At 47.5% G+C, this 72,089-nt stretch overlaps 2 pseudogenes; one reads left to right on the top strand and one right to left on the bottom strand.

Annotated features, from left to right (window-relative positions):
* LOC144134026 (uncharacterized) overlaps positions 1 to 13,486 on the top strand; it is a 22,409-nt pseudogene extending 8,923 nt beyond the window's left edge.
* A 25,577-nt stretch (positions 13,487 to 39,063) lies between these two features.
* Positions 39,064 to 61,426, bottom strand: LOC144134025 (uncharacterized; annotated as a pseudogene).
* Between the last annotated feature and the right edge of the window lie 10,663 nt (positions 61,427 to 72,089).

Below are 72,089 nucleotides of genomic sequence, written 5' to 3'. Positions count from 1 at the left end.
TTGTCTCTGGTGTCAGGATCTCAATTTCTGATGTGCTTGTGTTTGAACAAAATGGCCTTCCAATGTTTGGTGAAGTAGAAACAATTCTTCCTTAGGAAGGAAAGATTTTCATCACTCTTCTGATCTTGGCAAAAGTGAGTGATTCACAGCGAGTGAATGCATTTTTACTTAAGAAGGCACCACATATTGTTGTCATCAAACCTGAACTCCTTTTGTGTCCCTGTCTATTGTATACTTATGCAAGAGATTACTGTTTGTATGCTATTACAAAATGTCATTATGAGTCACCTTTGTTATAACGCCGGTGCTTTTGGAATGTGTTACTCCTGATGTTGCTTACTGAAAGCAAAAAAAAAAAAAACACTTAAGTGTGTTATTGCAGGTTTTCACTGAATAAAGCTTAGTTTGTTTCCTTTTAGGAATTCGGAGAGTGGCTCCTTGGAATCATGCAAGAATTCTCTGAATGTGTTCAACCAATCGTGCGAGGGAAAGCTCTTTCGGACAGGTCACAAAAAAAGTTGTCATGGTAGCTTCGGGTGGAACTGGGATTGTTCCTGAAGTTTTTCTTGTTTGTTCTTCGTTGAATGTAGTGCACCTTGCTGATGAACCCAGTATTTAAGCGAACACTTTCAATATGTCTTTGAAAAAGATTTGGAATTCAAAAAGGATTGTAAGATAAGGCAATGGTCAAATCGACACGCTGAAGGCAATCATAATAATGGAATAATTTTTTACTTCAGTGCCTAGGTTTCTAAGAAACCTGTCAAGCTTTGTACTGCAGTTGGATGACTGTGTTGGGGTCAATAATAAGAACTAATTTTTCTTTAATAATAAAGCTAAATTCCGGTACGAACTCTTACTCTTGGCGAGCATAATTTATTCTCAAACGTTCCTCTGGTCACATAGGCAATAACTGAGCCTCACTAATTAGCCTTTATTGGAGGAGCCAGTGCTGGTGTCACATCAGTTTTCGAAGCAACGAATCATTTATTTAATGAGCAATAAGCTCGGTGGGAACGTGACACCCGTTATTGCGTGTTAAAATAACAATGACATCCATCTGAACAATATTTGCAATTTTCAATGTCATATGTTTTCCTTTGCTTCGCTACTTAGTGCAAAGAATACGACACTCATAGCTAACGATGTAGCTGTTATTTTGTGCGAACCAGCAAAAGAAGATGCAAGATATAATCCAACTAAGTAGATGAAATGTAGTGCTGTAGTCATTTGAGTTGAGTTGAGGTCTTGAATGCTACAGGCGGGGTTAGCCTTGCTTTATCTGCCAGCAATTGCTCCACCGCAGCGTCCCTTCTATATTAACAATGCCGCATCTACCCCGCTATGCGCACAGTCTCTTATAATAGCACACATTCTCTCCCGCAGTCACCATCTATGCACAGAATCAATCCACGCAGTCCACATCACAGTCCAATCCAGAAGTCACCATCTATGCACATATTCAGTCACAGTAGAACATAGGCCATAGGGGTGCCACAATCCATACACACATTCACTCACAGTATAAAGTAGTCCACTCCGGAAGACACCATCTACGCACACATTCAATCACAGTAGGCCATAGTCCGTGCCTGCTGTCACCATTTAGAAACAAGATCCGTGTTCTGCAGAAATGTTAAAAGAAGGCGTGCAGCATCCCTTCTGCATGCCTGGTTTCCACTCGGGTAGACAATGTCATGCACTGTGCTGTGACGGGTTCCTGTCTTCTTGGAGGAAGCGAACATCACATGCCTTTCCGCGTTGTACTCTGGGCAGTACATAATATATTGTTCGATATCCCCGCACACACCACATAAAGAGCAGAGCGGATACGATGCTATGTCGGCCTTATGCATCCATGCAGGAGTGCGAGCAGAGGCCGTGCGAATTCCATGTAGAATGGTCGCCTGAGATCTTCGCAGTCCCTTGGTCACACATGACTTGTGGGACGCACTCCACGGGGTACTGAAGTGATCGAGCACCGTTTTCCTGCAGAGACTTTTTCCACCTTGAGGTACTTTTTTTGATGGAATCCTAGAGAGAGCTTTATGGGCAAGACTGTCTGCCACCTCTTTACCGTTGACTTCTATGTGAGAGGGCACCCATTGGAAATCTAGAGTAAAGCCTCTGTTGTGCAGATTCTGCACCAAGCGCAGAGATCTTATAGACAAGGCTCCAGTAGGGAATCCGCGCTCTAACCTCTGAAGGGTAGATTTTGAATCAGTTAGGATGACAACAGGTTGAGCCGGAAAAGACCCTAACTTCCGTAAAGCCGCCTCAATAGAAACACTTTAAGCCGTTGTGGAGGATACGACAGCAGTACAGCGTACGGACCACTTACAGTCCAAAGAAGGAATGTAAAAAGCCGCTGCGCTAGCTTGCTTTAATCTGTCCACAGAACCAACCATGAAAATCTGAAGATGCCCGGCATACTCTGTTTCCAAGTGTTCCATCACAATGGTACGCATTGCTGCCAAAGGAGAGTTGCGCTTTACGCTCACATGGGGAATATTGACCTTACAGTTGAGGGTCGGAAAAGACCAGGAGGTTTTCAACCGTTTCCTTTGCCTTCGGACATTAATGCCTAAAGAACTAAGAGTATTGAGTGCCAAAGAAGCCTTCGACTTAAATCTCTTGCAGAGCCGCTGGAGAAGAGATCGCCCAGCTACCATCTCACCTAAGCGGTCAAGATGCATTAGTAGTCTCTGAGAAGCGATAAGGCTATGAGGTTTCGATAGGAACTCATGAAGTACTGCCCTATTCGCAGCCGCCTGGGGAACTCGAATTGCTCTTCTTAGGCCCTTTCTGTGGACAACTTCGAGACGTTCAAGTTGTGATGCCGGGGGGGGGGGGGAAGTAAAGGTAATTGATACATTATGCGGCTGACCACCAGCGCTTTGCTTCATAAAGTTTGACCATTGAAGAAGGATGGTTTCCCCATTGCTCACGCGCAATTATACGGATCACATTGAGACGAGAAGATATAGATGAAACAATCGCTACTACAGCTTTTCGCCACTGTAGACGGGAGTCAATAATGACACCCAGGAAACGCATGTGGTTGAATTGACGGATGCACGAGTGACCGAGGTCTATCTTTAACCGCGCTGGACGTCTTCATACCCCTGGAAACAGAATAAAGCCGGATTTGTCCACTGACAGAGACAACCCCACACCTTGAAGGTAAGCTTGTGCCGAAAGTAGAGCCTGTCGAGCTATCAGGGCTAATCGCTTGTGTTGGTAGCCAGTAATCTAAATACAGATGTCGCCAGCATAATTTCACATACGCACTTGCCTGCAACATTTTTCAACGAATAGGGAAGGCTAGCCATTGCGGTGTTAAAGAGCGTGCGAGAAATAACACTTCCCTGAGGCGCACCTCGTGATAGAACCCTTTTGGTGCTTAACGTACTCCCTCACCGTACACGAACCGCGCAATCACTTATAAACTTGTAAATGACTCTTAACATATGGTCCTTTAGGCCCATGCATTGCAAACTGTTTAGAATTGAGCTCTGAAGCACGCTGTCGTAAGCTCTCGCAACATCAAAAAAATGGCTGAGGTGGTAAGGCCGAAAGCTCTCTGGTGTTCATTGTGACTGATCGTCTAAGACGCTATTTTGGGCACTAAGACCTCGGCGGAATCCTGTCATACATGTTGGCAGTGCCTTGCTGTCCTCAGGTCACCATGATAAGCGTTCATTCACCAGCTTCTCCATCAAATTAGCTACACAGGAGGTCGATGATATAGGGCGATACGAGGCAAGGCCTGCCATGTCTTTGCCAGGCTTCAGTACTGGAACTACATGTGCCACCTTCCATGACGGAGGAACATCGGCAGTCTCTCAAACTCAATTGATGAACTTGAGGAGCTCCTTCCTGAGTTGCAAGGGCAGATTATTCAGCATTTGATTGGTGATGCCGTCGGGACCTGGTGCACACCGGCGCCGTAGGCCACTGAGCACAGTTTGAAGCTCATGAAGCGTGAACGGGACGTCCATGATTGACCTGTAGGAAGCAGGTGGTGTATATATATCTATTCCAGAATCAGCGCGTACGAGTACGTCTGAAAATTCCTCTGCCAAGCACGCAATAGGTTTTTCGTTGCGTATTGCAAGAGCTTCAAATGGCTTCGAAGGGCGAGATTCTCCATAAAGGCTGCCAATAACTCTCCATATTTTCGTTATCGGTGATAACACAAACTAGCACAGAATGAGGTTCATTGCAACCTGTACAGCTTGTTCGTGTGCCGTCTAATAGCAGAATTCAGCCTATTGAAGGTCGTCTTCAGTTGGCTGCCGTCCTTGGCGCTCCGCCCTTCTTCTCGCTGCTCAAGGGTTCCTGAGTTTTAAATCCGGGGCCGGAAAATGATCAGGTAACTTGACCGCCGTAGTTGCTGCTAGCTTACTAGAAATGATTTGGTCAACAACATCACAAGAAACAAGGTTTAGGTGCTCTCTGTACTTGTCCCAGTTGACCATGTTGCTAATTTTAGGACCATGCATACGAAACTTGGCACCAAACACAAACATCGGATAGTGATCACTTCCCATGTGGTCAGGCGCTGTTGACCAACTCACGCGGACGTCAGGTGAATGCAGTGTCAGGTCTATAGCTGTCGCTGAGGCTGGAGGCCGGAACAAAGTTGGGCTTCCGTCATTGGCAACACACAGGTCCAAGCTGTCCATAACCTCTACGAGTTTGCGTCCACGGGAATCCGTGTTCCTGTCACCCCAAACGGCATGATGGGCATTTAAATCACCGCAGATGATTCTAGGAGCTGGGCAGCGGTCGCAGAGCTGCTGTAGAAAGAAATCCAATGCTACATTCTTCCGCGGAGACACGTACACGGATGCAATAGAAAGGGTTCGAGAGCCGAGCTGTATTCTCACTGCCGCTACCTCAATGTCATCCGTGCAAAGTTCGGCAACGCTTAGAGAAACAAGTGAAATTTCTCTTCTACTGTAAAGCGCAGCACTTTCTGCAGGAAATGACTTTATGCTGCAGTTTATATGGGCGACATATCCAGTCGAACATCTCCCGCTTGGCACGCCAGCTTCTGACAGGGCCAACTCTGAAACACAAGTCTCTGTCAAGAATAGTTTTAGTTCAGCTAACCGACTTAATATCCCAGCGCAGTTCCACTGCAATATAAACGGCACTTTAAGGTGCATATGATATCCACGAGGTTTAGCCCCATCCATTTTAGTTCTCATGAAAGTTTGCTGCGAAGGTGGAAATTAGGGACTCAAAAGAAATTACCAGCTGTAGGAAGTTCTTCAGGTTACCAGGCGCCATCGCTGGAACATGTGAACGCAGGGCCCCAAACAAAACATGAAGGTCAGACATACCTTGTTTTTTGAGCTCCTTATTTTGTGCAACACACTCACTTAACACTCTAGAAAAAACAGCGCACACAGGACAGGGACCAAGGGAAGAACCGACGACACGAGCGCTCGTGTCGTCGGTTCTTCCCTTGGTCCCTGTCCTGTTTGCGCTGTTTTTTCTAGAATGACTACCTACCAACTCGCCCAGTCTTCCACATTCACTTAACACATCGACAAAAGATGCCGACGGGGACACAGTCTTGGCCGCAGTAGCTGGTCTTTTTGTCACTTGTGCATATGAGGGTCCCCCTTGCCGTGGAGCCTGGCTTTGATCCGGCCGCTCAGGAACATGGACACTTTTTGCTGGAGGTCGAACAGCCGACTTACTGCAACCTGCTGTAGTCACTGCAACCAGGCGTCAGCAGAAACTGCATTTCCACCTATTTTTCCGTACATTTGTCGCGTTATGTTTAGGTTTTTGTGCTGAAAGAAGCTCTGAGTAAATTTACTATAGCGTATTAAAAATGTTTTTTCACCTTGGCAACTAGTACAAACTCCTCATTGGCGCCAACCAACATATATGGTTGCTTCATTAGTTAACTATGAATTTTTAAGTATCTGAAAATAAATATAGTTTGAAGGAAGGTTACAGTATGTTGCACTCTCCGCGGGTCAGAATATGTTCCTAAAATAGTTTCCTATTTTGACTAATATTTCTAGCAATTTTCATAAGTAGTCAATGAAACATTTTCCTGAATTATTAGGGGACCGCAAAACTTAATGCAGGGCTTAAAATGCACTACTGCTCTGCAAGAAGTCACAAATTAGGATACATGGTAGTAATTCGCAGAGCAAGTGAATGATCTTGATCTCACAACTAGTTTAAATTTCTGGGATAGCAAGTTACAATGCACTGGGAAAGCAATCATGCAATATTTCTTTTTCTCTTCTTAGCTTTTCCTCTATTCGATGCTAAAAAAGCTCACCCATGTTGTCAGCAGGTACACCTTACCATGAGCCTAAATCTTAATCTAAATTTGTTTATATCAGTGGCGCATGCAGATATTGCATAACTGCAACATTTGCTGTTTCCTATGGCAAAGGCTAGAAAGGAGCATCTCCATGTTTAAAACGGCCGCATTATTTTCATTCTAGTGAACATAATTTCATTACTAGTGGGAGCAAAGGTGAAAGGCGCTCAATGTACAAAGCCCATGGTGATGCACTTGCCTGAAAATATCCACTTCTTTTGTGGAATGAACAAAAGCCTAGCTGACAGCCAGTTTTTGGATACAAAGACTCGTGCTTATGTAAGTACACTTTGGTGTAGCTGATTTGTAAAGCAAGGTGATGCTGCTTCTGAATGAGATCCACTGTTTATACTGTCATTTCATGTACTAATATGCCTTCACAATTTAAGCCTGCCTCATAGGCTCTTGATGTCAAAGGAAGTGCTTTCCAGTTGGCAGATGTGAGAATCCTTGCTATGCTCTGTATTTACTTACGCATATTAATCCTCCTGTATGCAACACAAAGTTAATTATATTAGTCCCAATAATTATACATTGTCAACCGGTTAGTACCACATAAAAGTTTCCTTTCATTAGCCAATCAACATCTATGGCCTATATACTGATATGTATTGGCTACTTACAAGTTTATTCAGGTGTTTAAAATGCATAACTGTCAAGGTTGTCGAAACCACTGCAGTAAGGAAAAATGTGTCTTTATAATTTTAGAGCCTAGTCATAACGAGGCTGTCAGTAGCCCGGAAAGTGCAGAAGCACAGGATGATGAAAAATGCAGCACTTGCGACGGATTTTATGCCTGTTCCAGCGGCCACAAAAGTGAATGCTGTTGCCGAGCTATAGTTTAGCTCTAATACACAATTCTAATGCCATATAATTAGGCACATGTACCTCATATTTGCTTCTTATCGTGACATATTTTAGGCCTTGAGATTTTTTCACCTGGCTACAGTGGCTCTTGACACGGTAAGAATACGAGGCCTGCTTGAAATAACGTACGAAGACCGTAGTAAATGCCATGATGATCCCCTGTCTCAGTAATTCTTGCTACAAAATACTGTAAGTGAACATTGCAAGATTATAAGAACTGAGCATTGCCATATACCCTACTGCAGTAAATAGAAGGCAGCTGATTAAAAAATTACGATTTGTGAAGGAACCAGGACTTCTGATGTATTAAAACATTAGTGAATTTATTGAAAACCCTACTAAATTGCAGTCAGATTTATTTGCATGATGAAAAAGAAATTTTATTTCTGTTGCAATGGGACCGACTGGCAGGAGTTTAAGCTGCGCAGAGAAGAGGTAGACGAAGTGCAGCTGTGATTCTCGAGTGACGCATGTGTGTGTGTGTCCGTCGTGCCGCCCTCCGACGAACGCCTACGAACCTGCGGTTCGAATAAACACCTTTAGACTTGTTGGAGGTGCCTCGGCTCCCGTCCCGGTTCTCATCCTAGAACTTCGAAGCGGAACGCTTCTCGTTCCCGCAACCATGCCAAAGTGTCCCCGCCAAGCATCGCAGCCCATCCGTACCACCGTCCTCTGTTCCGGGGTGCAGCGCTAGCGTGACCCTCCTCCATTTAGCGGCACCGACGACCAGGACGTCGGCGATTGGCTGGCCTCCTACGAGCGAGTCAGCATTTAGAATACGTGGGACGATTCCGTTTAACTTAGCAACGTCCTCTTCTACCTAACGGACGTTGCCAACCCCTAGTTTCGCAACCATGAGGCCCATCTTCCCACCTGGTCCTCCTTTAAAACAAGCTTCGCCGACGGTTTTGGCCGCCCCGCCGTCCAGAAACCACGCGCCGAGCAACCCCTTCGAGCGTTGCTTGAATGCTCGTTGATCGAAGAAATGTTACTTCGGTGCTGCGCAGCCGACAATATTAGGCCATGTCATCTCCAAGGGCGGCGTTCTTCCGGACGCTGCCAAACTTCGCGCCGTCGCTGACTTCCCCAAAACCGACCACCTCAAAAGAACTTAGCAGTTTTATAGGCCTATGCTGCTATTTTCGCCGCTTCATCCGGGATTTAGCCTGTGTCATTGCCCCTTTAACGCAGCTTCTTGCTGGCAGCCCGAACCTCTCGTCTTTGTCACCAGCCTTCGATACAGCGTTCAGCACTTTACGTCGCCTGCTGGTCTGTCCCCCCATCCTTCGCCCTTTTGATCCCGCCTGTCCGACAGAAATTCACACTGATGCGAGCGGTGTGGGCTTGGGCGCAGTTCTTACCCAGCGAAAGCCTGGGTATCCGGAATATGTTTTCGCTTACACCAGCCATGCCCTCACCAAGGTGGAATCGAACTATTCTCTCACCGAAAAAGAATGTCTTGCCATCATTTAGTCGATTGCCAAGTTCCGACCTTACATTTACGGCCGACCCTTCTATGTCGTCACACACCATCATGCCCTGTGCTGGCTGTCCTCCCTCAAAGATCCTTCTGGCCGACTTTCCCGCTGGGCTTTACGTCTCCTAGAGTTTCATTTTCGCGTCATTTATCACTATCGAACCAAGCACTCGGCCGCCGACGCCCTTTCTCGTTCATCGCTCCCGTGCGATTCAGCCTCTGCCCTCGTCTGTGCTTACGATTTCTCGCCGTTCGACCTCAATAATGTGCTCTCCGAACAACTGAAAGATCTTTGGATCACCTCGCTGCTCACCTTCCTGAACAATTCCTCGCTGCATTCTTTGTCGCAGACCCTTCGCCGCCAAGCCCACCACTTCGCCGTTCGTGATGACCTCTTATACCGCCGTAACTACCTCCCCGACGGGCGCAAGTGGCTGTTGGTGATCCCTCGACACCTCCTTGCTGCCATATGCGCCTCTTTCCACGCCCCTCCACAATGCGGCCACGTTGGTGTACTGAAAACATATGCTCGCCTTCGTCTGCGATATTAGTGGCGAGGTATGTACCGCTACATACGTCAGTACAATCGGTCGTGCACCGCCTGCCAATGTCGCAAGAAACCTCCTCACCCCACCGCCACTCCTTTGCAGCCGTTACCTTGCCCTGGCTGTCCGTTTGACCGCGTCGGCATTGATCGTTATGGCCCGCTTCTAACTACACCGGCTAACAATCACTGGGCATCGTGGCCGTTGACCATCTAACACGTTACGTCGAAACGTCGGCTCTCATATCTGATACCGCAAACGTTGTCGCTCACTTCATTCTACACAGTCTTGTTCTATGTCAAGGCGCCCCTAAAGAACTGATAAGTGACCGCGGCCGTGTTTTTCTCTCGGACGCCATCGAGGCCCTACTTAAGCAATGCCAAATCGTTCATCGCTGCAGCAGCGCCTATCACCCCCCGACCAACGGCATGCCTGAGCGGTTCGATCGCACACTCAGTGACATGCTCGCCATGTACGTTGATACCGCCCACTACAACTGGGACCAAGTGATCCCTTTCGTCACGTACGCGTATAATACGGCTACGAAGACAACGACGGGGTTCTCTCCTTTCTTTCTCTTATATGGCCGGGAGCCTACATCTACCATGGACACCGTCCTTCCTTATCGCCCAGGGCCTTCCGAGAACACACCACTTTCCGAAGCTCAGCTGTATGCCGAAGAATGCCGGCAACTTGCCCGCTCTTTCACTACACAGCTCCAATGGCATCAGAAGCACCGTCGGGATTCTTCGGACCCTCCCGCGTCATACTCATCTGGCGACCTTGTTTGGCTCTAGGTGCCTTCCTCCACTCCCGGCCTCGCCACAAAACTGCTTTCTCGCTATCACTGACCTTACCGCGTGGTGCAACAAACTTCTCCCGCGAATTACATCTTTGACGCGCTCCCCGCCTCTGCGGACCACTGTCGCCGGGGGCGCGAAACTGTGCACGTCGAGCGCCTCAAGCCTTATTATGAACCGTCCATGCTTTTCTCCCCGTAAGTCTCCAGGATGGCTCCTTTTTTGGCGAGGAAGTAACTGTAATGGGACCGACTGGCAGAAGTTCAAGCAGCGCAGATAAGAGGTAGACGAAGTGCAGCTGTGATTCTCGAGTGACGCCTGTGTGTGTCCGTCGTGCTGCCCTCTGGCCAACGCCTACCAACCTGCGGTTCGAATAAACACGTTTACAATGTTGATAATGCGGACAACTGCTTTCAATTGTATCAACTTTTCTTCAAGAGTGCTTGCTTTCATTTACTGATTTACACTTCTTTCGAACGACTTTTTTCCAGCTGTGCATTGAAGTGGAACTCCAATTTAAGCGGAGCTTTGGAGATATAGAAGGAAAGCTCAAAGCAGTAGCTCAAACATTTTCTTCCAAAGAAGGACACGGATGCGCATTTCTTGTCATTGGAAAGCATTTACAAGGTCATTCCAAGCACACATTCATCAACGAGGTTTGTGAAATAATTCTTAGTCTTTCATCTAGCAGTTTTTTTGGCATCCTGGCTTTTCATGTTGAAAAACGTTTTTTTAATATGATCAAATTCTCGTGAAAAATCTCGTGTTCTTTGCGTGCCATGTTTCACTCTGGTGAGAATATCAGCCATGATTTAAGAATGAATGGTTGCTCACTGGCTCTAATTTAATATTCCACAGTTCCCACTGCCTGACGTTGCAAGTGACTGCACTTCATGTATACGCCTGGGCTCAACACACTGGCGTTTACGCTCGAAGTATTAAAGAAGTGATCTCGATCAGCAGCGGCAACCTAGAGCTTGCCCTCATCTTCTGCCTGGTGATGTATTACATAAAATCCTCGACTATCTGCCGGAATTTTCCGCCATACTCATCCTGCTGCAGAAGATTGCCCTGCCAGACACTGTAGTGTCACTTGGACTACTGAAGAACCTACTTAAAAGTCTGTCGATGCTCTTGAATAGAATAATTTGTTCTAATTTTCTGCAAAGAAATGTTTTCCAATTGTTCACTTTTTAATATGTTGAAGTATGTTTTCTAGAGCAAAATTCAGCGAGTCTTTTTTTAAACTGCAGTACACAAGTTCATATACTTATGCGAGTGTTGTCAGACTTAGAGCACTCAAAAATGTTACGAGCTATTGGTCATGTCATTTTGTTTCTTTGTTAATAAAGTGACTGGAGGGGTCATGAAGGGATTTTGTTTTCATGAAGGAATTCGCCGATGTTACGCACCTCTGAAAGCTCTTAGATACATGTACACCTGTAAGCTGTTTAGTTATGATGTTTAAATCGATTTATTGTTGTTTAGGTTTGTATGTGGCCGCAAGCTTTAAAAGAACTCATATTATCTGCACTGCTTTTATCTGCTTTTTTTATTTCTTATTGTAGTCATTTTATTCTTTCTTTTAAGAAGTGTGATAAACTATGCGATCACAATATTGCGTTCTCTGATATTTTTTGCATTTATATTTTGTGTGTTGTATCCTTTAAACAATGTCAAGTTGACGTGTCACTAGGTCTTTAATATTTGGGCCTTTATTTTGTTCGTTTTTATACTACAAATACAGTGTCTATTTTTTATTTAAAATGCAATAAGAGTATTATATGCTGTTTACAAGCTCTTTTCGAAGCGAGACTTGATCTGATCTCGCTTTAAGGATTTGCTTCTTCAACGTGGTTCTGTTTGGCACGGGAACCGTAATATTGTAATATGGGCCCAGATTTCAGTGCCTTGCATGCTAATTTAATGCTATATATTTTGCGAAAAGTTTGCAAAAATGGTACCTTGAACACACCTGTATCTGATACATTCATTAGTTTTTCTATGTAGACAATATTTGGGAAGTTTTTATTGTTTTGTATAACCTCCAGTCTAGAAGATGTTGGAGTCAATGAACAATTTGACTGTCATATACCGATCTTTATCATTTTTCTCCTTTCTAAACTATTCTCTTTGGCCAATGTTTCTCCATTAATATAGAAATTCAGCAGAGCTCTGTATTTCATCACCTTCAGCAGGCTGAAAGGATATTCTCGCCATTTTTAGGCCAGCCATTGTGGCGCACAAAATTTAAAAATTTTGTAGCATGTAACCTGTGCTTAACTCAATGATGTATACATTTGTAAAGGTTACAGCGCTAAAAAAAATGCGTAATACATGAATAAAAGGAAGTAACCTTTACCATTTGTAACTTTTACAAATGTTAAAGTGGAAAGGTTACATCGTGTAACCTTTAAATAATAGGCATACTTCAATGTGAAAATGTGCACTTTTAGAAAAATTACCTTGATTAGAATGTAGATGCCACAGTCCCCAGGACCTGATGTCGGAGGCCCTCAGCCACCGCTAAGGGCACATCGGCATTACGCCTACCATTTGGTTGAGTGAGGCTTTCGGCGTGGTTGAACGCACAAGACGCGATAAAATCCTACAAGCTTCACTTATTCTTGGTAATAGCATTCACAGGATCCTTACCACGTCCGCGACGCACTCACACACACACACACACACACACACACACACACACACACACACACACACACACACACACACACACACACACACACACACACACACACACACACACACACACACACACACACACACACACACACACACACACACACACGCACACGCACGCACACGCACACACACACGCACACACACACACACACACACGCACACGCACACACACACGCACGCGCACACACACACACACACACACACACACACACACACACACACACACACACACACACACCTTAGCAGTTCATTATCCTTTTCCAACCTAAAAGATGGTCATTCTATGGAGCCGACATGCCACACGTCGCGCCCGTGGTGGTCCTTTTGACGACGCGCCCGTGGTGGTCCCTTTGAAAGTTCCTTGAGTAGTAAAGGGATCTAGAGTAGCGGGTACGAGACGAGGCCTCGTCATGCGGTGTCCCGGAGTAGGGACGCCGACCATGTAGCGGAGACAATCGCAACAGACCCTCTTCAGACGCCTCCAGACCCGCTCTCCGTCACCCCTTCAGCTATTATCCCACTATTGTGGCACGTCCCCTGCGTGCTCCCTAAGCGGTGACCCTCATGCCACACACTCTCCAGCATCCTTTTCGGCTGCCCTGCTGACCGTCCCCCGCAGGGACAGTACGCCACCTCGAGCTGGAAGGACTGGGAGTTTCTGCAAACGTCGGCAGCCCGAGCCATCGCACCCCACGTGGACAAAAAGTACGGTGGGGCAGCCATAAAAAGAATGTAAACCACCCCACATGGACAGCAAGCCATCTCGAGCTGGGAGGACTTCGAGGTCCTTCTCACGTCTGCAGACCCGACATCGCAGCTTGCTGCGGTGACTCGGGCTGCCGACGTCATGTCTCGGCACTACCTACATGACGGAGCGCGGGACTGCGCAGTGGGCTAGGGTCCCAGGAGGGTCTAAAATAATAATTGGTTTTTGGTGAAGGAAAATAGCGCAGTATCTGTCTCATATATCGTTCAACACCCGAACCGCGCCATAAGGGAAGAGATAAAGGAGGAATTTAAAGAATTAACGAAGAAAGAGGGGCCGTAGTGGAGGGCTCCGGAGTAATTTCGACCTCCAAGGCATCTTTAATGTGGACTTACATCGCAAAGCACACGGGTGTCTTAGCGTTTTGCCACCATACAAAATGCAGCCGCCGCGGTAGGGTTCGAACCCGGGAACTCCAAATCAGTAGCCGAGCGCTCTAACCACTGAGCCACCGTGGCCGGTCGGTCTAGAACTCACTTGCAGAAATAAAGCCAGTCTGTAAGTCTGTCTCTCTGTGTGTCTGTGTGTCTGTCTGTATGTCTGTCTATTTGTCTGTCTGTGGCTTCCAATATCTATTCCACCAAATAAAACTTTTCACCACCACCACAGACCCGCCGCGATGGCTCAGTGGTTAGGCTGCTCGGCTATTAATCCGGAGTTCCCGACCCGCCGCGGTGGCTCAGTGGTTAGAGCGCTCGGGTACTGATCCGGAGTTTCCGGGATCGAACCCGACCACGGCGTCTGCGTCTTTATAGAGAAAAAACGCTGAGGCGCCGGTGTGCTGTGCGACGTCAGTGCACATAAAGATCCCTATTTGGTCGAAAATATTCCAGAGCCTCTTTCTTCTTTCACTCTCTCATTTATCTCTTCCCTTACGGCGCAAATCAGGTGTCCAAAGTGATATGAGAGAGATACTGCACCATTTCCTTTCCCAAAAACGAATTATTATTATTTGTATTATTACCACCACAACATCCCTTTCTCACTACCGCCATGTACCTCAAAGCACGACTGAGGTGTCCACTGAGCTAGGAATCCAGTTATGCGTTCATTCTTTCCTCAAAAATCATGAGTCTAGAACATTGTCAACGCCAAAGCCTATAGAAAAACTGAATTCCCAGTTTTCGGTTTGTATATCCCGAATTAGCTGAGCTAATCCACAGCCTCAGGATGACTACGCAATTCCTGTTTAAGTAGTTAACAAACAGCTGCCGCTCTTGCAGTGATTTGTCTTGCATGAAGATGGGCTCAGTATCGATAATATTTTGCAACTAGCTTAGCACGCCTTTCTAATTGAATCACAGCAGATTTGCGCGCTGGCTACGAATACATGGTGTAGCAAAGTTCAGAGACTGCGGCGCCATTCGCAGTTCACATGTCACACCGGGCAATGTTGCCATTCAGTATTCGGCTCCTCTACCTTCTTTAATAGTTTCCGCATGTGCTGTTTTCACCTGGTCGTGATAACAGCAGCGAACGAACACAGTGGCGCATCATTTGTCATCAACTTTTATGCATGCAACTGAGAAGTTCACGGCACGAACTCACTGCATTTAGACGGCATACGCTGTCCCGTTGAAATCGTTGCATCGAGTTCGCATTGGTTCCGAGCACGGGGCTTCAGTCTCCATCGAATGCATCGTTGTCCGCGTTTTTCAGGGGCGTCTAAACGGTAGGTTTAAAGCGAAAATCTCCTCTTCTCGCAAGAAAAGCTTAAGGTAAAACCACGCTTCACTTTGACCTCTAACTGGAGGCTCGCCGAGGGTGTGACTCTGACGTTGAGGGTGTGACTGACTGTGACCACGCGACTTACCGCTCGCTCCTAGGCCAGAGCTCGCCGCCTAGACACCTCAGACATTGATCCAGAACCAGTCAACGGGACGAGTTCTTCCACTCAGCATTGGAGGCGCCGGGCTGCTTCTAGTGAGCCCTACGACAGAAAGTGTCGCGAAGTCGCGTTCTATCTCTAGGGAACGCGACTTATCTCTAGGGAACGCGACTTCGCGACACTTTACTAGGGAACGCGACTTATCTCTAGGGAACGCGACTTCGCGACACTTTCTGTCGTAGGGCTCACTAGAAGCAGCCCGGCGCCTCCAATGCTGAGTGGAAGAACTCGTCCCGTTGACTGGTTCTGGATCAATGTCTGAGGTGTCTAGGCGGCGAGCTCTGGCCTAGGAGCGAGCGGTAAGTCGCGTGGTCACAGTCAGTCACACCCTCAACGTCAGAGTCACACCCTCGGCGAGCCTCCAGTTAGAGGTCAAAGTGAAGCGTGGTTTTACCTTAAGCTTTTCTTGCGAGAAGAGGAGATTTTCGCTTTAAACCTACCGTTTAGACGCCCCTGAAAAACGCGGACAACGATGCATTCGATGGAGACTGAAGCCCCGTGCTCGGAACCAATGCGAGCTCGATGCAACGATTTCAACGGGACAGCGTATGCCGTCTAAATGCAGTGAGTTCGTGCCGTGAACTTCTCAGTTGCATGCATAAAAGTTGATGACAAATGATGCGCCACTGTGTTCGTTCGCTGCTGTTATCACGACCAGGTGAAAACAGCACATGCGGAAACTATTAAAGGTAGAGGAGCCGAATACTGAATGGCAACATTGCCCGGTGTGACATGTGAACTGCGAATGGTGCCGCAGTCTCTGAACTTTGCTACACCATGTATTCGTAGCCAGCGCGCAAATCTGCTGTGATTCAATTAGAAAGGCGTGCTAAGCTAGTTGCAAAATATTATCGATACTGAGCCCATCTTCATGCAAGACAAATCACTGCAAGAGCGGCAGCTGTTTGTTAACTACTTAAACAGGAATTGCGTAGTCATCCTGAGGCTGTGGATTAGCTCAGCTAATTCAGGATATACAAACCGAAAACTGGGAATTCAGTTTTTCCATATGCTTTGGCGTTGACAATGTTCTAGACTCTGATGATTTTTGAGGAAAGAATGAACGCATAACTGGATTCCTAGCTCAGTGGACACCTCAGTCGTGCTTTGAGGTACATGGCGGTAGTGAGAAAGGGATGTTGTGGTGGTAATAATACTAATAATAATAATTCATTTTTGGGAAAGGAAATGGTGCAGTATCTCTCTCATATCACTTTGGACACCTGATTTGCGCCGTAAGGGAAGAGATAAATGAGAGAGTGAAAGAAGAAAGAGGCTCTGGAATATTTTCGACCAAATAGGGATCTTTATGTGCACTGACGTCGCACAGCACACCGGCGCCTCAGCGTTTTTTCTCTATAAAGACGCAGACGCCGTGGTCGGGTTCGATCCCGGAAACTCCGGATCAGTACCCGAGCGCTCTAACCACTGAGCCACCGCGGCGGGTCGGGAACTCCGGATTAATAGCCGAGCAGCCTAACCACTGAGCCATCGCGGCGGGTCTGTGGTGGTGGTGAAAAGTTTTATTTGGTGGAATAGATATTGGAAGCTACAGACAGACAAATATGCAGACATACAGACAGACACACAGAGAGACAGACTTACAGACTGGCTTTATTTCTGCAAGTGAGTTCTAGACCGACCGGCCACGGTGGCTCAGTGGTTAGAGCGCTCGGCTACTGATTTGGAGTTCCCGGGTTCGAACCCTACCGCGGCGGCTGCATTTTGTATGGTGGCAAAACGCTAAGATACCCGTGTGCTTTGCGATGTAAGTCCACATTAAAGATGCCTTGGAGGTCTAAATTACTCCGGAGCCCTCCACTACGGCCCCTCTTTCTTCGTTATTCTTTAAATTCCTCCTTTATCTCTTCCCTTATGGCGCGGTTCGGGTGTTGAACGATATATGAGACAGATACTGCGCTATTTCCCTTCACCAAAAACCAATTATTATTTAAGACCCTCCTGGGACCCTAGCCCACTGCGCAGTTCCGCGCTCCGTCATGTAGGTAGTGCCGAGACATGACGTCGGCAGCCCGAGTCACCGCAGCAAGCTGCGATGTCGGGTCTGCAGACGTGAGGAGGACCTCGAAGTCCTCCCAGCTCGAGATGGCTTGCTGTCCATGTGGGGTGGTTTACATTCTTTTTATGGCTGCCCCACCGTACTTTTTGTCCACGTGGGGTGCGATGGCTCGGGCTGCCGACGTTTGCAGAAACTCCCAGTCCTGCCAGCTCGAGGTGGCGTACTGTCCCTGCGGGGGACGGTCAGCAGGGCAGCCGAAAAGGATGCGGGAGAGTGTGTGGCATGAGGGTCACCACTTAGGGAGCACGCAGGAGACGTGCCACAATAGTGGGATAATAGCTGAAGGGGTGACGGAGAGCGGGTCTGGAGGCGTCTGAAGAGGGTCTGATGCTGCAAAAAATATCAGAGAACGCAATATTGTGATCGCATAGTTTATCACACTTCTTAAAAGAAAGAATAAAATGACTACAATAAGAAATAAAAAAAGCAGATACAAGCCGTGCAGATAATTTGAGTTCTTTTAAAGCTTGCGGCCACATACAAACCTAAACAACAATAAATCGATTTAAACATCATAACTAAACAGCTTACAGGTGTACATGTACCTAAGAGCTTTCAGAGGTGCGTAACATCGGCGAATTCCTTCATGAAAACAAAATCCCTTCATGACCCCTCCAGTCACTTTATTAACAAAGAAACAAAATGACATGACCAATAGCTCGTAACATTTTTGAGTGCTCTAAGTCTGACAACACTCGCATAAGTATATGAACTTGTGGACTGCAGTTTAAAAAAAGACTCGCTGAATTTTGCTCTAGAAAACATACTTCAACATATTAAAAAGTGAACAATTGGAATACATTTCATTGCAGAAAACTAGAACAAATTATTCTATTCAAGAGCATCGACAGACTTTTAAGTAGGTTCTTCAGTAGTCCAAGTGACACTACAGTGTCTGGCAGGGCAATCTTCTGCAGCAGGATGAGTATGGCGGAAAATTCCGGCAGATAGTGGAAGATTTTATGTAATACATCACCAGGCAGAAGATGAGGGCAAGCTCTAGGTTGCCGCTGCTGATCGAGATCACTTCTTTAATACTTCGAGCGTAAACGCCAGTGTGTTGAGCCCAGGCGTATACATGAAGTGCAGTCACTTGCAACTTCAGGCAGTGGGAACTGTGGAATAATAAATTAGAGCCAGTGAGCAACCATTCATTCTTAAATCATGGCTGATATTCTCACCAGAGTGAAACATGGCACGCAAAGAACACGAGATTTTTCACGAGAATTTGATCATATTAAAAAAAAAGTTTTCCAACATGAAAAGCCAGGATGCCAAAAAAACTGCTAGATGAAAGACTAAGAATTATTTCACAATCCTCGTTGATGAATGTGTGCTTGGAATGACCTTGTAAATGCTTTCGAATGACAAGAAATGCGCATCCGCGTCCTTCTTTGGAAGAAAATGTTTGAGCTACTGCTTTGAGCTTTCCTTCTATATCTCCAAAGCTCCGCTTAAATTGGAGTTCCTCTTCAATGCACAGCTGGAAAAAAGTCGTTCGAAAGAAGTGTAAATCAGTAAATGAAAGCAAGCACTCTTGAAGAAAAGTTGATACAATTGAAAGCAGTTGTCCGCATTATCAACATTGTAAATGTGTTTATTCGAACCGCAGGTTGGTAGGCGTTGGTCGGAGGGCAGCACGACGGAAACACACAGGCGTCACTCGAGAATCACAGCTGCACTTCGTCTACCTCTTATCTGCGCTGCTTGAACTTCTCCCAGTCGGTCCCATTACAGTTACTTCCTCGCCAAAAAAGGAGCCATCCTGGTGACTTACGGGGAGAAAAGCATGGACGGTTCATAATAAGGCTTGAGGCGCTCGACGTGCACAGTTTCGCGCCCCCGGCGACAGTGGTCCGCAGAAACGGCGAGCGCGTCAAAGATTTAATTCGCGGGAGAAGTTTGTTGCACCACGCGGTAAGGTCAGTGATAGCGAGAAAGCAGTTTTGTGGCGAGGCCGGGAGTGGAGGAAGGCACCTAGAGCCAAAGAAGGTCGCCAGATGAGTATGACGCAGGAGGGTCTGAAGAATCCCGACGGTGCTTCTGATGCCATTGGAGCTGTGTAGTGAAAGAGCGGGCAAGTTGCCGGCATTCTTCGGCATACAGCTGAGCTTCGGAAAGTGGTGTGTTCTCGGAAGGCCCTGGGCGATAAGGAAGGACGGTGTCCGTGGTAGATGTAGGCTCCCGGCCATATAAGAGAAAGAAAGGAGAGAACCCCGTCGTTGTCTTCGTAGCCGTATTATACGGGTACGTGACGAAAGGGATCACTTGGTCCCAGTTGGAGTGGGCGGTATCAACGTACATGGCGAGCATGTCACTGAGTGTGCGATTGAACCGCTCAGGCATGCCGTTGGTCGGGGGGTGAATGGCGCTGCTGCAGCGATGAACGATTTGGCATTGCTTAAGTAGGGCCTCGATGGCGTCCGAGAGAAAAACACGGCCGCGGTCACTTATCAGTTCTTTAGGGGCGCCCTGACGAAGAACAAGACTGTGTAGAATGAAGTGAGCGACAACGTTTGCGGTATCAGATATGAGAGCCGACGTTTCGACGTAACGTGTTAGATGGTCAACGGCCACGATGCCCAGTGATTGTTAGCCGGTGTAGTTAGTAGCGGGCCATAACGATCAATGCCGACGCGGGCAAACGGACAGCCAGGGCAAGGTAACGGCTGCAAAGGAGTGGCGGTGGGGTGAGGAGGTTTCTTGCGACATTGGCAGGCGGTGCACGACCGAATGTACTGTCGTATGTAGCGGTACATACCTCGCCACTAATATCGCAGACGAAGGCGAGCATATGTTTTCAGTACACCAACGTGGCCGCATTGTGGAGGGGCGTGGAAAGAGGCGCATATGGCAGCAAGGAGGTGTCGAGGGATCACCAACAGCCACTTGCGCCCGTCGGAGAGGTAGTTACGGCGGTATAAGAGGTCATCACGAACGGCGAAGTGGTGGGCTTGGCGGCGAAGGGTCTGCGACAAAGAATGCAGCGAGGAATTGTTCAGGATGGTGAGCAGCGAGGTGATCCAAAGATCTTTCAGTTGTTCGGAGAGCACATCATTGAGGTCGAACGGCGAGAAATCGTAAGCACAGACGAGGGCAGAGGCTGAATCGCACGGGAGCGATGAACGAGAAAGGGCGTCGGCGGCCGAGTGCTTGGTTCGATAGTGATAAATGACGCGAAAATGAAACTCTAGGAGACGTAAAGCCCAGCGGGAAAATCGGCCAGAAGGATCTTTGAGGGAGGACAGCCAGCACAGGGCATGATGGTGTGTGACGACATAGAAGGGTCGGCCGTAAATGTAAGGTCGGAACTTGGCAATCAACTAAATGATGGCAAGACATTCTTTTTCGGTGAGAGAATAGTTCGATTCCACCTTGGTGAGGGCATGGCTGGTGTAAGCGAAAACATATTCCGGATACCCAGGCTTTCGCTGGGTAAGAACTGCGCCCAAGCCCACACCGCTCGCATCAGTGTGAATTTCTGTCGGACAGGCGGGATCAAAAGGGCGAAGGATGGGGGGACAGACCAGCAGGCGACGTAAAGTGCTGAACGCTGTATCGAAGGCTGGTGACAAAGACGAGAGGTTCGGGCTGCCAGCAAGAAGCTGCGTTAAAGGGGCAATGATACAGGCTAAATCCCGGATGAAGCGGCGAAAATAGCAGCATAGGCCTATAAAACTGCTAAGTTCTTTTGAGGTGGTCGGTTTTGGGGAAGTCAGCGACGGCGCGAAGTTTGGCAGCGTCCGGAAGAACGCCGCCCTTGGAGATGACATGGCCTAATATTGTCGGCTGCGCAGCACCGAAGTAACATTTCTTCGATCAACGAGCATTCAAGCAACGCTCGAAGGCGTTGCTCGGTGCGTGGTTTCTGGACGGCGGGGCGGCCAAAACCGTCGGCGAAGCTTGTTTTAAAGGAGGACCAGGTGGGAAGATGGGCCTCATGGTTGCGAAAATAGGGGTTGGCAACGTCCGTTAGGTAGAAGAGGACGTTGCTAAGTTTAACGGAATCGTCCCACCGATTCTAAATGCTGACTCGCTCGTAGGAGGCCAGCCAATCGCCGACGTCCTGGTCGTCGGTGCCGCTAAATGGAGGAGGGTCACGCTAGCGCTGCACCCCGGAACAGAGGACGGTGGTACGGATGGGCTGCGATGCTTGGCGGGGACCTTTTGGCATGGTTGCGGGAACGAGAAGCGTTCCGCTTCGAAGTTCTAGGATGAGAACCGGGACGGGAGCCGAGGCACCTCCAACAAGTCTAAAGGTGTTTATTCGAACCGCAGGTTCGTAGGCGTTCGTCGGAGGGCGGCACGACGGAAACACACACACATGCGTCACTCGAGAATCACAGCTGCACTTCGTCTACCTCTTCTCTGCGCTGCTTAAACTCCTGCCAGTCGGTCCCATTGCAACAGAAATAAAATTTCTTTTTCATCATGCAAATAAATCTGACTGCAATTTAGTAGGGTTTTCAATAAATTCACTAATGTTTTAATACATCAGAAGTCCTGGTTCCTTCACAAATCGTAATTTTTTAATCAGCTGCCTTCTATTTACTGCAGTAGGGTATATGGCAATGCTCAGTTCTTATAATCTTGCAATGTTCACTTACAGTAATTTGTAGCAAGAATTACTGAGGCAGCGGATCATCATGGCATTTACTACGGTCTTCGTACGTTATTTCAAGCAGGCCTCGTATTCTTACCGTGTCAAGAGCCACTGTAGCCAGGTGAAAAAATCTCAAGGCCTAATTATAAGAACTGTAACATAATCCCTGCGAAATCATTTTGTTTCATTCCAGGTTTAGGTGAGGCTGGAATAAATGTCTCAGTGAATTAAAACTTCATATCAGCGTTTATACTGCAGTTTTTCTATTGGATCACGTGACCACGACATCAACTTGACGTTACAGTCGTCGGTCGACGAAACCAAAACAGCATGAGGGATGAAATTTGGCTATAAATTATTCTGCGGTTGTAGGCAAATACCACCTCGTAATTCATGCATTCTAAACTCTAAGGCATCGTTTGACAGAATAAAACGCGCAATAAAATTAGGTGTTTAAGTCCTTTAATGCGCCGATTTACATCCCCAAATACACATTAAAATTCACGAAGAAGTTAAATATATGAATACAAATGAACGTATATATCTGTGTTATCATATTTACGTGTCTATAAATAACGAGTTTTTTTTGCCATTTTATTCCAGCAAGTGACGCCAGAGGTGGTAGCACCTCCCCTCAATGGATGACACAACAACATTGAATGAAGCTCTTTTTCTGTACGAAATTCATTTTTCCATGCAAAGATTGCTTGCGCAGTTTTGCGAATTATACTGAATTTCGAGGACTGCGGGCACATTTCTTTTGAAAAAAAAGTAAGCAGTTTACGTCACTTCAAGTGCGTGCAACATGGGAGACTGAACTCTTACTTGAAAACCGCACAGCACTCCTCTGAGAATCCATGGCTCTTTAATTCAGAGCCAACTTGGGAAAAATCAACTGGAACCAGGAATTCAGTATTTTCAGGAACACCTCCAAGTGGGCAAGCGAAAGAGAAACGGTATAGAACTGTTGCACATATTCTGACTGGCCTGTCGCAGTGAAGAAGAAGCATACGTCTGATTCCGATCTTGCACAAACGATAGACGAGCAACGTCTTCATGAACACAGCATGTGTCGGGCCACATATGACACCCCACCCCGCTGATTAAAAGGGTGGTCAACGTTGGGTGAATTCATTCCACAAATAATTTAAAATAGCTCTCTTCATTGCGGTTGCATTTTTTTTGCACACGCCTTCATTCTAGACATTTCGCAGAGTTGCCACACAGCTAGAAGTCGTCTTAGGGCTTTGTGGCATTGTATTTTCCTGCAGAAAAAGTATATTCGGCGCGTAATCAAAGCAGAAATTACACTCAGAAACATTCATTTTCGAGCACATTTAAAGATGAAAGGATAGTGATACTAACAAACATAATCTTGCAGGCCAGGCCACTGAATTGCGCCAGAAATCGAATAACTCGTGAGGTGTGGATTTTTCCTTGCGCACAGTGCGAACGGCATCACCTCGAGTTCGCTGTACTTGCTTGTTCGGCGCACTGGTTGTGTGCCTATTCGTCGGCATACCAGCCACAGGCCAAACACCTCTAGTCGCAGCTGCGGCATTGTAGTGGATCGCTCTCCGCCATAGCGAGTGCCGGAGAGACGAGGAGACAGCAAGAGAAATGCGCATTCTTTTATTTTGAAGACCTTTGTTGTATCAAGAGAAATGACAGCATCGGGAGTCGAAAAAGAGCATACACCTCCATACTTCTGGTGCTGGCTCCACCCCCCGCCCCCTCGTGCTCATGGAAATAATTTCAAGCATGAACAAAAGAGATTTGGGGGCGCTGAACGGACCACTTAAACGGGAAGAGAAGTGCGCGAAACTTGAAAGAGCTCCAAGCCATGAAAAAAGTCCCCTGGAGGCCCGCGGTCCTTCGATTGTTGTACACCGGACCCTGCTTCCAAGTCGCGTGCGAGCGTCCGTGCGCAGGCTCGGATATCGGCATGCACAGATGTAGAGAAGTGCTCGGTCGGGACAAAAGGAGACTACGAGACTGGAAGGAACTGGGAGGAGAGGAAACAAGCGACAGGATTCTGGAATGCTTGGGGAATGCGTCATAGGCAGTTGAAAAGACAACAATATGAAAAGAAAGACAGTGTGAATGTGTCTACTACTGCCTGAGTGTGAGTGCAACAGAAAGAGGAATAATGAAGAACGAGCCTCATGTTCCGCACCGGAAATTGGAACTTGATCATCAATTTCGCCAGCAAAGGCTCACAATACTAGCGCAATGTTTGCGCTCGTGTGCTGTAGCTTCTTTGGCACAATATTTTGATGAAAGTTCTTTATAAAAATACAAAAAATGTGCAATACTAACTGATAATAGCATGCACAATATGTGTGCCAGTCTTTCATATGTGACAAATGAGGCAATCAAAGTAGGATAACACACGTCCAAGCAATACAATCTTTCAATACAATGATTCGCTAGCAGACAGAACAATCCTATGCATATTATGCACAACGAGGTAGACAGGTAGGTCTCAACAATGGCCATGCGGCCTGCCCGCACGTGTTTTAAGTTGCAAAGAAAAAGCAGTGAAACGACTGCGATTTCTAGTGGTAACAACTTCTGATGCTTTTATTAAATAAAGGCGATGTTTATAAGCAAAAACGTATGCGAGAGTCACAAGTAAAAAATACTCGAACGAAGTGTAAAATGAGAAAAAGAATTCGCAACCATAAGAAAGCTAGCCAGGTTAGCTTCACAGCTTGAGAATGAAGATGCGCTTTCTGTTTTTGTTTTTAAATCTAAGTTATGCCTATTTTATTTCTCGACACCGGCCTCTTAACGGAGTTTATGTACAGCAAGTGATCATGTCCACTGTTCATTTTCGATAAAACCTCAGTCTCGCTTTATTCAGACAATCTATTTTATCAGAATGGGTGTTTCACATTACATTAAAACAGGGTTCGAAAATTGTAGAATGTAGTAGGCAGGCGAAACCAACGACGTATTGTTTTGCGTCGTGTGGCACTCTTCAGAGAACGTTTTAAGTTGCCTTTCATTAAATAGCCAAGATTAATTTTTAAAAACTTAATGCTCGCTTTAGAGACACGTGCCTTTCCTTAAGTTGTAATGGCGGTTATGGTCCAAAGAACCAATCCGATTTTTTGTAGCAAGGTATCTTCGACGTGGTCCTTTTTCCAGAATTTAAAGCTCACGAAATATGAAAAAAACACGTGATTGAGCAATTTTGCTACCCTATTGTAGCACTGCCAAACGTGTTCTAAATGGAAAATGCGCGCGCGCTCACCGTTTCGAAGTGGTCGCGCCACTCTCAACGTAGTCTTAAAAGAGCGTTAGCACATTGTTATTCAGCATGGAAAGCTCGTGGTGTGATCTGCTATATATGTGATAGGCAGGTCGCAGACAGCCATTTCAGACGGGGCTTTTACTGAGACATCACACGGACAAAAGAAAAAATGTAAAGAAAGGAGTGAACTCGCATATTTCAAAGTAGCCTCTATTTTGATATTTGTCATTTTGCAGCCCGGCGAATTGTGTAGCGGCTGCTCACTTGGGCATCGTTAAAGCGCCCGTAGAGTTTGTTTACATTGCGTCCTTTCGTTCAAAATGGTAGCGCATAAGCCTAGTCGCGTGATTGTTTTATATTTTGCGGACTTTAAGCGGCTGAAAAAAAAATAGCACGTAGGGGGCGTGCCTACAAAAAAAATTGATTGGGTCTTTCTTCACCATCATGTACAACATGATGGAAAGCACGTCACACTGAAGAGAATATTTAAGATTTCGCATAGTAACCTTAGCTAACTAACTTATTAAGTGGAACTTAAAAAGTGCTGTGAGAAGACCCACATGACGGCAAGGAGTAGGTCGTTGTTTTCATGTAGCTCCAGTACACCATTTATTTTCAAAACCTTGGTTGAAGTTACGTCACACGCCCTATATGTCGGAAGATTAGAGGCAAGCAATGACCCATTTTGCCCAGCCTGTTAAAATGGCCATGCCAATCAAGAGGAAACATTGCAAAACGACGGCCATTGTTTATTGTGTAACGGAGCAGCAGTGCTAATATGGGTGGCATAAAGGATAATTAGGGCCATTATGGAAAATATAATTGAGTGGCACTGCCAACATGCTTTAAATAGTGGTCAGCAGGGGCCATTTCTGACAGTGTGATGCAGAGGCAAAGCCAGAATAGGGAGAACAGAGGTGAAGTAGGGTCGTTATTCGTACCGTCAGATAGAGGCCTTGCCGACACATTGGGGACATATTGTGCAGGTAGGGCCATCATTGAACTTATAAGACAGTGGCATTGCGTATATTTGGAGCACAGTGGCGACTTTGGTCCTTTCTAGGACCGACCTTTGCCAACAGATTCCCAATATCAGGCCGATGCCCTGCGCTGCTTGTGAGTGACTTCGTCATGCGGGCTTCTCATAGCGACAGCCGAGAAGGGCTTCGAAAAACCTTTCGTTTGGTGAGCATCACAACTGGGTACAAAAGAGTTCACTATACTCGAATATTGTCACGTGACCGCAATCACTTATGATTTGAACATGCGAGCTCAACATGCTGACAGCCGAACAGAGCTTTAAGACCTGAGCCGTTTGATATGCATCATGCCTGGTTGTAAAAACAATGCACCGTGCTCGATTGTGGTCACGTGAGTATAGTCACTAGTAACCTACTCATGTGGTCTTCTCATAGGGGCAGGCGACTAATGCTTCGAAAAACACTTTATTCGATATGCATCATGCCTGCGTACAAAAAGAGTTCACTAAGCTTAGACATTGTCACGTGACCGAAATCACTAGTGATTTGATCATGCGAGCTCAAAATGCCGATAGGCGAAAATAGCTTTAAGACCTAATCGTTTGATATGCAACACGCCTGGATGTGAAACTAATGCCCTGTGCTCGAATGTGGACACGTGACTATAGTGACTAATGACTCGTTTCTATGGCCGTCTTATAGTGACAGCCAAGAAGGGCTTCGAAAAGCCGTTCGTTTAATATGCATCACGCCTGGGTACAAAAATAGTTCACTATGCTCGAACATTGTCACGTGACCGAAATCACTAGTGATTTGGTAATGCGAGCTTCACAGGCTGATAGCCGAACAGGGCTTTAACACCTGAATCGTTTTATTTGCAACATGCGACGTTAGAAAAATAAGAATCAGTGCTCGAATGTGGTCACTTCGCTTGACTATAGTCACTAGCCACTTGCCTATGCGGTCTTCTCACAGTGAGTGACAGCCGAGCAGGGCTTCGTAAAACCTTTTGTTTTGATATGCATCACGCCTGGTTACAAAAAGAGTTCACTACGCGCGAATATCGTCACGTGATCGAAATCACTAGTGAATTGGTCATACGAGCACGTCATGCTGATAGCCAAAGAGAGCTGTAAGATCTGAGTGGTTTGCCATGCAACATGCCTTGATGCCAGGAGGCAATATATGAAAACCATTTTGTTCGGTATGCGTCTCTACCAAGTAGAAAAATAATTTGCTATGCATGAGCATGGTCACCTGACGAGAATCATTAGTGACTACTTCATGCAAGCTTATGACAGCCATAGTGTCAGAGGGCTATAAAATCATTTTTTATATTCATCATGCCTAGATTGGAAAACGTTTCACTACAGTAAAACGTGTTCAGGGAATTTACTTGCATGAAATTGAATTGTTTCAAATATTTCGTCTTTAATTGTTACTTGCGCCAATAACAAGGAATATATAATGAACTTATCTATGGTAGTTTGGAAGCATAGAACACCAGAGTCAAATAGAATTAATTTCAATTATAGCAAGCTGTTTCCTTAGAGAGAGTTTGGTAGTTTCATGGAATGGCAGTTATTCCCAGAATTCCGAGCGATTTTTGGACGAAAGCACACCAGGGAGCCAGTGCCGGTGGATGACGGCGCGTTGCAACTCATATTGAGCGCGAAATACCTTATTCTTCATGGATTTCACTAGCTTTAAATTCTGGAAAAAAGACCACGTCGAAGATACCTTGGTACAAAAAATCGGATTGGTTCTTTGGACCGTAACCGCCTTTACAACTTAAGGAAAGGCACGTGTCTCTAAAGCGAGCATTAAGTTTTTAAAAATTAATCTTGGCTATTTAATGAAAGGCAACTTAAAACGTTCTCTGAAGAGTGCCACACGACGCAAAACAATACGTCGTTGGTTTCGCCTGCCTACTACATTCTACAATTTTCGAACCCTGTTTTAATGTAATGTGAAACACCCATTCTGATAAAATAGATTGTCTGAATAAAGCGAGACTGAGGTTTTATCGAAAATGAACAGTGGACATGATCACTTGCTGTACATAAACTCCGTTAAGAGGCCGGTGTCGAGAAATAAAATAGGCATAACTTAGATTTAAAAACAAAAACAGAAAGCGCATCTTCATTCTCAAGCTGTGAAGCTAACCTGGCTAGCTTTCTTATGGTTGCGAATTCTTTTTCTCATTTTACACTTCGTTCGAGTATTTTTTACTTGTGACTCTCGCATACGTTTTTGCTTATAAACATCGCCTTTATTTAATAAAAGCATCAGAAGTTGTTACCACTAGAAATCGCAGTCGTTTCACTGCTTTTTCTTTGCAACTTAAAACACGTGCGGGCAGGCCGCATGGCCATTGTTGAGACCTACCTGTCTACCTCGTTGTGCATAATATGCATAGGATTGTTCTGTCTGCTAGCGAATCATTGTATTGAAAGATTGTATTGCTTGGACGTGTGTTATCCTACTTTGATTGCCTCATTTGTCACATATGAAAGACTGGCACACATATTGTGCATGCTATTATCAGTTAGTATTGCACATTTTTTGTATTTTTATAAAGAACTTTCATCAAAATATTGTGCCAAAGAAGCTACAGCACACGAGCGCAAACATTGCGCTAGTATTGTGAGCCTTTGCTGGCGAAATTGATGATCAAGTTCCAATTTCCGGTGCGGAACATGAGGCTCGTTCTTCATTATTCCTCTTTCTGTTGCACTCACACTCAGGCAGTAGTAGACACATTCACACTGTCTTTCTTTTCATATTGTTGTCTTTTCAACTGCCTATGACGCATTCCCCAAGCATTCCAGAATCCTGTCGCTTGTTTCCTCTCCTCCCAGTTCCTTCCAGTCTCGTAGTCTCCTTTTGTCCCGACCGAGCACTTCTCTACATCTGTGCATGCCGATATCCGAGCCTGCGCACGGACGCTCGCACGCGACTTGGAAGCAGGGTCCGGTGTACAACAATCGAAGGACCGCGGGCCTCCAGGGGACTTTTTTCATGGCTTGGAGCTCTTTCAAGTTTCGCGCACTTCTCTTCCCGTTTAAGTGGTCCGTTCAGCGCCCCCAAATCTCTTTTGTTCATGCTTGAAATTATTTCCATGAGCACGAGGGGGCGGGGGGTGGAGCCAGCACCAGAAGTATGGAGGTGTATGCTCTTTTTCGACTCCCGATGCTGTCATTTCTCTTGATACAACAAAGGTCTTCAAAATAAAAGAATGCGCATTTCTCTTGCTGTCTCCTCGTCTCTCCGGCACTCGCTATGGCGGAGAGCGATCCACTACAATGCCGCAGCTGCGACTAGAGGTGTTTGGCCTGTGGCTGGTATGCCGACGAATAGCCACACAACCAGTGCGCCGAACAAACAAGTACAGCGAACTCGAGGTGATGCCGTTCGCACTGTGCGCAAGGAAAAATCCACACCTCACGAGTTATTCGATTTCTGGCGCAATTCAGTGGCCTGGCCTGCAAGATTATGTTTGTTAGTATCACTATCCTTTCATCTTTAAATGTGCTCGAAAATGAATGTTTCTGAGTGTAATTTCTGCTTTGATTACGCGCCGAATATACTTTTTCTGCAGGAAAATACAATGCCACAAAGCCCTAAGACGACTTCTAGCTGTGTGGCAACTCTGCGAAATGTCTAGAATGAAGGCGTGTGCAAAAAAAATGCAACCGCAATGAAGAGAGCTATTTTAAATTATTTGTGGAATGAATTCACCCAACGTTGACCACCCTTTTAATCAGCGGGGTGGGGTGTCATATGTGGCCCGACACATGCTGTGTTCATGAAGACGTTGCTCGTCTATCGTTTGTGCAAGATCGGAATCAGACGTATGCTTCTTCTTCACTGCGACAGGCCAGTCAGAATATGTGCAACAGTTCTATACCGTTTCTCTTTCGCTTGCCCACTTGGAGGTGTTCCTGAAAATACTGAATTCCTGGTTCCAGTTGATTTTTCCCAAGTTGGCTCTGAATTAAAGAGCCATGGATTCTCAGAGGAGTGCTGTGCGGTTTTCAAGTAAGAGTTCAGTCTCCCATGTTGCACGCACTTGAAGTGACGTAAACTGCTTACTTTTTTTTCAAAAGAAATGTGCCCGCAGTCCTCGAAATTCAGTATAATTCGCAAAACTGCGCAAGCAATCTTTGCATGGAAAAATGAATTTCGTACAGAAAAAGAGCTTCATTCAATGTTGTTGTGTCATCCATTGAGGGGAGGTGCTACCACCTCTGGCGTCACTTGCTGGAATAAAATGGCAAAAAAAACTCGTTATTTATAGACACGTAAATATGATAACACAGATATATACGTTCATTTGTATTCATATATTTAACTTCTTCGTGAATTTTAATGTGTATTTGGGGATGTAAATCGGCGCATTAAAGGACTTAAACACCTAATTTTATTGCGCGTTTTATTCTGTCAAACGATGCCTTAGAGTTTAGAATGCATGAATTACGAGGTGGTATTTGCCTACAACCGCAGAATAATTTATAGCCAAATTTCATCCCTCATGCTGTTTTGGTTTCGTCGACCGACGACTGTAACGTCAAGTTGATGTCGTGGTCACGTGCAGCATAGAAAAACTGCAGTATAAACGCTGATATGAAGTTTTAATTCACTGAGACATTTATTCCAGCCTCACCTAAACCTGGAATGAAACAAAATGATTTCGCAGGGATTATGTTACAGTTCTTATAATTAGGCCTTGAGATTTTTTCACCTGGCTACAGTGGCTCTTGACACGGTAAGAATACGAGGCCTGCTTGAAATAACGTACGAAGTCCGTAGTAAATGCCATGATGATCCGCTGCCTCAGTAATTCTTGCTACAAATTACTGTAAGTGAACATTGCAAGATTATAAGAACTGAGCATTGCCATATACCCTACTGCAGTAAATAGAAGGCAGCTGATTAAAAAATTACGATTTGTGAAGGAACCAGGACTTCTGATGTATTAAAACATTAGTGAATTTATTGAAAACCCTACTAAATTGCAGTCAGATTTATTTGCATGATGAAAAAGAAATTTTATTTCTGTTGCAATGGGACCGACTGGCAGGAGTTTAAGCAGCGCAGAGAAGAGGTAGACGAAGTGCAGCTGTGATTCTCGAGTGACGCATGTGTGTGTGTGTCCGTCGTGCCGCCCTCCGACGAACGCCTACGAACCTGCGGTTCGAATAAACACCTTTAGACTTGTTGGAGGTGCCTCGGCTCCCGTCCCGGTTCTCATCCTAGAACTTCGAAGCGGAACGCTTCTCGTTCCCGCAACCATGCCAAAAGGTCCCCGCCAAGCATCGCAGCCCATCCGTACCACCGTCCTCTGTTCCGGGGTGCAGCGCTAGCGTGACCCTCCTCCATTTAGCGGCACCGACGACCAGGACGTCGGCGATTGGCTGGCCTCCTACGAGCGAGTCAGCATTTAGAATCGGTGGGACGATTCCGTTAAACTTAGCAACGTCCTCTTCTACCTAACGGACGTTGCCAACCCCTATTTTCGCAACCATGAGGCCCATCTTCCCACCTGGTCCTCCTTTAAAACAAGCTTCGCCGACGGTTTTGGCCGCCCCGCCGTCCAGAAACCACGCGCCGAGCAACGCCTTCGAGCGTTGCTTGAATGCTCGTTGATCGAAGAAATGTTACTTCGGTGCTGCGCAGCCGACAATATTAGGCCATGTCATCTCCAAGGGCGGCGTTCTTCCGGACGCTGCCAAACTTCGCGCCGTCGCTGACTTCCCCAAAACCGACCACCTCAAAAGAACTTAGCAGTTTTATAGGCCTATGCTGCTATTTTCGCCGCTTCATCCGGGATTTAGCCTGTATCATTGCCCCTTTAACGCAGCTTCTTGCTGGCAGCCCGAACCTCTCGTCTTTGTCACCAGCCTTCGATACAGCGTTCAGCACTTTACGTCGCCTGCTGGTCTGTCCCCCCATCCTTCGCCCTTTTGATCCCGCCTGTCCGACAGAAATTCACACTGATGCGAGCGGTGTGGGCTTGGGCGCAGTTCTTACCCAGCGAAAGCCTGGGTATCCGGAATATGTTTTCGCTTACACCAGCCATGCCCTCACCAAGGTGGAATCGAACTATTCTCTCACCGAAAAAGAATGTCTTGCCATCATTTAGTTGATTGCCAAGTTCCGACCTTACATTTACGGCCGACCCTTCTATGTCGTCACACACCATCATGCCCTGTGCTGGCTGTCCTCCCTCAAAGATCCTTCTGGCCGATTTTCCCGCTGGGCTTTACGTCTCCTAGAGTTTCATTTTCGCGTCATTTATCACTATCGAACCAAGCACTCGGCCGCCGACGCCCTTTCTCGTTCATCGCTCCCGTGCGATTCAGCCTCTGCCCTCGTCTGTGCTTACGATTTCTCGCCGTTCGACCTCAATGATGTGCTCTCCGAACAACTGAAAGATCTTTGGATCACCTCGCTGCTCACCATCCTGAACAATTCCTCGCTGCATTCTTTGTCGCAGACCCTTCGCCGCCAAGCCCACCACTTCGCCGTTCGTGATGACCTCTTATACCGCCGTAACTACCTCTCCGACGGGCGCAAGTGGCTGTTGGTGATCCCTCGACACCTCCTTGCTGCCATATGCGCCTCTTTCCACGCCCCTCCACAATGCGGCCACGTTGGTGTACTGAAAACATATGCTCGCCTTCGTCTGCGATATTAGTGGCGAGGTATGTACCGCTACATACGACAGTACATTCGGTCGTGCACCGCCTGCCAATGTCGCAAGAAACCTCCTCACCCCACCGCCACTCCTTTGCAGCCGTTACCTTGCCCTGGCTGTCCGTTTGCCCGCGTCGGCATTGATCGTTATGGCCCGCTACTAACTACACCGGCTAACAATCACTGGGCATCGTGGCCGTTGACCATCTAACACGTTACGTCGAAACGTCGGCTCTCATATCTGATACCGCAAACGTTGTCGCTCACTTCATTCTACACAGTCTTGTTCTTCGTCAGGGCGCCCCTAAAGAACTGATAAGTGACCGCGGCCGTGTTTTTCTCTCGGACGCCATCGAGGCCCTACTTAAGCAATGCCAAATCGTTCATCGCTGCAGCAGCGCCATTCACCCCCCGACCAACGGCATGCCTGAGCGGTTCAATCGCACACTCAGTGACATGCTCGCCATGTACGTTGATACCGCCCACTCCAACTGGGACCAAGTGATCCCTTTCGTCACGTACCCGTATAATACGGCTACGAAGACAACGACGGGGTTCTCTCCTTTCTTTCTCTTATATGGCCGGGAGCCTACATCTACCACGGACACCGTCCTTCCTTATCGCCCAGGGCCTTCCGAGAACACACCACTTTCCGAAGCTCAGCTGTATGCCGAAGAATGCCGGCAACTTGCCCGCTCTTTCACTACACAGCTCCAATGGCATCAGAAGCACCGTCGGGATTCTTCAGACCCTCCTGCGTCATACTCATCTGGCGACCTTCTTTGGCTCTAGGTGCCTTCCTCCACTCCCGGCCTCGCCACAAAACTGCTTTCTCGCTATCACTGACCTTACCGCGTGGTGCAACAAACTTCTCCCGCGAATTAAATCTTTGACGCGCTCGCCGTTTCTGCGGACCACTGTCGCCGGGGGCGCGAAACTGTGCACGTCGAGCGCCTCAAGCCTTATTATGAACCGTCCATGCTTTTCTCCCCGTAAGTCACCAGGATGGCTCCTTTTTTGGCGAGGAAGTAACTGTAATGGGACCGACTGGGAGAAGTTCAAGCAGCGCAGATAAGAGGTAGACGAAGTGCAGCTGTGATTCTCGAGTGACGCCTGTGTGTTTCCGTCGTGCTGCCCTCCGACCAACGCCTACCAACCTGCGGTTCGAATAAACACATTTACAATGTTGATAATGCGGACAACTGCTTTCAATTGTATCAACTTTTCTTCAAGAGTGCTTGCTTTCATTTACTGATTTACACTTCTTTCGAACGACTTTTTTCCAGCTGTGCATTGAAGAGGAACTCCAATTTAAGCGGAGCTTTGGAGATATAGAAGGAAAGCTCAAAGCAGTAGCTCAAACATTTTCTTCCAAAGAAGGACGCGGATGCGCATTTCTTGTCATTCGAAAGCATTTACAAGGTCATTCCAAGCACACATTCATCAACGAGGATTGTGAAATAATTCTTAGTCTTTCATCTAGCAGTTTTTTTGGCATCCTGGCTTTTCATGTTGGAAAACTTTTTTTTTAATATGATCAAATTCTCGTGAAAAATCTCGTGTTCTTTGCGTGCCATGTTTCACTCTGGTGAGAATATCAGCCATGATTTAAGAATGAATGGTTGCTCACTGGCTCTAATTTATTATTCCACAGTTCCCACTGCCTGAAGTTGCAAGTGACTGCACTTCATGTATACGCCTGGGCTCAACACACTGGCGTTTACGCTCGAAGTATTAAAGAAGTGATCTCGATCAGCAGCGGCAACCTAGAGCTTGCCCTCATCTTCTGCCTGGTGATGTATTACATAAAATCTTCCACTATCTGCCGGAATTTTCCGCCATACTCATCCTGCTGCAGAAGATTGCCCTGCCAGACACTGTAGTGTCACTTGGACTACTGAAGAACCTACTTAAAAGTCTGTCGATGCTCTTGAATAGAATAATTTGTTCTAGTTTTCTGCAATGAAATGTATTCCAATTGTTCACTTTTTAATATGTTGAAGTATGTTTTCTAGAGCAAAATTCAGCGAGTCTTTTTTTAAACTGCAGTCCACAAGTTCATATACTTATGCGAGTGTTGTCAGACTTAGAGCACTCAAAAATGTTACGAGCTATTGGTCATGTCATTTTGTTTCTTTGTTAATAAAGTGACTGGAGGGGTCATGAAGGGATTTTGTTTTCATGAAGGAATTCGCCGATGTTACGCACCTCTGAAAGCTCTTAGGTACATGTACACCTGTAAGCTGTTTAGTTATGATGTTTAAATCGATTTATTGTTGTTTAGGTTTGTATGTGGCCGCAAGCTTTAAAAGAACTCAAATTATCTGCACGGCTTGTATCTGCTTTTTTTATTTCTTATTGTAGTCATTTTATTCTTTCTTTTAAGAAGTGTGATAAACTATGCGATCACAATATTGCGTTCTCTGATATTTTTTGCAGCATCAGACCCTCTTCAGACGCCTCCAGATCCGCTCTCCGTCACCCCTTCAGCTATTATCCCACTATTGTGGCACGTCTCCTGCGTGCTCCCTAAGTGGTGACCCTCATGCCACACACTCTCCCGCATCCTTTTCGGCTGCCCTGCTGACCGTCCCCCGCAGGGACAGTACGCCACCTCGAGCTGGCAGGACTGGGAGTTTCTGCAAACGTCGGCAGCCCGAGCCATCGCACCCCACGTGGACAAAAAGTACGGTGGGGCAGCCATAAAAAGAATGTAAACCACCCCACATGGACAGCAAGCCATCTCGAGCTGGGAGGACTTCGAGGTCCTCCTCACGTCTGCAGACCCGACATCGCAGCTTGCTGCGGTGACTCGGGCTGCCGACGTCATGTCTCGGCACTACCTACATGACGGAGCGCGGGACTGCGCAGTGGGCTAGGGTCCCAGGAGGGTCTTAAATAATAATTGGTTTTTGGTGAAGGGAAATAGCGCAGTATCTGTCTCATATATCGTTCAACACCCGAACCGCGCCATAAGGGAAGAGATAAAGGAGGAATTTAAAGAATAACGAAGAAAGAGGGGCCGTAGTGGAGGGCTCCGGAGTAATTTAGACCTCCAAGGCATCTTTAATGTGGACTTACATCGCAAAGCACACGGGTATCTTAGCGTTTTGCCACCATACAAAATGCAGCCGCCGCGGTAGGGTTCGAACCCGGGAACTCCAAATCAGTAGCCGAGCGCTCTAACCACTGAGCCACCGTGGCCGGTCGGTCTAGAACTCACTTGCAGAAATAAAGCCAGTCTGTAAGTCTGTCTCTCTGTGTGTCTGTCTGTATGTCTGCATATTTGTCTGTCTGTAGCTTCCAATATCTATTCCACCAAATAAAACTTTTCACCACCACCACAGACCCGCCGCGATGGCTCAGTGGTTAGGCTGCTCGGCTATTAATCCGGAGTTCCCGACCCGCCGCGGTGGCTCAGTGGTTAGAGCGCTCGGGTACTGATCCGGAGTTTCCGGGATCGAACCCGACCACGGCGTCTGCGTCTTTATAGAGAAAAAACGCTGAGGCGCGGTGTGCTGTGCGACGTCAGTGCACATAAAGATCCCTATTTGGTCGAAAATATTCCAGAGCCTCTTTCTTCTTTCACTCTCTCATTTATCTCTTCCCTTACGGCGCAAATCAGGTGTCCAAAGTGATATGAGAGAGATACTGCACCATTTCCTTTCCCAAAAATGAATTATTATTATTAGTATTATTACCACCACAACATCCCTTTCTCACTACCGCCATGTACCTCAAAGCACGACTGAGGTGTCCACTGAGCTAGGAATCCAGTTATGCGTTCATTCTTTCCTCAAAAATCATCAGAGTCTAGAACATTGTCAACGCCAAAGCCTATGGAAAAACTGAATTCCCAGTTTTCGGTTTGTATATCCTGAATTAGCTGAGCTAATCCACAGCCTCAGGATGACTACGCAATTCCTGTTTAAGTAGTTAACAAACAGCTGCCGCTCTTGCAGTGATTTGTCTTGCATGAAGATGGGCTCAGTATCGATAATATTTTGCAACTAGCTTAGCACGCCTTTCTAATTGAATCACAGCAGATTTGCGCGCTGGCTACGAATACATGGTGTAGCAAAGTTCAGAGACTGCGGCACCATTCGCAGTTCACATGTCACACCGGGCAATGTTGCCATTCAGTATTCGGCTCCTCTACCTTTAATAGTTTCCGCATGTGCTGTTTTCACCTGGTCGTGATAACAGCAGCGAACGAACACAGTGGCGCATCATTTGTCATCAACTTTTATGCATGCAACTGAGAAGTTCACGGCACGAACTCACTGCATTTAGACGGCATACGCTGTCCCGTTGAAATCGTTGCATCGAGCTCGCATTGGTTCCGAGCACGGGGCTTCAGTCTCCATCGAATGCATCGTTGTCCGCGTTTTTCAGGGGCGTCTAAACGGTAGGTTTAAAGCGAAAATCTCCTCTTCTCGCAAGAAAAGCTTAAGGTAAAACCACGCTTCACTTTGACCTCTAACTGGAGGCTCGCCGAGGGTGTGACTCTGACGTTGAGGGTGTGACTGACTGTGACCACGCGACTTACCGCTCGCTCCTAGGCCAGAGCTCGCCGCCTAGACACCTCAGACATTGATCCAGAACCAGTCAACGGGACGAGTTCTTCCACTCAGCATTGGAGGCGCCGGGCTGCTTCTAGTGAGCCCTACGACAGAAAGTGTCGCGAAGTCGCGTTCCCTAGAGATAAGTCGCGTTCCTTAGTAAAGTGTCGCGAAGTCGCGTTCCCTAGAGATAAGTCGCGTTCCCTAGAGATAGAACGCGACTTCGGCAGAGCGGCAGCTGTTTGTTAACTACTTAAACAGGAATTGCGTAGTCATCCTGAGGCTGCGGATTAGCTCAGCTAATTCAGGATATACAAACCGAAAACTGGGAATTCAGTTTTTCTATAGGCTTTGGCGTTGACAATGTTCTAGACTCATGATTTTTGAGGAAAGAATGAACGCATAACTGGATTCCTAGCTCAGTGGACACCTCAGTCGTGCTTTGAGGTACATGGCGGTAGTGAGAAAGGGATGTTGTGGTGGTAATAATACAAATAATAATAATTCGTTTTTGGGAAAGGAAATGGTGCAGTATCTCTCTCATATCACTTTGGACACCTGATTTGCGCCGTAAGGGAAGAGATAAATGAGAGAGTGAAAGAAGAAAGAGGCTCTGGAATATTTTCGACCAAATAGGGATCTTTATGTGCACTGACGTCGCACAGCACACCGGCGCCTCAGCGTTTTTTCTCTATAAAGACGCAGACGCCGTGGTCGGGTTCGATCCCGGAAACTCCGGATCAGTACCCGAGCGCTCTAACCACTGAGCCACCGCGGCGGGTCGGGAACTCCGGATTAATTGCCGAGCAGCCTAACCACTGAGCCATCGCGGCGGGTCTGTGGTGGTGGTGAAAAGTTTTATTTGGTGGAATAGATATTGGAAGCCACAGACAGACAAATAGACAGACATACAGACAGACACACAGACACACAGAGAGACAGACTTACAGACTGGCTTTATTTCTGCAAGTGAGTTCTAGACCGACCGGCCACGGTGGCTCAGTGGTTAGAGCGCTCGGCTACTGATTTGGAGTTCCCGGGTTCGAACCCTACCGCGGCGGCTGCATTTTGTATGGTGGCAAAACGCTAAGACACCCGTGTGCTTTGCGATGTAAGTCCACATTAAAGATGCCTTGGAGGTCGAAATTACTCCGGAGCCCTCCACTACGGCCCCTCTTTCTTCGTTAATTCTTTAAATTCCTCCTTTATCTCTTCCCTTATGGCGCGGTTCGGGTGTTGAACGATATATGAGACAGATACAGCGCTATTTCCCTTCACCAAAAACCAATTATTATTTTAGACCCTCCTGGGACCCTAGCCCACTGCGCAGTCCCGCGCTCCGTCATGTAGGTAGTGCCGAGACATGACGTCGGCAGCCCGAGTCACCGCAGCAAGCTGCGATGTCGGGTCTGCAGACGTGAGAAGGACCTCGAAGTCCTCCCAGCTCGAGATGGCTTGCTGTCCATGTGGGGTGGTTTACATTCTTTTTATGGCTGCCCCACCGTACTTTTTGTCCACGTGGGGTGCGATGGCTCGGGCTGCCGACGTTTGCAGAAACTCCCAGTCCTTCCAGCTCGAGGTGGCGTACTGTCCCTGCGGGGGACGGTCAGCAGGGCAGCCGAAAAGGATGCTGGAGAGTGTGTGGCATGAGGGTCACCGCTTAGGGAGCACGCAGGGGACGTGCCACAATAGTGGGATAATAGCTGAAGGGGTGACGGAGAGCGGGTCTGGAGGCGTCTGAAGAGGGTCTGTTGCGATTGTCTCCGCTACATGGTCGGCGTCCCTACTCCGGGACACCGCATGACGAGGCCTCGTCTCGTACCCGCTACTCTAGATCCCTTTACTACTCAAGGAACTTTCAAAGGGACCACCACGGGCGCGTCGTCAAAAGGACCACCACGGGCGCGACGTGTGGCATGTCGGCTCCATAGAATGACCATCTTTTAGGTTGGAAAAGGATAATGAACTGCTAAGGTGTGTGTGTGTGTGTGTGTGTGTGTGTGTGTGTGTGTGTGTGTGTGTGTGTGTGTGTGTGTGTGTGTGTGTGCGTGTGTGTGTGCGTGTGCGTGTGTGTGTGTGTGTGTGCGTGTGTGTGTGCGTGTGCGTGTGCGTGCGTGTGCGTGTGTGTGTGTGTGTGTGTGTGTGTGTGTGTGTGTGTGTGTGTGTGTGTGTGTGTGTGTGTGTGTGTGTGTGTGCGTCGCGGACGTGGTAAGGATCCTGTGAATGCTATTACCAAGAATAAGTGAAGCTTGTAGGATTTTATCGCGTCTTGTGCGTTCAACCACGCCGAAAGCCTCACTCAACCAAATGGTAGGCGTAATGCCGATGTGCCCTTAGCGGTGGCTGAGGGCCTCCGACATCAGGCCCTGGGGACTGTGGCATCTACATTCCAATCAAGGTAATTTTTCTAAAAGTGCACATTTTCACATTGAAGTATGCCTATTATTTAAAGGTTACACGATGTAACCTTTCCACTTTAACATTTGTAAAAGTTACAAATGGTAAAGGTTACTTCCTTTTATTCATGTATTACGCATTTTTTTTAGCGCTGTAACCTTTACAAATGTATACATCATTGAGTTAAGCACAGGTTACATGCTACAAAATTTTTAAATTTTGTGCGCCACAATGGCTGGCCTAAAAATGGCGAGAATATCCTTTCAGCCTGCTGAAGGTGATGAAATACAGAGCTCTGCTGAATTTCTATATTAATGGAGAAACATTGGCCAAAGAGAATAGTTTAGAAAGGAGAAAAATGATAAAGATCGGTATATGACAGTCAAATTGTTCATTGACTCCAACATCTTCTAGACTGGAGGTTATACAAAACAATAAAAACTTCCCAAATATTGTCTACATAGAAAAACTAATGAATGTATCAGATACAGGTGTGTTCAAGGTACCATTTTTGCAAACTTTTCGCAAAATATATAGCATTAAATTAGCATGCAAGGCACTGAAATCTGGGCCCATATTACAATATTACGGTTCCCGTGCCAAACAGAACCACGTTGAAGAAGCAAATCCTTAAAGCGAGATCAGATCAAGTCTCGCTTCGAAAAGAGCTTGTAAACAGCATATAATACTCTTATTGCATTTTAAATAAAAAATAGACACTGTATTTGTAGTATAAAAACGAACAAAATAAAGGCCCAATTATTAAAGACCTAGTGACACGTCAACTTGACATTGTTTAAAGGATACAACACACAAAATATAAATGCAAAAAATATCAGAGAACGCAATATTGTGATCGCATAGTTTATCACACTTCTTAAAAGAAAGAATAAAATGACTACAATAAGAAATAAAAAAAGCAGATAAAAGCAGTGCAGATAATATGAGTTCTTTTAAAGCTTGCGGCCACATACAAACCTAAACAACAATAAATCGATTTAAACATCATAACTAAACAGCTTACAGGTGTACATGTATCTAAGAGCTTTCAGAGGTGCGTAACATCGGCGAATTCCTTCATGAAAACAAAATCCCTTCATGACCCCTCCAGTCACTTTATTAACAAAGAAACAAAATGACATGACCAATAGCTCGTAACATTTTTGAGTGCTCTAAGTCTGACAACACTCGCATAAGTATATGAACTTGTGTACTGCATTTTAAAAAAAGACTCGCTGAATTTTGCTCTAGAAAACATACTTCAACATATTAAAAAGTGAACAATTGGAAAACATTTCTTTGCAGAAAATTAGAACAAATTATTCTATTCAAGAGCATCGACAGACTTTTAAGTAGGTTCTTCAGTAGTCCAAGTGACACTACAGTGTCTGGCAGGGCAATCTTCTGCAGCAGGATGAGTATGGCGGAAAATTCCGGCAGATAGTCGAGGATTTTATGTAATACATCACCAGGCAGAAGATGAGGGCAAGCTCTAGGTTGCCGCTGCTGATCGAGATCACTTCTTTAATACTTCGAGCGTAAACGCCAGTGTGTTGAGCCCAGGCGTATACATGAAGTGCAGTCACTTGCAACGTCAGGCAGTGGGAACTGTGGAATATTAAATTAGAGCCAGTGAGCAACCATTCATTCTTAAATCATGGCTGATATTCTCACCAGAGTGAAACATGGCACGCAAAGAACACGAGATTTTTCACGAGAATTTGATCATATTAAAAAAACGTTTTTCAACATGAAAAGCCAGGATGCCAAAAAAACTGCTAGATGAAAGACTAAGAATTATTTCACAAACCTCGTTGATGAATGTGTGCTTGGAATGACCTTGTAAATGCTTTCCAATGACAAGAAATGCGCATCCGTGTCCTTCTTTGGAAGAAAATGTTTGAGCTACTGCTTTGAGCTTTCCTTCTATATCTCCAAAGCTCCGCTTAAATTGGAGTTCCACTTCAATGCACAGCTGGAAAAAAGTCGTTCGAAAGAAGTGTAAATCAGTAAATGAAAGCAAGCACTCTTGAAGAAAAGTTGATACAATTGAAAGCAGTTGTCCGCATTATCAACATTGTAAACGTGTTTATTCGAACCGCAGGTTGGTAGGCGTTGGTCAGAGGGCAGCACGACGGACACACACAGGCGTCACTCGAGAATCACAGCTGCACTTCGTCTACCTCTTATCTGCGCTGCTTGAACTTCTGCCAGTCGGTCCCATTACAGTTACTTCCTCGCCAAAAAAGGAGCCATCCTGGAGACTTACGGGGAGAAAAGCATGGACGGTTCATAATAAGGCTTGAGGCGCTCGACGTGCACAGTTTCGCGCCCCCGGCGACAGTGGTCCGCAGAGGCGGCGAGCGCGTCAAAGATGTAATTCGCGGGAGAAGTTTGTTGCACCACGCGGTAAGGTCAGTGATAGCGAGAAAGCAGTTTTGTGGCGAGGCCGGGAGTGGAGGAAGGCACCTAGAGCCAAACAAGGTCGCCAGATGAGTATGACGCGGGAGGGTCCGAAGAATCCCGACGGTGCTTCTGATGCCATTGGAGCTGTGTAGTGAAAGAGCGGGCAAGTTGCCGGCATTCTTCGGCATACAGCTGAGCTTCGGAAAGTGGTGTGTTCTCGGAAGGCCCTGGGCGATAAGGAAGGACGGTGTCCATGGTAGATGTAGGCTCCCGGCCATATAAGAGAAAGAAAGGAGAGAACCCCGTCGTTGTCTTCGTAGCCGTATTATACGCGTACGTGACGAAAGGGATCACTTGGTCCCAGTTGTAGTGGGCGGTATCAACGTACATGGCGAGCATGTCACTGAGTGTGCGATCGAACCGCTCAGGCATGCCGTTGGTCGGGGGGTGATAGGCGCTGCTGCTGCGATGAACGATTTGGCATTGCTTAAGTAGGGCCTCGATGGCGTCCGAGAGAAAAACACGGCCGCGGTCACTTATCAGTTCTTTAGGGGCGCCTTGACATAGAACAAGACTGTGTAGAATGAAGTGAGCGACAACGTTTGCGGTATCAGATATGAGAGCCGACGTTTCGACGTAACGTGTTAGATGGTCAACGGCCACGATGCCCAGTGATTGTTAGCCGGTGTAGTTAGAAGCGGGCCATAACGATCAATGCCGACGCGGTCAAACGGACAGCCAGGGCAAGGTAACGGCTGCAAAGGAGTGGCGGTGGGGTGAGGAGGTTTCTTGCGACATTGGCAGGCGGTGCACGACCGATTGTACTGACGTATGTAGCGGTACATACCTCGCCACTAATATCGCAGACGAAGGCGAGCATATGTTTTCAGTACACCAACGTGGCCGCATTGTGGAGGGGCGTGGAAAGAGGCGCATATGGCAGCAAGGAGGTGTCGAGGGATCACCAACAGCCACTTGCGCCCGTCGGGGAGGTAGTTACGGCGGTATAAGAGGTCATCACGAACGGCGAAGTGGTGGGCTTGGCGGTGAAGGGTCTGCGACAAAGAATGCAGCGAGGAATTGTTCAGGAAGGTGAGCAGCGAGGTGATCCAAAGATCTTTCAGTTGTTCGGAGAGCACATTATTGAGGTCGAACGGCGAGAAATCGTAAGCACAGACGAGGGCAGAGGCTGAATCGCACGGGAGCGATGAACGAGAAAGGGCGTCGGCGGCCGAGTGCTTGGTTCGATAGTGATAAATGACGCGAAAATGAAACTCTAGGAGACGTAAAGCCCAGCGGGAAAGTCGGCCAGAAGGATCTTTGAGGGAGGACAGCCAGCACAGGGCATGATGGTGTGTGACGACATAGAAGGGTCGGCCGTAAATGTAAGGTCGGAACTTGGCAATCGACTAAATGATGGCAAGACATTCTTTTTCGGTGAGAGAATAGTTCGATTCCACCTCGGTGAGGGCATGGCTGCTGTAAGCGAAAACATATTCCGGATACCCAGGCTTTCGCTGGGTAAGAACTGCGCCCAAGCCCACACCGCTCGCATCAGTGTGAATTTCTGTCGGACAGGCGGGATCAAAAGGGCGAAGGATGGGGGGACAGACCAGCAGGCGACGTAAAGTGCTGAACGCTGTATCGAAGGCTGGTGACAAAGACGAGAGGTTCGGGCTGCCAGCAAGAAGCTGCGTTAAAGGGGCAATGACACAGGCTAAATCCCGGATGAAGCGGCGAAAATAGCAGCATAGGCCTATAAAACTGCTAAGTTCTTTTGAGGTGGTCGGTTTTGGGGAAGTCAGCGACGGCGCGAAGTTTGGCAGCGTCCGGAAGAACGCCGCCCTTGGAGATGACATGGCCTAATATTGTCGGCTGCGCAGCACCGAAGTAACATTTCTTCGATCAACGAGCATTCAAGCAACGCTCGAAGGGGTTGCTCGGCGCGTGGTTTCTGGACGGCGGGGCGGCCAAAACCGTCGGCGAAGCTTGTTTTAAAGGAGGACCAGGTGGGAAGATGGGCCTCATGGTTGCGAAACTAGGGGTTGGCAACGTCCGTTAGGTAGAAGAGGACGTTGCTAAGTTAAACGGAATCGTCCCACGTATTCTAAATGCTGACTCGCTCGTAGGAGGCCAGCCAATCGCCGACGTCCTGGTCGTCGGTGCCGCTAAATGGAGGAGGGTCACGCTAGCGCTGCACCCCGGAACAGAGGACGGTGGTACGGATGGGCTGCGATGCTTGGCGGGGACACTTTGGCATGGTTGCGGGAACGAGAAGCGTTCCGCTTCGAAGTTCTAGGATGAGAACCGGGACGGGAGCCGAGGCACCTCCAACAAGTCTAAAGGTGTTTATTCGAACCGCAGGTTCGTAGGCGTTCGTCGGAGGGCGGCACGACGGACACACACACACATGCGTCACTCGAGAATCACAGCTGCACTTCGTCTACCTCTTCTCTGCGCAGCTTAAACTCCTGCCAGTCGGTCCCATTGCAACAGAAATAAAATTTCTTTTTCATCATGCAAATAAATCTGACTGCAATTTAGTAGGGTTTTCAATAAATTCACTAATGTTTTAATACATCAGAAGTCCTGGTTCCTTCACAAATCGTAATTTTTTAATCAGCTGCCTTCTATTTACTGCAGTAGGGTATATGGCAATGCTCAGTTCTTATAATCTTGCAATGTTCACTTACAGTATTTTGTAGCAAGAATTACTGAGACAGGGGATGATCATGGCATTTACTACGGTCTTCGTACGTTATTTCAAGCAGGCCTCGTATTCTTACCGTGTCAAGAGCCACTGTAGCCAGGTGAAAAAATCTCAAGGCCTAAAATATGTCACGATAAGAAGCAAATATGAGGTACATGTGCCTAATTATATGGCATTAGAATTGTGTATTAGAGCTAAACTATAGCTCGGCAACAGCATTCACTTTTGTGGCCGCTGGAACAGGCATAAAATCCGTCGCAAGTGCTGCATTTTTCATCATCCTGTGCTTCTGCACTTTCCGGGCTACTGACAGCCTCGTTATGACTAGGCTCTAAAATTATAAAGACACATTTTTCCTTACTGCAGTGGTTTCGACAACCTTGACAGTTATGCATTTTAAACACCTGAATAAACTTGTAAGTAGCCAATACATATCAGTATATAGGCCATAGATGTTGATTGGCTAATGAAAGGAAACTTTTATGTGGTACTAACCGGTTGACAATGTATAATTATTGGGACTAATATCATTAACTTTGTGTTGCATACAGGAGGATTAATATGCGTAAGTAAATACAGAGCATAGCAAGGATTCTCACATCTGCCAACTGGAAAGCACTTCCTTTGACATCAAGAGCCTATGAGGCAGGCTTAAATTGTGAAGGCATATTAGTACATGAAATGACAGTATAAACAGTGGATCTCAATCAGAAGCAGCATCACCTTGCTTTACAAATCAGCTACACCAAAGTGTACTTACATAAGCACGAGTCTTTGTATCCAAAAACTGGCTGTCAGCTAGGCTTTTGTTCATTCCACAAAAGAAGTGGATATTTTCAGGCAAGTGCATCACCATGGGCTTTGTACATTGAGCGCCTTTCACCTTTGCTCCCACTAGTAATGAAATTATGTTCACTAGAATGAAAATAATGTGGCCGTTTTAAACATGGAGATGCTCCTTTCTAGCCTTTGCCATAGGAAACAGCAAATGTTGCAGTTATGCAATATCTGCATGCGCCACTGATATAAACAAATTTAGATTAAGATTTAGGCTCATGGTAAGGTGTACCTGCTGACAACATGGGTGAGCTTTTTTAGCATCGAATAGAGGAAAAGCTAAGAAGAGAAAAAGAAATATTGCATGATTGCTTTCCCAGTGCATTGTAACTTGCTATCCCAGAAATTTAAACTAGTTGTGAGATCAAGATCATTCACTTGCTCTGCGAATTACTACCATGTATCCTAATTTGTGACTTCTTGCAGAGCAGTAGTGCATTTTAAGCCCTGCATTAAGTTTTGCGGTCCCCTAATAATTCAGGAAAATGTTTCATTGACTACTTATGAAAATTGCTAGAAATATTAGTCAAAATAGGAAACTATTTTAGGAACATATTCTGACCCGCGGAGAGTGCAACATACTGTAACCTTCCTTCAAACTATATTTATTTTCAGATACTTAAAAATTCATAGTTAACTAATGAAGCAACCATATATGTTGGTTGGCGCCAATGAGGAGTTTGTACTAGTTGCCAAGGTGAAAAAACATTTTTAATACGCTATAGTAAATTTACTCAGAGCTTCTTTCAGCACAAAAACCTAAACATAACGCGACAAATGTACGGAAAAATAGGTGGAAATGCAGTTTCTGCTGACGCCTGGTTGCAGTGACTACAGCAGGTTGCAGTAAGTCGGCTGTTCGACCTCCAGCAAAAAGTGTCCATGTTCCTGAGCGGCCGGATCAAAGCCAGGCTCCACGGCAAGGGGGACCCTCATATGCACAAGTGACAAAAAGACCAGCTACTGCGGCCAAGACTGTGTCCCCGTCGGCATCTTTTGTCGATGTGTTAAGTGAATGTGGAAGACTGGGCGAGTTGGTAGGTAGTCATTCTAGAAAAAACAGCGCAAACAGGACAGGGACCAAGGGAAGAACCGACGACACGAGCGCTCGTGTCGTCGGTTCTTCCCTTGGTCCCTGTCCTGTGTGCGCTGTTTTTTCTAGAGTGTTAAGTGAGTGTGTTGCACAAAATAAGGAGCTCAAAAAACAAGGTATGTCTGACCTTCATGTTTTGTTTGGGGCCCTGCGTTCACATGTTCCAGCGATGGCGCCTGGTAACCTGAAGAACTTCCTACAGCTGGTAATTTCTTTTGAGTCCCTAATTTCCACCTTCGCAGCAAACTTTCATGAGAACTAAAATGGATGGGGCTAAACCTCGTGGATATCATATGCACCTTAAAGTGCCGTTTATATTGCAGTGGAACTGCGCTGGGATATTAAGTCGGTTAGCTGAACTAAAACTATTCTTGACAGAGACTTGTGTTTCAGAGTTGGCCCTGTCAGAAGCTGGCGTGCCAAGCGGGAGATGTTCGACTGGATATGTCGCCCATATAAACTGCAGCATAAAGTCATTTCCTGCAGAAAGTGCTGCGCTTTACAGTAGAAGAGAAATTTCACTTGTTTCTCTAAGCGTTGCCGAACTTTGCACGGATGACATTGAGGTAGCGGCAGTGAGAATACAGCTCGGCTCTCGAACCCTTTCTATTGCATCCGTGTACGTGTCTCCGCGGAAGAATGTAGCATTGGATTTCTTTCTACAGCAGCTCTGCGACCGCTGCCCAGCTCCTAGAATCATCTGCGGTGATTTAAATGCCCATCATGCCGTTTGGGGTGACAGGAACACGGATTCCCGTGGACGCAAACTCGTAGAGGTTATGGACAGCTTGGACCTGTGTGTTGCCAATGACGGAAGCCCAACTTTGTTCCGGCCTCCAGCCTCAGCGACAGCTATAGACCTGACACTGCATTCACCTGACGTCCGCGTGAGTTGGTCAACAGCGCCTGACCACATGGGAAGTGATCACTATCCGATGTTTGTGTTTGGTGCCAAGTTTCGTATGCATGGTCCTAAAATTAGCAACATGGTCAACTGGGACAAGTACAGAGAGCACCTAAACCTTGTTTCTTGTGATGTTGACCAAATCATTTCTAGTAAGCTAGCAGCAACTACGGCGGTCAAGTTACCTGATCATTTTCCGGCCCCGGATTTAAAACTCAGGAACCCTTGAGCAGCGAGAAGAAGGGCGGAGCGCCAAGGACGGCAGCCAACTGAAGACGACCTTCAATAGGCTGAATTCTGCTATTAGACGGCACACGAACAAGCTGTACAGGTTGCAATGAACCTCATTCTGTGCTAGTTTGTGTTATCACCGATAACGAAAATATGGAGGGTTATTGGCAGCCTTTATGGAGAATCTCGCCCTTCGAAGCCATTTGAAGCTCTTGCAATACGCAACGAAAAACCTATTGCGTGCTTGGCAGAGGAATTTTCAGACGTACTCGTACGCGCTGATTCTGGAATAGATATATATACACCACCTGCTTCCTACAGGTCAATCATGGACGTCCTGTTCACGCTTCATGAGTTTCAAACTGTGCTCAGTGGCCTACGGCGCCGGTGTGCACCAAGTCCCGACGGCATCACCAATCAAATGCTGAATAATCTGCCCTTGCAACTCAGGAAGGAGCTCCTCAAGTTCATCAATTGAGTTTGAGAGACTGCCGATGTTCCTCCGTCATGGAAGGTGGCACATGTAGTTCCAGTACTGAAGCCTGGCAAAGACATGGCAGGCCTTGCCTCGTATCGCCCTATATCATCGACCTCCTGTGTAGCTAATTTGATGGAGAAGCTGGTGAATGAACGCTTATCATGGTGACTTGAGGACAGCAAGGCACTGCCAACATGTATGACAGGATTCCGCCGAGGTCTTAGTGCCCAAAATAGCGTCTTAGACGATCAGTCACAATGAACACCAGAGAGCTTTCGGCCTTACCACCTCAGCCATTTTTTTGATGTTGCGAGAGCTTACGACAGCGTGCTTCAGAGCTCAATTCTAAACAGTTTGCAATGCATGGGCCTAAAGGACCATATGTTAAGAGTCATTTACAAGTTTATAAGTGATTGCGCGGTTCGTGTACGGTGAGGGAGTACGTTAAGCACCAAAAGGGTTCTATCACGAGGTGCGCCTCAGGGAAGTGTTATTTCTCGCACGCTCTTTAACACCGCAATGGCTAGCCTTCCCGATTCGTTGAAAAATGTTGCAGGCAAGTGCGTATGTCAAATTATGCTGGCGACATCTGTATTTAGATTACTGGCTACCAACACAAGCGATTAGCCCTGATAGCTCGACAGGCTCTACTTTCGGCACAAGCTTACCTTCAAGGTGTGGGGTTGTCTCTGTCAGTGGACAAATCCGGCTTTATTCTGTTTCCAGGGGTATGAAGACGTCCAGCGCGGTTAAAGATAGACCTCGGTCACTCGTGCATCCGTCAATTCAACCACATGCGTTTCCTGGGTGTCATTATTGACTCCCGTCTACAGTGGCGAAAAGCTGTAGTAGCGATTGTTTCATCTATATCTTCTCGTCTCAATGTGATCCGTATAATTGCGCGTGAGCAATGGGGAAACCATCCTTCTTCAATGGTCAAACTTTATGAAGCAAAGCGCTGGTGGTCAGCCGCATAATGTATCAATTACCTTTACTTCCCCCCCCCCCCGGCATCACAACTTGAACGTCTCGAAGTTGTCCACAGAAAGGGCCTAAGAAGAGCAATTCGAGTTCCCCAGGCGGCTGCGAATAGGGCAGTACTTCATGAGTTCCTATCGAAACCTCATAGCCTTATCGCTTCTCAGAGACTACTAATGCATCTTGACCGCTTAGGTGAGATGGTAGCTGGGCGATCTCTTCTCCAGCGGCTCTGCAAGAGATTTAAGTCGAAGGCTTCTTTGGCACTCAATACTCTTAGTTCTTTAGGCATTAATGTCCGAAGGCAAAGGAAACGGTTGAAAACCTCCTGGTCTTTTCCGACCCTCTACTGTAAGGTCAATATTCCCCATGTGAGCGTAAAGCGCAACTCTCCTTTGGCAGCAATGCGTACCATTGTGATGGAACACTTGGAAACAGAGTATGCCGGGCATCTTCAGATTTTCATGGTTGGTTCTGTGGACAGATTAAAGCAAGCTAGCGCAGCGGCTTTTTACATTCCTTCTTTGGACTGTAAGTGGTCCGTACGCTGTACTGCTGTCGTATCCTCCACAACGGCTTAAAGTGTTTCTATTGAGGCGGCTTTACGGAAGTTAGAGTCTTTTCCGGCTCAACCTGTTGTCATCCTAACTGATTCAAAATCTACCCTTCAGAGGTTAGAGCGCGGATTCCCTACTGGAGCCTTGTCTATAAGATCTCTGCGCTTGGTGCAGAATCTGCACAACAGAGGCTTTACTCTAGATTTCCAATGGGTGCCCTCTCACATAGAAGTCAACGGTAAAGAGGTGGCAGACAGTCTTGCCCATAAAGCTCTCTCTAGGATTCCATCAAAAAAAGTACCTCAAGGTGGAAAAAGTCTCTGCAGGAAAACGGTGCTCGATCACTTCAGTACCCCGTGGAGTGCGTCCCACAAGTCATGTGTGACCAAGGGACTGCGAAGATCTCAGGCGACCATTCTACATGGAATTCGCACGGCCTCTGCTCGCACTCCTGCATGGATGCATAAGGCCGACATAGCATCGTATCCGCTCTGCTCTTTATGTGGTGTGTGCGGGGATATCGAACAATATATTATGTACTGCCCAGAGTACAACGCGGAAAGGCATGTGATGTTCGCTTCCTCCAAGAAGACAGGAACCCGTCACAGCACAGTGCATGACATTGTCTACCCGAGTGGAAACCAGGCATGCAGAAGGGATGCTGCACGCCTTCTTTTAACATTTCTGCAGAACACGGATCTTGTTTCTAAATGGTGACAGCAGGCACGGACTATGGCCTACTGTGATTGAATGTGTGCGTAGATGGTGTCTTCCGGAGTGGACTACTTTATACTGTGAGTGAATGTGTGTATGGATTGTGGCACCCCTATGGCCTATGTTCTACTGTGACTGAATATGTGCATAGATGGTGACTTCTGGATTGGACTGTGATGTGGACTGCGTGGATTGATTCTGTGCATAGATGGTGACTGCGGGAGAGAATGTGTGCTATTATAAGAGACTGTGCGCATAGCGGGGTAGATGCGGCATTGTTAATATAGAAGGGACGCTGCGGTGGAGCAATTGCTGGCAGATAAAGCAAGGCTAACCCCGCCTGTAGCATTCAAGACCTCAACTCAACTCAAATGACTACAGCACTACATTTCATCTACTTAGTTGGATTATATCTTGCATCTTCTTTTGCTGGTTCGCACAAAATAACAGCTACATCGTTAGCTATGAGTGTCGTATTCTTTGCACTAAGTAGCGAAGCAAAGGAAAACATATGACATTGAAAATTGCAAATATTGTTCAGATGGATGTCATTGTTATTGTAACACGCAATAACGGGTGTCACGTTCCCACCGAGCTTATTGCTCATTAAATAAATGATTCGTTGCTTCGAAAACTGATGTGACACCAGCACTGGCTCCTCCAATAAAGGCTAATTAGTGAGGCTCAGTTATTGCCTATGTGACCAGAGGAACGTTTGAGAATAAATTATGCTCGCCAAGAGTAAGAGTTCGTACCGGAATTTAGCTTTATTATTAAAGAAAAATTAGTTCTTATTATTGACCCCAACACAGTCATCCAACTGCAGTAAAAAGCTTGACAGGTTTCTTAGAAACCTAGGCACTGAAGTAAAAAATTATTCCATTATTATGATTGCCTTCAGCGTGTCGATTTGACCATTGCCTTATCTTACAATCCTTTTTGAATTCCAAATCTTTTTCAAAGACATATTGAAAGTGTTCGCTTAAATACTGGGTTCATCAGCAAGGTGCACTACATTCAACGAAGAACAAACAAGAAAAACTTCAGGAACAATCCCAGTTCCACCCGAAGCTACCATGACAACTTTTTTTGTGACCTGTCCGAAAGAGCTTTCCCTCGCACGATTGGTTGAACACATTCAGAGAATTCTTGCATGATTCCAAGGAGCCACTCTCCGAATTCCTAAAAGGAAACAAACTAAGCTTTATTCAGTGAAAACCTGCAATAACACACTTAAGTGTTTTTTTTTTTGCTTTCAGTAAGCAACATCAGGAGTAACACATTCCAAAAGCACCGGCGTTATAACAAAGGTGACTCATAATGACATTTTGTAATAGCATACAAACAGTAATCTCTTGCATAAGTATACAATAGACAGGGACACAAAAGGAGTTCAGGTTTGATGACAACAATATGTGGTGCCTTCTTAAGTAAAAATGCATTCACTCGCTGTGAATCACTCACTTTTGCCAAGATCAGAAGAGTGATGAAAATCTTTCCTTCCTAAGGAAGAATTGTTTCTACTTCACCAAACATTGGAAGGCCATTTTGTTCAAACACAAGCACATCAGAAATTGAGATCCTGACACCAGAGACAAAGGCTGAACGCATGGACATAGCTGTTTCGCCTATACAGCAGCAGCATGCAGTCCACGCGACAAAACGCAGAAAACACACAGGCCGACCACCTGTAGTGGACCCGCGAGCGTACGGAGAGTGCTCCCTCAAATTTTGCCGGCTGATGCGCCCCAATCTTCCTACAACACTTACGCTAATTCACCGAAGAAAATGTATGCGCGGCTGGCTGCTTTTCTGTGTTTCGCTTTTAACTCTTGTGTATTTGAACTGCTGAGATAGAAATATACGCAGACGGATGGTGAAATGATACTAGCTTTCGAAGCGCTTCTCCAGGGTTCGTAACGAGGCTTCGAAGGTCTACCACCGCTCGGTAACGCGAAGCTGAACATCTGCGAAGCAGCTTCGGTTTAACTGACGGCGTGTACTCGCTGATAGCTGATACTACTTGGTTCAGTCCAAGCTTACCACAGAGTAGACGATCCTCTTTTAGAGGCCAAAGACATACAATGCTGGTTGTTTTCTCCTCGTAGCTTTTCTCTTTGCAGTTTTGTTTTAGGCATAAAGTAGAAGGACGGCGGGTTCCTTAGTATACTGTCAACATTCAATCAAACAATGAGGGCAGATCGCTCTGGATATTCAAACATATACAAGGCTTCAAGTGTCCAAGGGCGCGCGGTAACACAAAGCCATACAGCTGCGTAAGACCGTTGGTATAGAACCGACGGCATATATATGTTCGCTGATAGTTGATGCGAAAAACTATTTTCACCGTTGTATGCGTGCTTCTGCGAAAGAGGACAAAAGCATCTGTTCCATATCGCTTTTCTATATAGCTTTCGCTTTTCTGTATTTGACGGTTTGTTTTGAGCGCTATAATGCAGAAATATGCCTGTTTCCTTTAACGATATCACGAGCCTGCTTAGTGTTCCTTGTTGTTTTTCTTACAATGAAAATATGAACAGGTGACTACAAATCTTTTGCTCAGTAAATTCCGATTAAAACTCAGTAGGTGCTTACAGTGCATAATTTGAATTTGTGCCGAGTCAAATCTAAACGTAGTAACTTTTTATGCGGTGAGCATTGTGGAAGGTTTTCCCTATATGCGCGTCAAAGGTTATTACATGCAAGATGTTAAGATATTTTAGCATGTGTATTGCCAGTTGTGATCATTTTCATTAATTTACACTGGTTTTCAAAGATTCTTTCATAATACGTTTTCAATTTTCAGCAAGTTTTAAGCTTGAACGGTTTGCCAAGACATTGCCAAAAAACAACTGGAAGCATTTTTTTTAATCGCGCATATGCTCGCTAATACAAGTTGTGTACAGCTCCCTGATCCTCCATCGAGACAACCGTCTGACAATGGAGCCATAGAACGGGCTTACTCATCTCCTGAACGAGCGAGCCGATGGCTTTGTTGAGTGTGTTTTTAAGTTTCCGTTTTACGTACACAAATCGTGTAGTCAAAATTATCTCTGAACATCATGTTTGCTAGTCTTTATCTTGTCTTGGATAAAAAGAAACGTTACGTTCTATTGATAATGCCCAGTGTCAGCTACCCACTTTCTTCCTATGTTTCCTTTTTTGCCTCTATTTATATCTTACTGCTAATTTTTGTTTGCAGGCTTAACCGCTGGTTATTGCGTGGCAAATGCTTACGTAGCTTGGCGAACGCTGGATCTTGTGACGTGCAACAACTCGCCTTTGGTGAACTCCGAGTTTCCCGCGTTTACAGACTAGTTATATCATGACTGCTGTCCTTTGTGCGGCTACACACCAACCCTCAAACATATCATATGGCATTGCAAACAAAGACCAGCAGACAGAAAATCACCCCTCGTCACACACAACGAACTTGAAAGGCCGTGGGAGGCGCGACTCGACCGGCAGGACCTGGGAAGCCAGCAGGCAACCTTGAACCAAGCCGAACGAGCCGTTAGAGCCCGTGGGGTCCTGGAATAGGGACTTCACCCGCAAAAAACTAAGTCTGGCATTTCAACAAAATGTTTATTCCTCCTCATCCTCCTAGTAATTTGCTAAGAACTCGGCGCACAAGCACTCCGAAGGGATTCAAAGTTTACAAGTCCGCATACCCCTGCCTTGTTCACAGTGAGGCAGAAGCCAGCCGGAAACCCGAGAGTCACTAGTATTTGACTGTGCGCAGTCAGAAAATAGGGGCAGCGTAAAAGAAAACTTTTGTAGCGAACGCTTTGCAGAGCACCCGTGGCAAGGTTTGAAATCGGCGATGGTTAACTCAAGTCTGGAGCATTAGGAACATCACTCATTTACCATATCACGCTGCTTTCACAAAACCTTTTTTTTTCTGCTGGCGCCTAGCTGCAATAGGGCAGGTTTTGGGTGAACAAGTTCGCTTTCGGTTGCAGGCTCTCTGGGTTCCCATCAAATTTTGCTGTTAGTTTTCTTCGAGGCGTGTGCGCGCTGTGCGACGAACTGCAACTTCGCGAAAGAGCGGCGAGGAAAATTGTACCTTTGTTATAGAAGTCCGCCTAAAGGTACGTTGATGCTGATAATGCCTTTCTTTGATCTCAGCTCCCAGGTCCGTGTGCGTTTACGGGGAGTGACGACGTTGCGTTCACCATGGGCACTTCTGATTGTAGTATCACCTCTACGCGCCAAGAGGTTATATGCTGCGAATACCAGGAGGCGACGATGTCACCAACTCTGCTAGCGCCCTGTGTGGTACCCGTCGACACGAACACTGGCGGAGACGTGGCGGAAAACTGTAGGAATTTCCCAAAACACCAAAACAAATCTTCGCTTCGAAGGCGCCATACCGGCCCGACACTTTCATGACGCGCTCAAAGAGACAAAAGGTATCACTTTCAGCTCACCGATATGCTTTTTTTTGAGTGTGGAAATAGCATACGGGGCAATAGCGAGGCGCCAAGAACGACAAGAACTAGTGCTTCTTGAATTACTGCTTCGCGCAGTAAAGCTCGCTCTTTGGACGTGTGGGCTAATTCGCCCGGCACAAGTGAACGCTCCAGTGACTTGGCATTACAGTATCTGCACATTCCGTTCAGAGCGCCGCGATGACACGAGCATCAACGGGCATTTTTATCGTCTGCCAGAAACAGCGACTCCGTTCTTGTCCCGCATCTCACAGTAAAGCAAGCGTGGATGATTTTCTCGCCTCATTGCTACCCACGCGAGGGCATCCAGAGAGCAGTGATCAGAGTTATCGTTTCGGGTGTCACGATGCAGCAAGCGGCCCGTCTATTTCTAAATGCGAGACGCGAAAGCCGCCCGCAGAGGTCACCATTTCCAAGTTGGGCTCTCGCTCCAGACGCGGTTGCCCGAAGCAGTCTCTACTCGCCACCGGAGACGCAGTGAATTTCAGCGACATCAGACCCGTGATCACAAATAAACGCTCGGGTGTTTTTGATCGCAGTGGCGCTGGCGGAGCTCGTCGTTTAGAAGTCTGTTCCAACCTAAGTACGAATGCTCTCCGCGCATCGATGTCTACGATTTCAACTTCTGATGCTGCGAACGTTGGCCTGGTGAGTGGTGTGCGCCTGACTCGTTTTGCTCCGCGGCGTTTCTTGCTTGTCGTGCATTAAATATATGCCCAGAGTAATGTTGGCAGCTCAGCGCATCAGTTCGTATTGAGCCGGGCGCTGCAGTACCGATTTGGCAGCCGCTGCAATGGCGGCCACGTGGAATAATGTGCGCTGTCGTGCGGCGGCTTCGTATTCCTGCATTTCTCCGCAGATTCTGCTTTGGCCACCCAGCTGAAGTTGGTGGCATGGAATCGGGCTCATACGGTGGCTATGTTGCTTCACGCTAGCGTTAATCCTCGATATTTCTGTGGTGTGTGGACGAAGTCGCGAAAAGAAATTACACCTAAGGGGGGGGGGGGTAATTTATTAGTAAATATTTACGTCCGAAAAAGCGGTAGCATAGCCGCTCCCCACCGACACCCATGCGGTAGGCACCCTTGGTGTGACGCGTTCTCATAGACACCCTTGCTTGTATTGGGTGACGGTTCCGCTTCTTACCTATGGCTGGCGCAAGTTTCCACTAGAAACTCTGTGTTTCATCGGCCGCAGATTCGATCTCTGTCTGCACTGCACTGTGCGATCAATAGCGGGCCCACAATCTTAACCCCAGAATCCCACAACCCATCACCGAGTGTGACAGCGGAACAACGCCGAGGAAACACCTCGACATGCTATTCAAGTTATAGCATAGAACTAAAAATGATCCGGAAGAGCGAATAGAAGCAGTAATCGTCTCGATTCTCGGTGCGCATCTCAGTTTCGTTGAGATGAAGGGGTGATTGCAGAATGTGAAAGGAGGAAGAGAGAAAAAGGTTTCGTAGTGAAGTCAAAGGTTTGAACCCGCGTCCTCATGCCGATGCTGTCAATGCACTAAGCGCTGAGAGCCCAATGCTCTCACTACTCACTCCCCAAGGCACTCATACGTCGACAAACTCCAGCATTACCGGCCCGCGCGGTGTCCATACCCTCCACCACAGCGGGAGCTCTCCCGGGGAGACGCCGTCCGTTGGCACAAAATACAAACAGGAACCTTCCCATACTCGCCGCGGTGGCTCAGTGGTTTGGGCACTCGGCTTCTGATCCAGAGTACCCGGGTCCGATCTCGACCGCGGCGGCCGCGTTTCGGTGGAGGCGAAACGCTGAGGCGCCCTTGTGCACTGCGGTGTCAGTGCCCAGTAAAGGTCCCCAGGCGGTCGAAATTATTCTGGAGACCTCCTCTACCGCACCTATCTCTCCTTTTCTTCTCTTAGTCCCACCTTCCTCCCTTCCCTTGCGGCGCGGTTCAGGTGTCGGCCGGTATGTGGGACAGATACTGCGCCATTTCTTTTCCCCAAAAACCAATCCTCCCTCCCCCCTCCAGTTCAATGCATGCCTAATGCTCCGCTCGCTGCGTTGAGTTCAGCTTTTGTTGCTAAGGGGCACAATTGGTCAAGCCAGCTGCAACAGGAGCATCACGCGTGCCCGCGGGAACGCGTTTCCGTCGCATCGCACGGCGCTCACTTCTAGGCGTTCTGCAAGCCACGCTGTAAATAAGCTAAAAGCGCTTTCTAACGCCTGTATTAGTAGTAGTTGTAGTGCTTTGTTAAAATAATCTTAAAAAAGAAGAATAAGATTTTTCCTATTCCAAGCATCTGCCATCGATATTGAAGCACCTGATCTGGGGCAGTGGATATAAAGGATAACACGCACAATGAAGAAATGAAATGAAAGATTTAAGGAGACAGGAAGAGAGTCAAGGGTAATATAATATAAGGTAAGGTAATATAACATAAACTCTTTACACAATAACTCTAACGACAGACCGGGCGTGGAGTTGTGGACGCAGGAGGACGCCTACGTGCTTTAATGTTCTGTTGCCGAGGTGACCTGAAATGTCTACTGCTTCGTCAATAGTAGAAACGCCGCATAATGCATTAAACAATAATAAAAAAATATTTATTATTATTGTTCAGTGCATTATGCGGTGTTTCTACTGGTGACCAAGCAGCTCTATTTTAATAATTGATATAACTGAACTTTTATCACATTGACAAGGAGAACGGGAAATATTAAAAAAAAACTGTGGCTCCAATCAACCATGTGATCGTCGTTGGACAGCGAAGCTTTAAAACGACACCAAATTACCCATTGTAACGTCACTTCAAAATACACACACGGGGCTCTAAAAACAGTGAAGCCGGAGACACGAGAAATGTACTTGAGCTCTGCTGTATGCCTGATTTCAAAGGTTATATGCTTTTTGTATTCTGTTTTTAGCCTAGTCTTTTTCTCTTACGACGACGTCAAGAAAACACAATCGTAATTTTTACCGGGAAACATACGAGGGCGAAGGAACGTGCTTCGCATTGTTTTGTAGGCGTCGTTATCTTACATTGTGCGGTTTGCACTTCACACGAGTGCTTCGATATACGTTAACGCCTTTGGGAGCAGCTGCAATTTTAATGCTTACCAGAACGCGTCAGACGGTGTTCCCATTGTGAACACGCGCCCTATCATTCATCATGTGGATTTGATGCTTGTTTAGTGCTTTTGAAGCGAAAAGCTTCAATAAGCCAGCTTTTCGAGCAGTCAGCGGGTTCGCAAGTTTGAATTGAATGTACAGAGGTCAAACCATGAGGATAAATGATGGTAATCAAGATCGACACCTGACGTCAGCTACAGCCACGACACCAGCGGCTGTGACGCCAACTGTCTCGGCTTTGATCTTGGAATTATTATTATAGAAGTATGCAGCTTCGTCATCAAAATTACCTGCGGTTTAACTAGGGCTGAACCTGGTTACAGAGCGAACATTGTGGTGGCACTAAACGCGGCTTGGTGCCTGTAACGTTGAGTGTGCGCCGTACGCTGGATAGGCAGCGTGACCACCCTGCCACCCTGGCAGGTGGCAGTTAAATTTGTGGTTGATTGCGAGAGGTTGGTCACCCTATGAGCGTTGCGGCCTGGTGGTGGTGAAGTCCTTATTTTAAACACGGGCGTTTAGGACACGTAGGTCCTTGTGCCTCCTTACGGCCCCAATCGAAGTGTCATTCCCGGATAAAATCAGAAAAGCAATGAAAAAATTAAAGTGGAGTGAGAAGTAGCCTGCACCTGCAAAGCATCAACAGGCGTAAACCAATCAAAGAAATAATGAACATGTCTCATTCGGCCAAAATTGAATTTTGTAGAAAAAACCAAAGGAAAAAATAAAATGGTGGGCACGTTAACTGAAACGGTGTCCAAAGGGCGCAACGAGCACAGAGGGATGAAAAATCCCCGCGTGAGCTCGTTTACTGATGATGAAAGAGACTTCAATTTAGTGTGCAGGTGCCCAAAAGGAGAAAAAGAACACACACACACCGAAATAAAAGGAAAATATGAGAGTGAAGGTGTAAACTGGAAGGCAGGAATTAAACGGGCAGGAAGAGAATGGTCGAAATAATCTGGAGAAAGACAACCAGAAAATGACAAGGAAGGAAAGAATTGTGCACGAAATTTCCTGCCTGAAATTAAGGAAGAGAACTCAATAATAGAAAACAAAATGGCCCCTGGGTTCAACACACCCCTTCAAATTCAAAACTACACACACACACAGACGCACGCATGACCTTACACATGCACACACACTAAATCCGCGACATGTGATTCACAGAGGAGCGGACGTCGAAGATATCCACCTCGTGTGGCCTGAAGAGCCCCCCTGAGAAACCGCAGTGCCACGGGAAAAATAACAAAGCAAACAAAAAAGTGATATTTAAAAAATTAAAATAGGTGAATTACAAGTAGATATAAAAATAAGTAAAAGAAATAAAAATGGAAGGGCGCCTCTAGGACGCGCTGCTACTGAACACGAGGACCAAAGAACACGGGAGGACACGCTGGCTCCGAAGGCGAGGGCTAAAAATGAGGGGGCGCCTCTACGACGCGCCCCCGAACGGACGAAACGTTGGCCCCGATCACGAGGGCCAACGACTGACATAAGGGCCCCCACGCCCGTCGGGTGGGTGGGTCAAAGGAAATGTGTGGCCGGACCGTCAGGTGCTCCCTCGAACATAATTCGGAAGAGCAGCACTGACCACCGCCACCACCTGAGAAAGTAACGCACAAGAGCGGCGAATATCTAACAATCGCCGCCAGACAACCGAAGAAACGGCTTCCCCGAGACTGGGCAGCCCGGCCACCGCTGCGCCCGTAATGTCGAACGTCGCCAGTAGGCGCCCTGCACGGGCACTCCGCCGACGGCGCAAGCCCACACCTGTGTAAAAGAGCCGGGAACCGGCCATGCCCAGTCACGAGGGCAGCGAGGGGGCGCGGCGGCGGAAATGAAGATGGAATGTTGAAAACGTCGGGCACCCAGGAAAAAATCCCGGTGCCCTTGTTGTTTACACGGCACCATGCGGCCCGCCTGGCGCGCACGAAAGCGCAAAACGCCGTCCTCACAGAGGCCCTCGAGCGCAGCACACACCTCTCCCGCGACGACAAGCTGGCCCGCGAGACCACGACATCCGCTATTTCATTGCCGAGCACACCTGTTGCCTCCGAACATGAAAGAGACGAATTAATCTTTTGGACGCCACCGCACAGTGGTAAGATTTAATGCTGTCAATTTAGGAATCATGTGTGGCGTATGTAGCCAGCGCCGCAAACAAAGACTGGCAATCCGTATAGAAATGGAGCGCCGCCGCCAACGGCATCAACATTGCAAAGCGAACCGCCTCTTTAAAGGCGACCAGCTCTGCAGCATAAGGACTGGTCGCGCGCTCTACCCGAACGCGACGGACCGCCCGGAGGTTACCTCGCAGGCCAAACGCCACAAAAGCAGCTAGTGCAGCAACGCAGATGTATGCGCTGTCGGCGTAGACGTGGTGCACCGGCAGTGACGCCGCAGCCGCCGCCGCCGGCGCCTCCACGTCCAAGCGGCAGTGCGCAAAAGCAATACCTACCGAATGGTGCCGAGCGGAATCGTAGAAGGGCTCTTCTACCTCGACAGCCCAGAAGGACCTCGTTCCGAAAGCGACAACTCGCCGACTGGAAAAGAGGTCAAACTCCGCGTTTAACTTGTCGAGGTCTAACGCCAAGGGTGGGGCGTGAAGAAGAATCTCCAACGCCTGCGTACTTGTCCTGGAATAGGCCCTCGCCAACACCAAAAGTGGGGACCTCTGCACAGACACGAGGCGAGGGCAGCCGCCCGAGTGGGGACACTCGGTCCACCAAACGGGCGATGCATAGGCGAGCGTCGGTAGCACGACCTGGTGGTAAAACGCCCTTAGACGAGCAGCCGCCGGTGTGGCGCTAATGCGAAAGAAAGTCTCGAGGCGGGCGGACAGTGTCTCGGCACGCTCCTTGAGCCTGTCTGCGCGGGGAATAAACGAGAGGGTACGGTCGAACACGACGCCCACCACCTTGACGGTGGGCCTGAAAGACAGGCGGGCTTCGCCAAGGTGAACTGCGGGCATGGTGCGACCCATTCTCCTCCTAGGAGCAAAAATGATCACGCACGCCGTCTTGTCGCCGGAAGCGGTAATCCTCGCACGCCTCGCCCACGCGGCGACTCGGACGAGCGCATCGTCTGCCAATCGCTCGAGCTCCTTCTAAACGGCTTCAGGCTAAACGACGACAGCGTCGTCCGCATACGCCTGGATCGACACACCCTCCGGCACGCCCACCGCCAAAAGGCCACGCACTTCCACATTCCATACCAGGGGAGACAGCGGGGATCCCTGCAACCGCGTCCCCCGCACAGTAACGAAAACCCACCTCACGTTCAGAAATAAATGACCGAAGCAACGCACAGAGGTTCCTCGGGCACCACCAGTCGACGAGAGAACTCAGGACCAGGGGTGCCACATGCTCTCAAATGCATCCTGGAAATCTATGGACACTAATAGTACGTGCAGGCCGGCGTCCCGTATCTGCCTCAGTTTTGAAACGAGTGCGTAGAGGGCCTGAACAGCCCCTCGCCCTCTCGGTAATCTGAATTGTGCCTCGTGGTTCAGGCCGCGACGGGACAAAAAAAAGTAAAGGCGATTGAATAAGAGCCACTCCAACATCTTCCCTACGGCAGAATTGATGACAATAGGCCGGTACGCCGCAGGGTCCTCGGGCAGCCGACCGGGCTCCAAGAGGAAGATGATTCTTCCCCACCGCCAGATTCAGGGACAGCGGCCGAGGTGCTGCGCGGTGTTAAAAATGTAAACGAAAAAGTTCGGCTGACCTGTCCAAAGCGCATACAGCACGCGTGGACTGATCCCGTCAAGGGCCGAGGCCATTCCCAGTTTGACGCGGGAGATCGCCAAGTCGACCTCGCCAAACGTGAAGGCAACGTTTTCTGAACCCCCCAAATCAAGGCGGGCCGCCGCAGCGTGCAATGCCACGTGGGCGGGCGTGTCAAATCGGTCCTGTCGTTAGGAACCTGCGCCTCGAGCAGGGCACCGGCCGCCTCCAAAACAGTCTGTAAGCTCCCCGCCCGGCTTCAAAACCGAGAGAGCAGCGGGTGTTCCCGACGACGGCCGAATGACTTCGTGAATGGTCTACAAAAAAAAAATCGAAGTTTTGGCCTCACGGGGAAGCTCGCGCGCGGCCACTTCCCACGCAGCCGCGTCGCGGTTTCTCTGAACCGGGCCAGGCCTTCGTTAAAGGTGGCTCTAAAGAAAGAGCGCGTCGATGTGCCGCGCGCACGCTGGTATCTCATCCTCATTGCATGCACGCGCTGGCGCTCGAGGGCCAAGTCTTCCGTCCACCAATACTCCCCCCGGCGGCCCGAAGGAGCAACCCTGCGAGCGGACGAGTAGCGACGGCGCTTCCGCTCGAAAATGGCGTGAAACTTAGTTACTACCATGTGTAGGGAACTCCCCGTCCTGAGGTTCCCGCCAACCGCCGCCGAAAAGGAATGCGAGCGGCCCATCGTAGCGTTGACGGGGGCCGCTCCGCGAAAGGTTAATACCCTCTCGCGAAGCGCATCGCCCGCCCCAAAATGAACTTCAATGTGACGGTGTTCCGATAAGGTTTCTGTATGGGCCACGGAACAGCGGAACCCCACGAGGGCCATGACTGGGCTCGTGAGGGTGACGTCTTGCCAACTGTCGGTATATCGCGTGGTATAAGTAGCGAAGTGGAGGACGAGAAGGTCGGCCCCGGAAGCGAAGCACAGGAGCTGCCCTCCGCGCGCATCGCAGAGGTCGGGACCCCAGACCTCTAGCTTGGTATTGAAATCTCCGGCGACCCCTGCGCGAGCACAATTCCAAGCGTTAACACGGTGGAGATGTCTCCAAGGACGGGAGCCATTGGAGTGTGTGGCGCCGCATAAACGCTAACTAAAACGAATGGCCCCGAGCAGTGCGTTCACTTGACGACGACCACCCGCGTTGAAACATTCATAGGAATGAGGCCCACCTGCCGAAGTCGCGCCAGGATGACGCATCGCGGATTGTTCGACGCCGCAAACAACGCCCAATCTTGTGGATGGACGGGATTGCGTTATCGCCGACATAAGGATCTCAAAGGAGGGCGAAATCAAAACCGCCCTACAAAACCCTAGCAAACAAAACTCCCGCCGCGCGCCTGCAGTTGTCTAAATTTGCCTGAAGAAACGAGAAAGAAATAATAAAAGCCACGGCGATTTGTCGTGAAAAGAAAGTCGAAAGAAAGGAGAAACGAATTAGTGTTGCGAAAGCATTCGAGGCACACGGGCGAAGGTTGGAGGCTCAGGACACCCCCATGTCCCACGGAGGTAGTCCATAATGACAGAGATGCTAGCGAGAGAGGCCAGAGAATTCGGTCAAACGAAAGGGAAAGGGGCAGAAATTTTATAGATGCGTAAACGAATTAATGCTCGAGAACGCAAAAAGCAGGAAAATGAAAAGTAAAGAGGGTAAGGCTCTATTGTGATATTTTTTGACTACGAATTAGGGATTCTGGAACAGAGTGAAAATTATTTGCGCGCCGCATCCAATCTTTACCTCTCTACATGCAGAAAAATCTAGACCGCACAAACGGTTATAAAAATAATATGATTGAAAAATCCCAGCGGTACGTAGGAAGCCACCAAAGAAGGCACCCGGGAGGGAGTGGGAAGGCGGAAGCGACGCCCCCGCACGTAATGGTCAACTGGGCACCGAAGCACACCAGGCAGCTGCTGAAGCGAAAAGCCGACGAGGCCCGGCGAAAGAAAATAGAGCAGGCAGGGAAGCTGCTCAAAAAATAAAAAGAAATACGGCAGGGGTGGCGAAATGAAAAAAAAAAACAGAGAAAAGAGAAAAGAAAAAGATGCCACCGGCGCGGGCTCCCCGAAGGAGAGAGCGGCGCACGGCATAAGTCAACACCCTCTCAATACTGAAGGTGCTGCATAAGTACCGAAGACGAAGTACGAAAAAAGAAATGCCTCCGCCAGCTGAAAAATAAAAAATGAGAAGAGGAAAAAGAACTGAGATCGCGCCTCCGCGTAGGGACCCCGAAGCGCGATGCCAACCGCGACAGGAAAATACCGGCTGCCCACCCCCTCAGCGCTGGTGCTGCACATTCAAGGAGGGTAATAATCAGTTCTCATCTAAGGAGTGCCATAATCAGTTCTTGCCCCTAACCTGGACAGCCGTTCCTGCAAGATGGGGTAGGAGGCGGCGCCCGCAGGATGCGAGGATCCATCGAGACCAGCCCTCCGGCGCTCGGCACACGCAACCGAGGCGTCCCCCGCGCGTACCGCGGAAGTCTCGGCGAGGCGGGGTTGAGCACATTTTGTGCATACAGTGTGGTCTGGTTGCGCAGATTGACGGCACCGTCCACAAGAGTGGCCATGAGAGGCACAAAATGTGCACATTCGCATATGAATGTCTTCAGCCACAAAGACTGAGGACCAGCCGATTGTGACTCTGTCGCTGTCTATGACGCGTCTGAAGGCGTCGGGCGCAAAGGACAGCATGTGTGTCTTCGCTCCATCGCATTGCGTGAATGTATAACGACAGATAGCTGTGCGTGCATCCAGGTCTAGACCTGGATACATGGCGTTGGTGTGGCGTATGGCCTCGTCGTTGGCAACATCGGGATCAGGACAGTAAATACGAATGTGGGGTTTACGGCGCACATCACTGGAACATTCATGACTGTTCATGTGGTTTTGTTGGACTGCGCGGCCGCGCAAAAGTTGTTTACCTTCATGCGATCTTTCGCAAAAATAGTTACGCAGGCGGGCGTAGGACGCAGAACAGCAGGGCCTACACCCGCGTTTTCGGGGACCATGTGATTTTTGAGAGTCGCAATAAGTTCTCGCGGCGAAACGTTTCCCGTGGGCGCTGTTGTTAAAAATGCAACGCTGTCAGGCTGGACATGTCGTTGAGGAGAGGCGTCCATTGCAGATGATTTTGCACGAGCAGCTGCCGTCGAGCTTCGCAGGACCTCAGCAAACATAAGGGTTCACGGAGCCTCCGGCAAAGTGGGCCGCGGAACGCGAGCGGCAGCCACGTTAAGGCGCGCCTCGGAATTGGAGGCCTGAGCTCTGGCCTCCGATGACTCCCGGCTCTCAGTAGACCGCATGGCCTGCAGGACCTCAGCGCGTCCGCGCGCATCCGAGGCCAGCGCCTGGTAGCGTGCGCAGCGATTGACCACTTCATCTAAGAGGTTGACCCGCCGCGGTGGCTCAGTGGTTAGGGCGCTCGACTACTGATCCGGAGTTCCCGGGTTCGAACCCGACCGCGGCGGCTGCGTTTTTATGGAGGAAAAACGCTAAGGCGCCCGTGTGCTGTGCGATGTCAGTGCACGTTAAAGATCCCCAGGTGGTCGAAATTATTCCGGAGCCCTCCACTACGGCATCTAATTCTTCCTTTCTTCTTTCACTCCCTCTCTTATCCCTTCCCTTACGGCGCGGTTCAGGTGTCCAACGATATATGAGACAGATACTGCGCCATTTCCTTTCCCCAAAAAACCAATTATTATTATCTAAGAGGTTGATGATGGCCACGCGGTGTTGAACGGCGATCTTGTTATCGCCGCTGTTCATATAGGCGCCCAGCTGGTGCGGCAGCGCGGTCACTTCGGTAAAATCCGGCATGGCGCAAAATCCTAAGTTGAGGAGCGGCTCAGGAGGAGCCAGTGGCGCAGAAGAGGGCTCGATCACTGGAGGGCTGGCAGGGGCCCTTTGGAGGAGGACCACGACGCGGTAAGGACGTCACTCGATGAAGGAGGACGCCGAGGGCTCTCGATCCTGTGCCCCGAGACCCGTGGAGTCCTAAGGATCAGAAGGAGGCAGCATGGTCTGGTCGGCTCCGGAACTCGAGCCAGGAGGTCATCTCCGGCGTCAGAGAAAGGCGAACTCGCAGAGTTCGACTGGGCTCCCAGAGTGCCCGAGTCCGAGGTCACGTCCGGTGAAAGGCGGCGTAACTCCAGAGTGGGCATCTTCGCCCCAGTTGGCGACGCAGAATGCGACATGCGCGAAGCACTCATTGCTGCGGCCGCAATCGAGACAATGCCCGGCCATTGGCACGGGAGGACGAGGCCGGCCGGCCCTAGACCTCGCTTGGGCAAAGTCTCAGCACGAGGCCCAGAGTGCGAGCACTACGTAAAAGCTGCGGCTAAGCCCCGGTCCGCAAAATGCGGCGAAAACCACTAAAAGCGGTTAAAAACCGCTAGCAGTCACCAGGGACCTCGATGGATGGGTCTACAGGCCTTCAGGACCGCCGGAACAAAGCCTGGTCTCCTGGCCCGGCAGCAGCAGCGGCCCGCACCTTGAAGCTACAGGGGGGAGTAGTAAAGCCTCTGCTTTCAAACCACTTGTCCATTCGTGTGCGCTCAGGACATGAGTGCCTTCAGACGTGGAATTACAGAAATTGCCGCTATTAACCGAGTCTATTGGCGGTGATAATCTCAAAAGGCGGTGACAAAGACGCGGCTGCTGTCTAACACACGCCCGTGGCCTGTTCGCGTGTTGTCAGGATATCGGACTGGTTACCTTTGGTAGCGACATGAACCGTAGTACAAACCGTTTCGCCTCTCGATCGCCCCGCTTCTGGCGTTCACGCTATCTTTCCACCGATGTCTCGTAACGAGAGGCTTGTCGACGCCTGAGAGACATTGGTTTTTGTTGCGGCTTTATATAGCTAACCTGAACTGTAGCGCCGTTATTCCTCACTGCGTGAGAAGAGGTCACTGCACCGTGTCGAAGGCAGCAGCGTGAGAACAGACCGACTGGTCTGCCTCTCCTTGCCTACAGGTAAATAATCAACCCTGCGTGTATATATATATATATATATATATATATATATATATATATATATATATATATATATATATATATATATATATATAGTAGACAAGGCGAATGAAGTGAGGGGCTCGTTTGACAAGCATATTAAGGAAGCCAACAGTCACCGAAATCAAGGTGCATAGGGGAATGTTTCTTTTTTTTTAATATCTAGTGCCAATGAATTAGTTTTCTTTTTTTTTAAAGGAAATTACTTATAAAGCAGCAGAAAAAACAACCATGCCGCCGGTGGGATCCGAACCCACGACCTCCGAATATCGCGTCCGGTGCTCTTACCAACTGAGCTACGGCGACGGCTGTCCAATCTGCAGCTTTCGTGGGTATTTATGTTTTGCGTGTAAGCTAACCTTGAGAGTGTTCACCAGCGCCACCCTCGTCCATAGCGGCGGACGTAGCACGTCCTGTAATACCGCAAGTGTGACGTAGAACGTCATCTAACGGCGGGGGCGGAAACTGTGCGAGAGCCCTCTTATGCTACCTATGGCATCAAGACTGCCAGAACCGAGACCCCCGTTAAGCTATTAGTAGACAAGGCAAATGAAGTGAGGGGCTCGGTTGACAAGCATATTAAGGAAGCCAACAGTCACCGAAATCAAGGTGCATAGGGGAATGTTTCTTTTTATATATATATATATATATATATATATATATATATATATATATATATATATATATATATATATATATATATATATATATATATATATATATATATATATATATATATATATATATATATATAATGCTTTAAGCGCTGTCATAGACAGAGTCTTCCAAAGTGATACTTGACATTGTTTTCAAAACCAGGTGATCATCATCGCAAAACCGCGGCGAAGCTCACGCCTAAACTGTGACGAAGTTTCCTTTCTAAATTAAATGGAGCAAAAACTAAATTTCCATCCCAGCATCCCAAGGGGGATAAAACCCAAATGCAATGCATCGTCCCTGGACGGCTGAGACCACTAGGTCGTGCCTGCAGTGATCCATGCTGCGTGTTGTGATTTCCATATACTACTTTATAACAACAAAAACGTCGTCGTCGTTGTCACTTTTCATCCATTCATCTTTTCCCAAGACTGGTCGGCAATAGCTCATTACAAAGTAAAGCAGTTGAAGCCAATAGCACTGCAGCCGTGGTCGCGAAGTGTATCCGGATGAGGTTTGTCGGAAGGCTCCCTTACTTACGTTGACATTGGCCCTTTAATGTAGCCGCACACAAAGGTGGGAAGGCGGCCAAACAATCTCTTTGACCGAAGAAGAGCTGGTGAGCGCTGTGGCGAGTCAAGCAGCGAAAGGAGCCATGGACGCTGCGCGAGCTGCACAGCCCTAGCTCATCAAATAATTCCAATAAGGAAAAGTGGCAGGGAGGGAGACACAACCTCACCAAAGCAATTCAGCGCCTGTTTACAGGGGGAGTTCCGAGGCCTGGATTGCAAACAGTTCGGGATAAGAGTTACTGAAGAGTAAGTTAGTAATCTGCAATTCGCTGATGTAGTTGACAATCTCTGGCAGTTATGAGATGAAGAGCGAAGCGTGGTAAATTAATTAGTCAAGCAAAGCAAAATGGTTGGTCTAAAAATAACTATGCAGAAAAAAATCTTCAGCGGTATGAAAAGAGAACAGAAATGGTAAGGGATTACGTTTTCTGGGGGCTGGTAGTGACTGCAGATGTGGATCACGAGAGTGAAAAACTAGAAGAAAAAGAATGGGCTGGAGAGCAAATGGCAGATTCTCTCAGATCATGACTGGCAGTTTTTCGATACTCCTCAAGCGAAAAATATTTATCAGCTGTACCTTAATGGTACTCACCAAGGGGCACAAGCGTCGATGCTGACGAAAAGGGTAGAACTTAAGCTCAGGACAACGCAGCGAGCTACGGAAAGAAAAATGATAGGCGTAACTTTACGAGACAGAAAGGGGAAAAGGGGTTCGGGGAATGAACGCGGATTAATGTGATCTTGGTCGAAATCACGATGAAGAAATGGGCTTGGGCAGGAAATGCAACGCGGAGGCAAAATAACGGACGGTCTTAAACAGTAACGGACTGGATTACGGGAGAAGGCAAATGCAGCAGGGGAGGGCAGAAAGTTAGGTGGGCAGACAAGAATAAGAAGTTTGCGGGGATACAGTAGTCTCAGGTGGCACAGGACAGGGTTAATTGATGAAATATGGGTGAAGCCATTGTCCTGCAGTGGCCGTAGTGAGACTGATGATGATGGCCTGTGGCGTGAATTTCAGCCATCGTCAGGGTTGTCAGATTTAGCTATTAATACCGAAATTAGGCTACTTTCGTTCAAGTTGGCATGAAAGCTTTGGTCTTGTCTGTGGGGCTATTTTTACGCTGCTTTATATTTTTGGGCTGCAGCCTTTCTCCGCTTTGTACCAACGATCGATACATCTCTGGATAGGCTATTTTCTCTTTTGAAGCGCTGTTAGCTGATAGGTGCGTGCGCCTCGGAACAGACGGCCCAAGTGTCCTGAGGGCGGAGCTCAACAGCCTTTAGAAAAAAAAATTAAGCAGAAAATACTTACTACAGAAGTGTGTGTGCTAGTCTCTTGAGTTAGCTTGAAATCTGGCTATGATTTTCTACCCACCCACATTGACAGCCTCGGATATATTTTACCAGAATTCTTGTACGCAAAACATTCAAATGGGTTAAACGTTCTCCAAAATGGCAGCAATAGTACAGGGAAACGTACCCCACCATCACCTCGGGCGATGTAATTAATTATCGAGGACATGGCCAGAGGTGGTGATGGCATTGCTGGACAACTTGTTATGGCTCGGAATTTCACCTGATTTGCCATGAATCATGAATCAGTGGGCTGCACTGGAAGGCCACTTTTGAAGCAAAGAAAAATAGAAAGCGCTGCTACGCAGCAAGAGTACACATTAAACAAATGTACACTGGTGAGCAAAATTTACTTTTCTTGTAATTTTTAAGCCCGCTTATCGGTGAGTTTGAGAGAACGAACAAGCTTATTCGGTGCGAGTCGCCGGCACCTGTAGGGCTGATTGAGAAATATATTTCTATTGCGAACACGTTCATGGCATGAGCTGTAAAGCCTGCTGCTACGCAGAACCACAACGCGGAATGGGAGCAGCACATATTAAATTTAAGGGCTTGCGGTATGGCAGTTCTGTTTCTCGACAGCCTCGAAAAGTCTCCTCAGGAATCTCTGACAAATGTTTTCGTTTGGGTAGACGCTGCAGCTTTATTTTCGCGTGCTTTAAAAGTGCGCTGAATGGGCATTCTTCGGACCTGAAGCAACTGAGTGACCTGCGCCCTACCGAACAATAAAAAACACAAAGTACTCCTTCGATTTTCACCATCGCTCCTTCGGTGCTTTTATTACGATAAATTCAATTTTAGCATCAGAATCTGAGTATCGCCTGCTCCAAATGAAAGTCGACAATCGGGTAGAGGATAATCGTTTCAGAATGAATTCTAGATAAGCAAAAAATCAAAAAGTGAGGCCGGTAAACCGGCGACTCCTTTTGTCTGAACTGGCACTCTCTTTGTTGTCACTTCCTTTATCAAATGCTGCCGTCGAACGAGTGTTCAGGCAGGTCTGGCTCTCTAAAACCGACATGAAAAACAGAATGTCGAAGTAGACTTTTTCAAGCCCTCCTCCACGTGTATCAGCTCTACCTACTTTCTCCTGTCTATTGTATTGTGCTAGACTTTGTGGTAGCCACAATCTGTACTAGATTTTGCTTCGTTTAATTTGTTGTGTTCAGTGAAATTGTCACGAGATGTAACAATATTGTAATACTGTATGGCTGAATGTATACCATTTTTGGCTACTTCTGGTCTCGTTAAAATTTTCGCTTTTCGCTATATTTGGGCTACCAAAGAGGCCAGTCTGGCTACCTGTGGTCGCAGCTATCTGGCAACGCTGTCTGCGTCGTCTGCGTCGTTTTGCCTCAATGTAGGTGGTGCGAAATTTCGATATTGAGATCTGCGGATTATTGCCACAGGGCGCATTGGCGGCCAGCATTATGAACGCGTTCATAATTCATTGCTTCCCCCGCACGGTTGCGGGTTCTGGCTTCCATCTTACGTGCAGTGGTCCGAGCACGACGCTTAACCTTGGCGCTGCATCCGTGGCCACCCAACGCAGACCGACATTCGTAGACGGCTCATTCCACGCCAGACGTCCCAGACGTTGCGTTCTACCATCTAGAATTTGTTCGAAAAATTTCACGGGAACATATCCTAATGTCCGTAATGAAAGGTTGATATCTTTTTGCCGAAAAACAAATTTATTCGAAACGAGAGGGCGGTTTGAATATTTATAAAAGGTGAAAAACTACTGCAGTGCTCAATTAATAATGAAAAATTCACATTTTTAGAAAACACTTCACAATTTTTTTCGTTGATATTTGCACAGACTCTGGCTTTCGATATAACCCGGAGCCGGCTGTTTTATACGGCATAAATATTTAAAAATTCGAAAAAATTATGAAAATGAACGATTTTTGTCGTATTTTGTTTTCAATATGAACTTGCGCTTAGATATCATGAAATATTTGTTTCGTTTTTCTGGATGTCCAGTACCTATGAGAAATGTTACAGGCGACGAAACGGCGTATATCGAGGTGAAAAATTACTAAAGCTGCACAAAGTGCCTTTTGAGCCAAAAACTCTCGTTAATTTATCCCCGAGCTGTTGCAAGTAAAAATACAAAGAATACCGGGTTACGTAGAGCAGTTTATTGCCTTTCAGTTCTGAAAGAGTTTTAGAAGTAATTTTTTTAACGTGAAAAAAGAATTTTTGAATTGAGTGTAAGAGATCGGATGATCCGCGGGGTCAATAGAGCCAGTTGCCCGGTCCCGGGCTGGAAGTGGTAGAGGAGTGCGTCTACTG

This window comes from Amblyomma americanum, chromosome 5, assembly GCF_052857255.1.
Source record: "Amblyomma americanum isolate KBUSLIRL-KWMA chromosome 5, ASM5285725v1, whole genome shotgun sequence".
In the NCBI taxonomy this organism is placed as follows: domain Eukaryota; kingdom Metazoa; phylum Arthropoda; class Arachnida; order Ixodida; family Ixodidae; genus Amblyomma; species Amblyomma americanum.
Note: the sequence above shows the minus strand (reverse complement) of the source record. Positions and strands in the feature narration are given on the sequence as shown.